The 72,089-nt window shown below is 36.4% G+C and overlaps 2 non-coding genes across 2 annotated transcripts; one reads left to right on the forward strand and one right to left on the reverse strand.

The window, feature by feature from the left end:
- Positions 1–12,353: 12,353 nt before the first annotated feature.
- LOC128292150 (small nucleolar RNA R71) lies at positions 12,354–12,460 on the forward strand. Its single transcript, XR_008282135.1, has one exon. It is a non-coding gene; the product is annotated as a small nucleolar RNA R71 (small nucleolar RNA).
- A 16,076-nt stretch (positions 12,461–28,536) lies between these two features.
- On the reverse strand, positions 28,537–28,641 carry LOC128292032 (small nucleolar RNA R71). The gene has a single exon (XR_008282016.1). It is a non-coding gene; the product is annotated as a small nucleolar RNA R71 (small nucleolar RNA).
- Positions 28,642–72,089: the final 43,448 nt, after the last annotated feature.

The raw sequence follows: 72,089 nt of genomic DNA on the forward strand, positions 1-72,089 counted from the left end.
GAAGTGTTCAACGGGAGACTCTCTATGTATTGCTTTGTGAGTTTTGTGATGAATAAGTGCAGGAACTTGGTCATGTGAATGATGTGTTCATTTAGTGACCAGGATGTGGTAAGGTTATAAACAAGTAAGTTATACATGAGGATGATTTTATGGTGACCTTGTGATCATGGGCCTATACTTTTGATGTATGAAATGTGGTGAAAATGATTTGTGATATGTATGTTAAAATGAGGTTAATACAAAGAAAGTGTGAAAGAGTGAATTAGCAATAAAACTGTTTTAGACAGTAGCAGTGATGTGATTTTGAAAAATCACCAAAAATAGTATAAATTGAATCAGAGACTAAATGAGATATAAAATTAAAGCTTAATAAGTCTATTTTCATATAAAAGAAACATAGAAAGCAAAGGAGTTCTATATTTTGATATATTTATGTTTTTATGAGACTAATTCAGAATGATTACGTGATCCCCTGTTCCGACTTTGGAAAATCACAACAATTTGGATAAAATAATTAGAGGCTCAAAATTATATTTTTAAAATCCATAATGAGTCTATTTTCAAGATAAATCAACAAGAACATTATCCTAGTTCTGTACTATGAGATAATTATTTTTAGTGAAGAGAGGTCGAATCTGCCGAAAAGTGAAACAGGGAAATTTTAATGAATAAACTGTACTAATTGGCTAAACCAAAAATTATGAAAATTTTATGGTGGAAAGATATTGAGTCTAGTTTTAGGATAAATTTACGGATCTTAATTTGGAGCTCTGTAGCTCGAATTATAAATAATTAAGTGACTATGACTTGTGTGGACAGTTTGATGTGAACATTTATTAGTAAATTGTGAAATCGTACTTACAAAAATGCTATATACATTAAGGATGTGGAATGGAGAGGAGGAGGAGGAAAATAAATATATGTGGAATACATGTAAACTATGGTATATGAAATATTGATATAATGAAATAAATGATATGTGTTTATAAGAAAACAAAAGAGAAAGTTATGTATCATGACATGTATATATATATATATATATATATATATATATGACTAGTCTCAATGTAATGCTTGTTGGGTATGGAATTGAATTTAAATGTTTCAGCAAACATGTTATTCTCATGATCTGAATCATGGTATTTTATAAAGATATGATCTAGCTTTAAATATGAATGCTTGATGATTAAGTGAAGATATTTGGTAAGATGATAATCTTGGTATAAATGTATAAGTGGTACTATAATAAACAAGGTAAAATGAGTATGAGAGACACATGTATGATGACATACAAATGCTATGTTTGTGGTTTAATTGAGGATGTTTAATCATTAAATGAATACCATGTTATATGCTTTTGATTTTTATAAGTGTGTAAGAGATCAAGGTTGACCAAAGCTTGGAAAATAGCCTAGGTATATTCCATATGTGCAGAGACACGACCATGTGTCTCAGTGTATGGAACACGACTTTGGGACACGGGTGTGTGGAGCCTTAAAGCATGAAATTTCCAAGATTTTCGTAAGTTCTCGGTTTAGTCCGAAACCCTTTCTAAAGTATGTTTTGGGCTCCGTAGACTTAAATAAGGGACTATGTGTAAGAGAATAAACGCTTTGAAATATGACCATCCCGTTGAACAATTCGGATTAATCCTCGATACTTGATGGTTTCAGCACACAGCCCCACCATCATATTTCATTTAATTCGGCTCTCTTGTACACATGGTGAACACTTAGTACCACTCATGCGACCTAGCCAATTTGTCTCGTAGCTCTCTTGTCTACATGGTGTCCTTCACTTGGAATCACGCATGCGACCTAGCTACATTTATCTCTCACGTAGCTCTCTTGTCTACATGGGATACATCCCGTATCACACATGTGACCTAGCTACTACATAGTATCTCGTAGATTTCTTGTACACATGATGTGCACTCGGTATCATACATGTGACCTAGCTACGCTCCATCTATTTTATTCGATTTTTCTGAATGTTCAACCGGGATCTCTCTCTCTATTATTTATTTCCATTCTTCCAATAGTCGATTTATACTTCAACATCAGCTAGTATATACATATAATAGGCTGAAATATAAGAATGTAAATGAAATTAATGTATTATTTACATACAAACTTACCTCGGTGCAAAATATGGGAATTTTGCAATTAAGTCCAAAACTTTCTCCTTTCCCTGTTCGAGGTCGATTCCACGCCTTTCTTGATCTATAACAACATATTTAGCTCATTTAACACTCAAACTATTTATTTTAATCCAAAAAATCACATTATACAAAAATTACATTTTTGCCCCCTAACTTTTACAAAATTATGATTTTACCCCAAGGCCCGGTAATTTAATTTTAGCCCTTATTCTTATGTTTAATGGCCTACTGATCATTTTTCTCTTCTATGGCAACATCAAATTCTCACTCTAACACATAGTTATGAACAATAGGTATTTTTATTGATTATGCCGTTTTGTTCGTTTTCGTTAAAAATCGCTTAGAAAAGATCGTTCCCCTAACTTCAAACATTCATATTCTACCATCAAACAACAAAATACATGCCTATCATTCATGGGTAAATTTTTAAACATAAACCGTAACTCCTGCCGTCGTTTCAGTGACTCATAGGGCTTCCCTCAGCTCAGTCTTTTTGGTTCTTGAGAATGGTCGCCACCTCTCCCAGGACCAGAATGATTATCCCTGCCCGATGGGTCTACATCCATCCCTGAATGTCGTCGGGTACTGTTCACTTCCCCGCCATTCTTGTAACCGTCACCTGTAATCCGCGCAGGTGTGTTGGCCTACTATATTGCCTGATAGATTGGCCTTGCCAGCGTAGGATTCCCCCGCACCCCTTGTAAAATGCCCGCTATCAATAATAAATTTAGGCATGGGAAAAAATCCAAGGATGGGAGGGTCACTGGGTTCATACATCTTGGCTCCTTCTGTCTGAATGGCTGTTTAGGGTCCAAGGACCTGCCGGGGACTCCGTACAAGGTAGATCGAGCGCGAGTGATGATGACTGAGCCCTACCTAATCCTGAGGGCTAAGCAGCTATTTTCTTTTTTTTCTTTTATGATCTTTCTTAAGATAGGCCCACACGTTTTTTGAAACGCATTTTTGGAAAGATTCTCGCTACTCAAGAAATTTAGTAAGTGAAGTTCTCCTATCAGCTTAAGAAGGGCTTTCTCAGATCATATGGGGGAATAAAACTCAACAACCGGTCGTTCAAGTTCAAGAAGCAAATCTAGAAAAAGGAAAAGGAATTAGCACTTATGAATGGAGGGGCTTCCCTATAACCCTACTCTGCCTGCTAGGCCTTAGTGCGAACGAAGTAAACAAGGGTGGGGACTCTACAATGCTTTCGTGCGTCAAGCTACTTTATCTTTCTATAGGTTGAAGTGAGACGATCAGCAGCGTGCTTGGTGGAGCCGGGGGAAGTTGGTCAAACAAAAACAACGCGCAACGGGCTCTCCACTCCGTCTCACTAAGTAGTGCTATTCTGTCCTCAAGGGGGACTCCACCAAGAGTGTAACGCCTCCACGCCCGAGACCATCGCCGGAGTCGAGTATGAGGTGTTACTAAGCTTAATTTAACATATTTAGAACTTTGGATTATTTATTTCTACATTCATAGCTTTTAAGCTACTTGCATCACAGTCATAAGAAAAATCATATCTCGAGTTACGAAACTTGAAATCAAGATCTGTAAATTTTCCCTAAATCTAGACTCATATACCTATCTACTAATTTTTTTCTAGAATTTTTGGTTGGGCCAATTAGTACAGTTTATTAGTTAAATTTACCCCTGTTTCAGGACTTGACTGGTCTGACCTCTGTTTACTACGAACCACATTTCTCTCTGTACAAAATACATATGACTATGAGGTTTATTTTTATTAAAACTAGACTCAATAAGGAATCTGTACATATAAATAAAAACTTATAATTGTTTTGTTAAAATTTATTATGAATTTTTAAAGTCAGAATAGGGGATCCAGAAATCACTCTGGCCCTATTTCACAAAAGTTCAAATATCTCATAAAATATAATTTATATGTCTGTTTTGTTCAATCCACATGAAAATATACTCATTAAGATTCAATTTCATAACTTACTAATTATTTAGTTCCACTTATACTATTTTTAGTGATTTTTCAAATTCATGTCATTGTTGCAGCAATATTCTGTTTTAAGGCAAGTTTCATCTTTCCATGAATTTTTATGAACTAGATAACCTATTAAACTTCCATAATATCAAACATGATCTAAATTAGCCATCACCATGACTTATCAATATCAAACATTTTCTCAACCAAACATGGCCATATCATAAAATTATTTACACAAAATAGGTATATTGCTATACATGCCATACTTAAGTAGTTGTACAAGCCATTTACCAAGATAAAAGTCCTTTGGATAGTGTGATCGAACTTTCGACTGTCCGATTCTGAGTGGCTTATTCAAAACTACAGTGAATGAAAAGGAAGGAGTAAGCATAAATGCTTAGTAAGTTCATATGCAAATAATAAGTAACATGACAAACAGTCATACCAATCAACATTAGCATGTATCACTAAAACACATATCACATTTTTAATCATTTTTCATCATCTTATTACCTTATCGTGGTTGTATCAATACTCAACCCGAGGGTTAAATACATACCTGTCCAAAATATCCATTTCACATCACTTACCAATACGTCTCTTTACATCTCGAATATTCCTCCATTTGAGTAGAACTTTACCCGTTGAACACATCGGAATATAATTCGGATACATGGATAACTTGCACATAAGTGCCATATATGCAATCAAGCAATCATGTAACCCGCCCATAAGCGAACTCGGACTCAACTCAACGAGCTCGGGCATTTGCATCCATAAGTGAACTCGGACTCAACTCAACGAGCTCGGATGCCTAATTACATCTCACGAACTCGGACTCAACTCAACGAGTTCGGACATTCGCATCCATAAGTGAACTCAGACTCAACTCAACGAGTTCGGATGCTCAACCATCCTAGTGACATGTCACTTGTATCCTAATCTATTCCTAAGGTTCAAACGGGCTTTTTCCTCGAACACTTATCCTTGCCGTCTTCCGTAGAATGCCAAAATCAATACTCGGTAACAATTATATTTAACAAGTAGTTCACATAATTTACATATTATTCGAAATTAACCACAAAGCATACATTTCATAATAAAATTCAGCATAACATATAATTAACATCAATAACTTAAAAATAACCATTATGCTACATTATTTACACATGAACTTACCTTGGTACCAAAATATAAAGATTTTGTAATTTAGTCCACAATCTTTTCTTTTCCTCGATCGCGAGTTGAATCTCGTTTCTCTTGATCTATAATGCCAAATTAATCTTATTTAATACATACATTCCTCAAAACAGCATTTAATACGAACTTTGGAAAAATTACACTTTTGCCCCTAAACTTTTACATAATTACACTTTTGCCCCTAGGCTCGGGAATTAAACTTTATTCCTTATTCTTATGTTTTATAACATGCTGATCACTTTTCCCTTCTATGGCAACATCAAATTCTCTCTCTAACATATACTTGTGACTATTAGGTATTTTTGCCGATTAAGCCCTTTTACTCGTTTTCACTCAAAACCGAGTAGCACAAGTTGTCTAACATAATTTAAAACCTCATATTCTATCATAAAATATAAAATACACAAATTTCACCTATGGGTATTTTTCCAAATATAAACCCTAGGTTGAATTATTGCTAACATAAGCTTAATCGAGCTAAGGATTCCAAAAACGTAAAGAACATTAAAAGCGGGGCTTGGAATCACTTACTATGGAGCTTGGAAGCTTGAAACAAACCCTAGCTATGGAGAACCCTTGAAATTTCGGCCTAATGAAGAAGATGGACAAAATTGGCTTTTAATTTTGTTTTAATTCATTTTAATAACTAAATGACCAAAATACCCTTACTACTAAACTTTCCAAAATTCCTTCCATGTCCTAATTTTGTCCATGAACTTAAAATTGGTCAAATTGCTATTTAAGACCTCCTCATTAAAATTCCAAAACAATTTCATACTAAAAACTTCTAGAAAGCAAGTTTTGCAACTTATTCGATTTAGTCCCTACTTTCAATTTAAGCACTTTAGGCATAGAATTTCATCACGAAATTTTTACACAATCATGCAATCATATCATAATCATCAAAATAATTATAAAATAATTATTTCTATCTCAGATTTGTGGTCACGAAACCACTATTCCGATTAAGCCCTAATTCAGGATATTTCAAAGAGGTTCTTTCTTTCACGTAATTTCGCCTGCCCGTTAGACGACTAATCCAATCTTTTAATTTAACAAGAAGTACCACTAGTGTGATAGAATGCAATTCCGAATGATAAGACGTAGGTAGGATAGAAGGTATAGGATGGAACCGAATCGAGCCTTCTGTGATATTTCCTTCTTCTTTTGTTTTGGGTCGCTCCATCACTCACTCCGCTATAAGAATTGAGTAAGCCGATCTCAACTTCTAAAAAACTGAAGGAATTGATCGAGTCAAGGGAATTTATCCACTCCCTAGCCTCCGATCGATTTCCTACCTTCGCCGTAATCTTTCCCACGCTAAGCATACTACTCCCGGGCAAGGTTATAAGAACCTTTGTGACCTTTCTTATTTCCATCGCTAGCTTAAACTGAGAAATAATAATAGGAAAAACCTCCAAGCCCCTATAAAGTAAGCTATTTCAATGTTATTATTCTCTTTCTTTCTTCTGTCCGGTACCAAAGCCACTCGAACTCGAATGCCTCACCCGCACCTACTTCGAATGCCGCATCAACTCCCTCAAACACAAGGGAGCGGACACTGCTCTCAGCCTGTCGAAACAACAAAACAAAACAAAACTCCATACTGGAAGATCATTACCTTCTTCCTAAAACGGAATATAGACATTGGTACAACAGGAGGCTCGAGAGACAGACCTCGAGCGACACATCGTAATTTACGCTAACCTCAGCGTACCATCGGAGAGACTTTAGCCACATTTTAACCCATGGTTAAAGAATGAGGCGATCAAGAAAGTCCCCCAAAAAACTGGAAAAAATGTCCGAAGACCTTCTCTTTCCTCATTCCAATCAGTCTTTGCATACCAGGGGAATCCTGGACATACCAGGACTGAACAGGGACGCGAGAGTTGAATATGAGGAATTAGATCGGACCAAAATTGGGTCTAGTTGGAACAGAGGTTTCGGGACCACAAAATCTGAGATATAAATAATTATTTTATGATTATTTTTAGGTCTATGATATGATTGCATGATTGTGTGAAAATTTCGTGAAGAAATTCTATGCATAAAGTGCTTAATTCGAAGTTAGGGACTAAATTGAATAAGTTGCAAAACTTGCATTCTAGAAGTTGCTAGTATGAAATTGATTTGAAATATTAATTAGGAGGTCTTAAATATAAATTTGACCAATTTCTAAGTTATGGACAAAATTGGACATGGATGGAATTTTGGAAAGTTTAGTAGTAAGGGTATTTTGGTCATTTAGGGTAAAATGAATTAAAATACAAAATTAAAAGCCAATTTTGCTCATCTTCTTCACCATGGACGTGTATACCAAGGAGACTCCATGGCTAGGGTTTTCAAGCTTCCCAAGCTCAATTGTAAGTCCGTTCTAACCCTGCTTTTCAAGTTCTTTACGCTTTTGGAGTCCCAGAACTTGATTTAGCTTATGCTAGCAATAATTCAACCTAGGGTTCATATTTGGAAAAATACCCATAGGTAAAATTTGTGTATTCTGGTGTTTTATGATACAATATGAGGTTTTAAATTATGTTAGACAACTTGTGCTACTCGGATTTAAGTGAAAACGAGCAAAAAGGCTTAATCGTTAAAAATACCTAATAGTCATAAGTATATGTTAGAGTGAGAATTTGATGTTGCCATAGAAGGAAAAGTGATCATCATGTCATAAAACATAAGAATAAGGGATGAAGTTTAATTTTGAGCCTAGGGAAAAAGTTTAAATATGCAAAAGTTTAGGGCAAAATTGTAATTTTTCCAAAGTTTGAGTTAAGGACTGTTTTGAATAGTACATTAATTAAATAATTAAAATATGATGTTTTAGATCACGGAAAACGAGATTTGAACCTAGAATGAGAGAAAATCAAAAATTGGGAAAGTTGGTAAAATGACCGTTTTAATATCAAGGTAAGTTCATATGTATAATAAGCATTAATTTATGCATGTTTCAATGTAAAATCGATATATTTACTATGATCTCCGAGGTGTTGAAAGTATGTAAGTTGGTATGATAATAATACAACAATAATGTCAGTAATTTATATTTGAAAGTTAAATTTAGTGAATTAATTGAATTATGTTAAATTAAATGATTATGGTGCCAAGTTTATGAATTGATTTAAAAATATGTCTATGGTACATGAAGTGCATTGAATTATCATACATAAATGTGATTTCTATGATTATGGATATTATGGGAAATTGTAAGTTCATATGATTTTAATAAGACAATGTGTAATTTAATGTTATTATGTTGATATTAAATGAGATGTAAGTTTATATGTAAGTAATACATCACTATTACTTGTATTATGATATTTTAGAAAAATATTGGAAATATGTTTGTGGATAATTACTTGATTGGTAAAATTGTTGGAAAAGAGAGAAATCCGGTTGAACCTTGGAAAGATTGGATGATCAGATGGTATGTAGCTAGGTCACATGTATAGTCTTGAGTGCACATCATGTGTACAAGAGAGCTACAAGACATTATTATGTAGCTAGGTCACATGGGTGATACTATGTGTACACCATGTAGACAAGAGAGCTACGGGATATATGTAGCTAGGTCGCATGCGTGGTTCCAAGTGAAGGACACCATGTAGACAAGAGAGCTACGAGATAAACTGGCTAGGTCACATGGGTGGTACTAAGTGTTCACCATGTGTACAAGAGAGTCGAACTATATGATGGGTGGAGCTATGTGCTGAAACCACCAAGTATCGAGGATTGATCCAAGTGTTCAACAGAGACTCTCTATGTATTGCTTTGTGAGTTTTTGATGAATAAGTGCAGAACTTGGTTATGTGAATGATGTGTTCATTAAGTGACCAGGATGTGGTAAGGTTATAAACAAGTAAGTTATACATGAGGATGATTTTATGGTGACCTTGTGATCATGGGCCTATACTTGTGATGTATGAAATGTGGTGAAAATGATTTGTGATATGTATGTTAAACTGAGGTTAATACAAAGAAAGTGTGAAAGAGTGAATTATTAATAAAACTGTTTTAGACAGTAGCAGTGATGTGATTTTGAAAAATCACCAAAAATAGTATAAATTGAATCAGAGACTGAATGAGATATAAAATTAAAGCTTAATGAGTCTATTTCATATAAAAGAAACATAGAAAGCAAAGGAGTTCTATATTTTGATATATTTAGGTTTTTATGAGACTGATTCAGAATGATTACGTGATCCCCTGTTCCAACTTTGGAAAATCACAAAAATTTGGATAAAAATAATTAGAGGCTAAAAATTATATTTTTAAAATCCATAATGAGTCTATTTTCAAAATAAATCAACAAGAACATTATCCTAGTTCTGTACTGTGAGATAATTATTTTTTAGTGAAGAGAGGTCAGAACTGTCAGAAAGTGAAACAGGGGAAATTTTAATGAATAAACTGTACTAATTGGCTAAACCAAAAATTATGAAAATTTTATGGTGGAAAGATATTTGAGTCTACTTTCAGGGTAAATTTATGGATCTTAATTAGGAGCTCTGTAGTTCGAATTATAAATAATTAAGTGACTGACTCGTGTGGACAGTTTGATGTGAACATTTATTAGTAAATTGTGAAATCGTACCTACAAAAATGCTATATACATTAAGGATGTGGAATGGAGAGGAGGAGGAGGAAAATAAATATATGTGGAATACATGGAAACTATGGTATATGAAATATTGATATAATGAAATAAATGATATGTGTTTATAAGAAAACAAAAAGAGAATGTTATGTATCATGACATGTATATATATATATATATATATATATATATATATATGACTAGTCTCAATGTAATGCTTGTTGGGTATGGAATTGAATTGAAATGTTTCAGGCAAACATGTTATTCTGTGCATCTGAATCGTGGTATTTTATAAAGATATGATCTAGCTTTAAATATGAATGCTTGATGATTAAGCTGAAGATATTTGGTAAGATGATAATCTTGGTATAAATGTATAAGTGGTACTGTAATAAACAAGGTAAAATGAGTATGAGAGACACATGTATGATGACATACAAATGCTATGTTTGTGGTTTAATTGAGGATGTTTAATCATTAAATGAATACCATGTTATTTGCTTTTGATTTTGTATAAGTGTGTAAGAGATCAAGGTTGACCAAAGCTTGGAAAATAGCCTAGGTATATTCCACACAGGCAGAGACACGACCATGTGTCTCAGCCGTGTATGGAACACGACTTGGGGACACGAGTGTGTGGAGCCTTAAAGCATGAAATTTCCAAGATTTTCGTAAGTTCTCGGTTTAGTCCCAAACCCTTTCTAAAGTATGTTTTGGGCTCCGTAGACTTAAATAAGGGACTATGTGTAAGAGAATAAACGCTTTGAAATATGAATAAAATTTTATGGCTCGTATTTTAGTTTAATGTTTGTATGTTTGTCTGGTAACGCCTCGTACCTTAGCCCGGCCTCGGATATGGGTAAGGGGTGTTACATCGTGGCTAGGACAGACTCCCAAGGATAATTGGCGCTTCCTTATCTGCTTCAAAATCTAGAATAATGAAATCATCAAGAAAAATAAATTTATCGACTCTTACCAAAATATCCTCAATCTTTCCTTTGGGGTATGCTAAAGATCGATCCACTAGCTGGAGCGTCACAATTGTAGGTCTTACTTCTCCTATCCCTAGCATCTTGAAAATAGACTTAGGCATCAAGTTGATACTTGCTCCTAAGTCACACAAAACTTTACCACAATAAGATTCACAAATGTTACAGGGTATCGTAAAGCTTCCTGGATCCTTCAATTTCAGTGGCAGCTTGTTCTGCGGGAACGCACTAGACTCCTTTGTCAGAGTGACAGTCTCATACTCACTCAGCCGTTTCTTCTTGGATAGTACATCCTTCATAAACTTCACATAATTCGGCATTTGTTCTAAAGCCTCCACCAATGGAATATTGATGTGTAATTGCTTCAGAACATCCAAAAAATCCTTGAATTGCACCTCCTGTTTCTGCTTGTGTTGCTGCAATCTTTGTGGATATGGAGGTGATGGAACTTTTGGTTGAACCGGACAACTCTTCTGAGTAGGTAAATTTGCATCCAAATAAGATGTTAAAGTATCTGAATTTATTAAGTTAGGATTTACCTTGTCAGTCTTTACAGATTCTGACTCTTTTGGTGTAGGGACTTCAACAACTGGTTGACTTTCCCCCTTTTCGATAGGCTTGTCCTCAACATCAATCAATCTGGGTTCCAGAATTTTACCACTTTGCAACGCCACTGCCTTGATATGTTCTTTACCCGAATTTCTTGGATTCTTAGTTTCTCTTGGCAAGGTTCCTTGTAGTCTATTACGAAGCTCTGTAGCTAACTAACCTATTTGGTTTTCCAATTTTTTCAGTGTTGCTGCTTGACTCTTGATCAAAGCGTCATTTTTTGCCATGTATGCTTTCAACAAGTTCTCCAAACTATTTGATGATTCAGCTTGAGGTGGTTTTGGAGCTTGCTGATTAAACCCCTGAGATTGGTTGGGTCTATGCTGCATAAAGTTGTTGTTTGGTCCATTTCCTAGGTTGGTCCAAGAAAATTTGGGGTGATTACGCCATGAAGGATTATAGAAGTTGGACTGGGGTCCTTGTCCACTCTTATTTTGATGTTGGTTCCCCACACAGTATACTGACTTGAGATTTAATGGGCAATTCTTGAAAGAATGACCTTCCCCACAGTACACACAGAAAACTACTTCAAACAGACTTGGTGGCTGAGCTACAAAATTATTAGCACCATTAGCAGTAAACTGCTTTAACATAGAGGGAATAGACGATACCTGAGCTGATAACGAAGTGAGAGCATCAGCTTCATGAACTTCGGCTACACGTCTTCCTAAAACTATTTGATTTTTTGGCCATTGATAGTTGTTGCTTGCGATCCTCTCGACGATCTCATAAGCCTCATTATAAGACTTAGACAAAATTGCACCATTCACAGAAACATCTACCATCAATCTTGTATGTGCATTAAGACCATTATAGAATGTCTCCAACTGGATACAATAAGGAATCCCATGATGAGGACACTTACGAAGTAACTCCTTCAATCACTCCCAAGCCTCATACAAATACTCGTCATCCAATTGTTGGAAAGTTGTGATCTCGTTCCTCAACTTAGCATTTTTTCTAGATGGGAAATACTTAACCAAAAATCTCTCTGCTAATTCTTGCCATGTAGATATAGAACTTTGTGGCAATGAATTGAGCCATGCTCGTGCTTGATCTCGTAACGAGTACCGAAAAAAATTCAACCTCAGTGCATCTTCAGTCACACTGGCTATCTTGAATGAGTCACTCACCTCCATAAACAATCGAAAGTGGAGATGTGGATCTTTCGTGGGCATACCACTAAATTGGCCCACCATTTGTAGCAATTAAAACATCATTGGTTTCAATTCAAATTGGTTAACCGATATGGCTCATCCCTTAATAGAGACAAGACATCTTTAAGTTGCTACTTAGGAGTGCAATTCAAATCCTCCAAAATCCATTCAGTAGCCTCCATCTTATACTCAACCACTATAGGAGTAGTTCTAGCAATACCCTTAAACAATTTTACCCCACTAGAGCAAAGCCTCTTAGCAATTGTGTAATACCATTAACCCGTATCCATCGATGGAATAGGGTTACGAAGTATTACCGTATAAACGTAACTTAAAAACATTCAATTCCAAATAATATAATAACTATAGTATAATCCATTCAAACACATGCACATTATCACTTAATCTAGCCATCGAGTCATTAGATACACTTTAAAAATAGTTTGGGACTAAATCGGGAACATATGAAACCTTGAGGAAAAAATTAGAAAAAATTCAAGCAGCAGCGTCACACGGCCGTGTAACGTTCGAAATAGGGACACACGGTAGTGTCCCAACGCGTGTCTGTGCCCATGTAACTCTCTGACTCGGGTCACATGGCCAAGCCACATGCCCGTGTGCCATGCCGTGTGCTAGGCCATGTAACTGCCTGACTTGCAACCTTTAAAACATACAAGGGACACACACCGTGTTTCATGGCTGCGTGTCACACACGGCTGAGACACACGTCCGTGTCGTTGGCCGTGTGGACAAGAAATAAGCAAAAATCCAGCCATTTCTTTCACCCAATTCAATCATGTTCCTACAAGCCATTTGCACATATAACCAAGACCTTAAACCATGTCTAAAACATGCATAATAAGACCAATTCAAAAGGCTATTTATTCATCCAACCAATATGCCATATAGGCATCTCAATCACAACCATAAAAAATGTCTAAGCATATGCATATTTGTCCATAAATCATCCATACACAACTACTTATTTCCAGACCAAAACATAACGTAATTGACCATATAACAAGTCACATCCTAACGTACAAAATTTTTCATTCAAAACATACATTCTGTAACACCCATTACCCGTATTCGGTGCTGGAACAGGGTTCAAAGCATTACCAGACTTAAAATAAAACAAACATTCAAAATCGAGACATGTGTGACAACCCGAATTAGGGCCTAATCGGAATAGTGGTTTCGTGACCACAAATCCGAGATAGAAATAATTGTTTTATAAATATTTTGGGGTTTATGATATGATTGCATGATTGTGTGAAAATTTCGTGATGAAATTCTATGCCTAAAGTGTTTAAATTGAAAGTAGGGACTAAATCGAATAAGTTGCAAAATTTGCATACTAGAAATTTTTAGTATGAAATTGTTTTGAAATATTTATTAGGAGGTCTTAAATAGCAATTCTACCAATTTTAAGTTCATGGACAAATTTAAGACATGGAGGAATTTTGGAAAGTTTAGTAGTAAGGGTATTTTGGTCATTTTGATATTAAATGAAATAAAATGGGAAAAATAACACAAAATAGTCATCTTCCCATTTAGTTGCTGCGAAACTTCACTCTCTCCATAGCTAGGATTCTTCAACTTTCAAGCTCCATAGTAAGTGATTCTAAGCCCCGCTTTTAATGTTCTTTACGTTTTGGAATCCCTAAGCTCGATTAAGCTTATGCTAGTAATAATTTAACCTAGGGTTCATATTTGGAAAAATACCCATAGGTGAAATTTGTGTATTTTGATGTTTTATGATAGAATATGAGGTTTTAAATTGTGTTAAATAATTTGTGCTACTCGGTTTTAAGTGAAAACGAGTAAAGCAAGATAATCCAGTAAAAATACCTAATGTTCATAACTATATGATAGAGTGGGAATTTGATGTTGTTGTAGAAGAGAAAATGTTCAGCATATCATAAAACATAAGAATAAGGGCTGAAATTAAATTCCGAGCCTAGGGGCAAAATTGTAATTTTGTAAAAGTTAGGGGCAAAATGTAATTTTTCTACAATGTGATTTTTGGATTGAAATAAATAGTATGAGTATTAAATGAGCTAAATGTGTTATTATAGATCAAGAAAGGCGCTGAACCGACCTCGAACGGGGAAAGAAAAGTTTTGGACTAAATTGCAAAATTTCCATATTTTGCACCAAGGTAAGTTGTATGTAAATATTACAATAATTTCATGTACATTCTTATATTTCAGCCTATTATATAAATATACTAGCTGATGTTAAAATATAAATTGACTATTGGAAGAATGGAAATAAATACAGAGAGAGATCCGGTTGAACATTCGGAGAGATCGAATGAAATAGAGGAGCGTAGCTAGGTCACATGTATGATGCCGAGTGCACATCATGTGTACAAGAAAGCTACGAGACACCTGTAGTAGCTAGGTCACATGCGTGATACGAGATGTATCCCATGTAGACAAGAGAGCTACGTGAAAGATAAATGTAGCTAGGTCGCATGCGTGATTCCAAGTGAAGGACACCATGTAGACAAGAGAGCTACGTGAAAGATAAATGTAGCTAGGTCGCATGCGTGATTCCAAGTGAAGGACACCATGTAGACAAGAGAGCTACTGAGACAAATCGGCTAGGTCGCATGAGTGGTACTAAGTGTTCCCCATGTGTACAAGAGAGCCGAACTAAATGAAGTATGATGGTGGGGTGTGTCTTTGAAACCGTTAAATATCGAGGATTGATCCGAATTGTTCAACGGGATGGTTTTGTGGTGACATTGTGGTTTGGACCTACACTTATAGTGAATGAAATGTGGTGAAAATGAATTGTGGCATATACATATATACGATAAAATGAGGTTAGCATAAAGAATGTGTGAAAGAGTGAAATTAGTATTAAAACTGTTTTAGATGGCAGCAGTGACGTGATTTTGAAAAATCACCAAAAATAGGAGGAATATAATTAGAGGTTTAATGAGATGTGACATTAAAGCTTAATGAGTCTACTTTCATATAAAAGAAGCAGGGCAAGCAAAGGAATTCTATATTTTGAGATATTTACAATTGTAACTGACTTGCTCAGGATGAATACGTGATCCCTGTTTCCACTTTGAAAAATCATTAAAATTGTACAAAGCAAACTAAGAAATATAGTTTACATGCCTAAATTCCTTATTGAGACTAGTTTTAAATACAACAGACTTCAGGGTTGTTTGAGTTATGTACTGAGAGAAATTCAATTCGTAGTGGACAGAGGTCAGGCCAGTCGAGCTGTGTAACAGGGAAACTTTAACTAATAAACTGTACTAATCTGCTGAACCAAAATTATAAAAAAAATTTAGCAAGAAGCTTTATGAGTCTAGATTCAGGAAATTTTACGGATATGAATTTCGAGTTTTGTAACTCGAGTTATGATTTATTTAGTGAATATGACACAGCAGAGACAGCTTAATCAAGTGGAATAAGTAGTGAAGTTAAAGTAGACATACTTGAATTGTTGTGTAAACATGTTAGATTCTTAAATTAGTATTTACATACTACTTACTAAGCTATAAGCTTACTTCGTTTTTTCTCTTTTGTCTTATAGTGTTCTCCACTTGCTCAGAGTCAAGGATCGTGAAGATCTACCCGCACTATCATACTTTGGGTATTTGAACTAAATGTTTTGAATTATGGCATGTATAGTAGGCAAAAATTATTTTGTTATGTGTCATATTTGTCTAGGTTTAAAATATTAGTTCTGATCCTCGACCGATTACTTTGTACAAGCCATAAAAGTTGGCTAATATTGTTCAAGATATATGTTATACGATGCATTATCAAATGGGATGACATATTTCTATCTTGGTATATGTTATGTTCGTAATACCTTGTATCTGTTCCTACGATCAGAACGGGTAAGGGTGTTACATTTAGTGGTATCGAGCTATGGTTTAGTCGGTTCTCGGACTAATAAAGTGTGTGTAAAAGTCTAGCTATACATGCCATAAAAATATTGTGATAGTGTGGTGACTCGATTATTCTAAAGCGTGTTTTGTTTTAATATAGTAATGGATCCTCAAGGAACTGCGGTGATGATGTCTTTGCTAGTAATGCGTGGCTCCCGCACAAGGGACCGCTACTGTGGAAAGTAGACTGAGACATTGGGACAAGGAGATGAGGCTCGGACGCCTTTCTCCAAATGATGAACAATTGGTATCTTGAATTTATTCGAGCAAATCCAAATGCTCAACCTCCTCCACCCCTCCTATACCTCGGACGATTCTCAGAGTGCCAAGGTATAAATTTGGTAAGAATGAACAAGCCTCCGGTTGACAAGATTCGAAAACAAGGGGCGAAGAGTTTAGAGCAAAGGTTGATGATGATCCTGAGAAAGCGGAATTCGCTTGAAAATTCTACCCGTATTTGATGAGCTCTCATGTACACCGAGGAATGCTTAAAGTGTGTCAGATCACTTTTGAGAGATTGACTTACCACCGGTGGAAGACTTTGGTTGCGATGGTGCCAAAGAAAAAGTTACTTGGGATTTCTTCCGGGAAGAATTTAGAAAGAAATACATAAGTCACGATTTATTGATCAAAACGGAAGGAGTTCCTTGAATTGAAGCAAGGAAAAATGTCATCGCAGAGTATGAACGCAATTTGTAAGACTCAAAGCAAGTATGCCTGAGAATGTGTGTCCACCGAGGCCATTATGTGTAGAAGATTTGAAGATGGGCTGAATGAGGACATTAAAGTGTTTGTAGGATTTTGGAGTTGAAAGAATTTGTAGTATTGGTTGATCGAGCTCTTAAAGTCGAAGAATTGAACAAAGAAAGAAGAAAAGTCGCTATTGAGGCTCGAGATGTCGAAAAAGATGATAAGTAAGCCATTTCAATCTCAACCAAAGAGGTCCAAAGAGACAAACCCTCGAATGACAGTTTCAATTGGGGATTTACAGAGATCGTGGTAGAGCATATTCGGGTCTAAAGCTCAAGCTACTTGATGGCAAGTGTGGGTAATGTGCGACCTAGAAAGCCCGAGTGTCAACAATGTGGCGAGCAACATTATGGTGAGTGTTGGGGACCGAGCGAGCTTGTTTCAGTCTTGTTCTCATGAGCATTTTATTAGAGACCTGTCAGGAGAAGGTTAAAGAAGAAAGATTTGAGTGTTAGATGAATACCACCGCTAGTAGAGGTAGACCACCGAGAAATCTGGAGGTGGGACTAGTAGTAGAACTGTGATGAAAGATTTAACGGCAAGATCGAAGCTAGAGCACTGCTAGAGCTTATGCTATACGTGCTCGAGAAGATGCATCATCTCCGATGTCATTACTAGTACATTTTCTCTTTATGATACTATTGTTATTGCATTGATTGATCCGGGTCCACCCATTCCTATATTTGCATGAATTTAGTATCCAATAAAAAGTTGCTGTTGAATTTATGAGTTTACGATTAAAGTGTCGAACCCTTAGGCCAATATGTGCTAGTTGACAAGGTTTGCAAGAATTGCCCATTAATGATTCAAGGTCACTGCTTTTCCGCCAACTTGATGTTGTTACCATTTGGTGAGTTTGACGTTATCTTGGGAATGGACCGTTAACATTGTATGATGCTAAGGTAGATTGTAAACAAAAGACACTAGAGTTAAAATGTGAAAATGGAGAAATTCGTGGGTTGAAACAGATTTAATCAAATAAATTGCCTATGGTGATTTCGCACATGTCCGCACGTAAATACATGAGAAAAGGTGTGAAGCTTATCCGCTTATGTAATGAATGTTGAGATGTCTCAACTGAAATTTGAATCATTACCTATAGTCTGTGAGTTTCGGATGTATTTCGGAGGAATTGCCAGGTTGCCTCCAAACAGAGAGATAGATTTTGCCATTGATTTGTTGCCGGGCATCGCACCGATCTCGATTGCTCCATATAGAATGGCTCAATGAATTAAAAGAATTGAAGGCTCGATTGCAGGAGTTAATGACAAGGGATTTGTGAGACCGAAGTTTCTCTCCCGGGTGCTCTGTATTATTCAGAAGAAGAAGGATGGTTCAATGAGACTTTGCATTGATTACCGTCGACTTAATAAGGTGACTATAAAGAACAAGTACCCATTGCCGAGGATTGATGATTTATTCGATCGGTTAAAGGGGCCACAGTGTTTTCAAAGATTGATTTGAGGTCCGGTTACTACCAATTGAGAGTTAAGGAGTCGATGTGCGAAAACCGCCTTTAGGACAAGGTATGGACATTATGAGTTTCGGTGATGCCTTTTGGCTTAACAAATGCTCCACCATATTTATGGACTTAATGAATCGGATTTTCCGCCATATTTGGATAGGTTTGTAGTAGTGTTTATAGATGACATTTTAATTTATTCTCGAGATGAGTTTGAACATGCCGAACACTTGAGAACTATATTGCAGATCTTGAGAGAAAAGAAATTGTTTGCCAAGTTTAGTAAAAGTGAGTTCGGCTTCGTGAAGTCGGATTTTGGGGCATATAGTCTCGGTGATGGTATTCGGTGGATCCAAGCAAGATTTCGCGATCGTTGATTGGAAACCGCCAAGAATGTATCTGAGGTTAGAAGTTTTTAGGCTTGGCCGGGTATTATAGGCGTTTTGTTGAAAGATTTTCGATAATTGCCTCTCCTATGACTAAATTGTTGCGTAAGAATGTTAAGTTTGAATGGGTGATAAATGTCAACGAGTTTTGAAAAGTTGAAAGCACGATTGATCAAGCACCAATTTTAGTACAAACCGAGTCGAGAAAGGAGTTCGTAATTTATAGTGATGCATCATTGATGTGCCTTGGATGTGTGTTGATGCAAGAGGGCAAAGTAGTAGCTTATGCTTCGAGGCGCTTAAAACCGCATGAGAAGAACTATCCTACACATGATTTGGAACCGTCATTGTTGTTTTTGCCTTGAAGATTTGGCGACATTATTTATACGGTGAAAAATGCGAATTTTTACCGATCACAAAAGTTTGAAGTACTTGATGAATCAAAAGGACCTAAATTTGCGACAATAAGATGGCTTGAATTATTAAAGGATTATGATCTAGTGATTGATTATCATCCGGAAAAGCAAATGTAGTTCTTGACGCCTTGAGCGTAAAATTTCTTTTCACTTTGAGAGCCATGAACACGGGTTAGCATTGTCGATGACGGGTCAATTTTAGCGAGATGAGAGCTAAACCGTTATTTCTCCAGTTGATTTGTGATGCTCAAAAGAATGATAGTGAGTTGCGGATCAAGAGAACTCAATGCGAATCGAGTTATGACTCGATTTTGAGTTGGACCAGATGACTGTTTGATGTTTCGAGACAGAATATGTGTCGAAAAATGATAAATTGATTCGTAAAATATTACATGAGGCGCATAATGGCTGTTTATCGTTCACCCCGGTAGCACAAAAATGTATAATGATTTAAAGAAGTCAGATTGGTGGCGGTATGAAAAGGGACATTTCGAATTTGTAACTAAGTGTTTGATGTCAACAAGTAAAAGTGAACATCAAGTACCTTCGTGATTACTTCAACCGTAATGGTGCACGAGTGGAAATGGGACAAGATTACCATGGATTTTGTAACCGGTTTGCCTTTAACTCCTAAAAGAAGGATGTTGTTTGGGTAGTGGTTGATAGATTAACAAAGTCAGCCCACTTTATACCAAGACGCACTGATTACTCACTTGATAAATTAGCGAATTATATATTGCTGAAATTGTGAAGTTGCACGGAGTACCTATGTCTATAATATCGATAGAGATCCAAGATTTACCTCGAGATTTTGGAAAAGTTACAAGAAGCTTTGGGTACAAAATTGAACTTTAGTACCGCATTTCATCCACAAACAGATGGTCAAACGGAAAGAGTAATCCGGTACTCAAGATATGCTTAGATGTTGTGTTTTAGAATTTGGAGGTAGTTGGGAGAAATATCTATCTTTGATTGAGTTTGCCTACAATAATGCTTATCAATCAAGTATACAAATGGCACCGTATGAAGCCTTATATGGTCGTAAGTGTCGGACTCCTTTATATTGGACCGAGCTTAGTGAGAAGCAGATTCACGGAGTTGATCTAGTTAAAGAAACCAAGAGAAAATAAAAGTAATTGGATTGCTTGAAAGTCGCCAGATCGACAAAAGTCATATGCGATTTAAAAAGAAAAGAGATTGAATTTCAAGTGGGTGATAAAGTGTTCTTGAAGGTGTCACCATGGAAAAGATTCGAGATTTAGTCGAAAAGGCAAGTTGAGTCCGCGTTTTATTGGGCCGCATTGAGATTCTCGAGAGAATTGGACCAATGGCATATCGGTTGGCCTTACGGTAGAGTTAGAAAAGATTCATAACGTGTTTCATGTATCAATGTTATGACGTTATCGTTCGATCCTTCACATGTGATTTCCCAACGAAATTGAAATTGATCGGATATGACCTATGAGGAGGAACCAATAAAGATTTTGGCTCGAGAAGTTAAACAGTTAAGAAACAAAAGTATAGCCTTAGTGAAAGTATTGTGGCACAGACATGGGATAGAAGAGGCTACGTGGGAACCTGAGGAAGCTATGAGGAAACAAGACCCAAACCTCTTTTCTAGGTAAGATTTTGGGGACGAAAATCTCTAAAGGGGGGAGAATTGTGACAACCCGAATTAGGGCCTAATCGGAATAGTGGTTTCGTGACCACAAATCCGAGATAGAAATAATTGTTTTATAAATATTTTGGGGTTTATGATATGATTGCATGATTGTGTGAAAATTTCGTGATGAAATTCTATGCCTAAAGTGTTTAAATTGAAAGTAGGGACTAAATCGAATAAGTTGCAAAATTTGCATACTAGAAATTTTAGTATGAAATTGTTTTGAAATATTTATTAGGAGGTCTTAAATAGTAATTCTACCAATTTTAAGTTCATGGACAAATTTAAGACATGGAGGAATTTTGGAAAGTTTAGTAGTAAGGGTATTTTGGTCATTTTGATATTAAATGAAATAAAATGGGAAAAATAACACAAAATAGTCATCTTCCCATTTAGTTGCTGCGAAACTTCACTCTCTCCATAGCTAGGATTCTTCAACTTTCAAGCTCCATAGTAAGTGATTCTAAGCCCCGCTTTTAATGTTCTTTACGTTTTGGAATCCTAAGCTCGGTTAAGCTTATCTTTGGTAATAATTTAACCTAGGGTTCATATTTGGAAAAATACCCATAGGTGAAATTTGTGTATTTTGATGTTTTATGATAGAATATGAGGTTTTAAATTGTGTTAAATAATTTGTGCTACTCGGTTTTAAGTGAAAACGAGTAAAAGCAAGATAATCGGTAAAAATACCTAATGTTCATAACTATATGATAGAGTGGGAATTTGATGTTGTTGTAGAAGAGAAAATGTTCAGCATATCATAAAACATAAGAATAAGGGCTGAAATTAAATTCCGAGCCTAGGGGCAAAATTGTAATTTTGTAAAAGTTAGGGGCAAAATGTAATTTTTCTACAATGTGATTTTTGGATTGAAATAAATAGTATGAGTATTAAATGAGCTAAATGTGTTATTATAGATCAAGAAAGGCGCTGAACCCGACCTCGAGCGGGAAAGAAAAAGTTTTGGACTAAATTGCAAAATTTCCATATTTTGCACCAAGGTAAGTTGTATGTAAATATTACAATAATTTCATGTACATTCTTATATTTCAGCCTATTATATAAATATACTAGCTGATGTTAAAATATAAATTGACTATTGGAAGAATGGAAATAAATACTGAGAGAGAGATCCGGTTGAACATTGGAGAGATCGAATGAAATAGAGGAGCGTAGCTAGGTCACATGTATGATGCTGAGTGCACATCATGTGTACAAGAAAGCTACGAGACACCTGTAGTAGCTAGGTCACATGCGTGATACGAGATGTATCCCATGTAGACAAGAGAGCTACGTGAAAGATAAATGTAGCTAGGTCGCATGCGTGATTCCAAGTGAAGGACACCATGTAGACAAGAGAGCTACGTGAAAGATAAATGTAGCTAGTCGCATGCGTGATTCCAAGTGAAGGACACCATGTAGACAAGAGAGCTACGAGACAAATCGGCTAGGTCGCATGAGTGGTACTAAGTGTTCCCCATGTGTACAAGAGAGCGAACTAAATGAAGTATGATGGTGGGGGTGTGTCAAACCGTTAAATATCGAGGATTGATCCGAATTGTTCAACGGGATGGTTTTGTGGTGACATTGTGGTTTGGACCTACACTTATAGTGAATGAAATGTGGTGAAAATGAATTGTGGCATATACATATATACGATAAAATGAGGTTAGCATAAAGAATGTGTGAAAGAGTGAAATTAATATTAAAACTGTTTTTAGATGGCAGCAGTGACGTGATTTTGAAAAATCACCAAAAATAGGAGGAATATAATTAGAGGTTGAATGAGATGTGAAATTAAAGCTTAATGAGTCTACTTTCATATAAAAGAAGCAGGGCAAGCAAAGGAATTCTATATTTTGAGATATTTACAATTGTAACTGACTTGCTCAGGATGAATACGTGATCCCTGTTTCCACTTTGAAAAATCATTAAAATTTTACAAAGCAAACTAAGAAATATAGTTTACATGCCTAAATTCCTTATTGAGACTAGTTTTAAATACAACAGACTTCATGGTTTTTGAGTTATGTACTGAGAGAAATTCAATTCGTAGTGGACAGAGGTCAGGCCAGTCGAGCTGTGTAACAGGGAAACTTTAACTAATAAACTGTACTAATCTGCTGAACCAAAATTATAAAAAAACATTTAGCAAGAAGCTTTATGAGTCTAGATTCAGGAAATTTTACGGATATGAATTTCGAGTTTTGTAACTCGAGTTATGATTTATTTAGTGAATATGACACAGCAGAGACAGCTTAATCGAAGTGGAATAAGTAGTGAAGTTAAAGTAGACATACTTGAATTGTTGTGTAAACATGTTAGATTCTTAAATTAGTATTTACATACTACTTACTAAGCTATAAGCTTACTTCGTTTTCTCTCTTTTGTCTTATAGTGTTCTCCAGCTTGCTCAAGAGTCAAGGATCGTGAAGATCTACCGCACTATCATACTTTGGGTATTTGAACTAAATGTTTTGAATTATGGCATGTATAGTAGGCAAAAATTATTTTGTTATGTGTCATATTTGTCTAGGTTTAAAATATTAGTTACAAGATTACTCGACCGATTACTTTGTACAAGCCATAAAAGTTGGCTAATATTGTTCAAGATATATGTTATACGATGCATTATCAAATGGGATGACATATTTCTATCTTGGTATATGTTATGTTACGTAATACCTTGTATCTGTTCCTATGACAGAAGGTAAGGGTGTTACAACATGAATTTCCATTCAAATTTAAATCTTTTTGAAAATGTTCGTATCGACCCTTAAACAAGCCTACAAGTCCCAAAACATGCATTAGGAGTGGTTTGCGACTAAACCGAGAACTTCAGAAAACTTCCCAACACTTAGAAAATTTTTCATCAAAATAGGAGTCACACGCCCGTGTGGCTTTGGGACACTCCCGTGTCCCTAACCCATGTTGTAACACCCGCTTACCCTAGTCCAAGGCCAGGACTCGGTAGGAAGCATTACCATACTTAACCACATGCATACATTTGTTTCCGAGTCACCAAGACTTGATTAAATTTAAAACTCTTTCGAACTCTATTTAGACTCCTTAAAGTAGGCCTACGAAGTCTCAAAATTTCCTTGGAAACCAACTTGGGTCCTTAAACCGACTAAATAAAAATGACTCTTGAAGCAGGGCACACGCCTGTGTGGAAGGACAACACGCTCGTGTGGTCATTATAACATGACCGTACTGATGGCCCGTGCAAGACACACGGCCTAAGCATCTAGGGACACGCCTGTGTCCCATACTTGTGGGAATTAAATTCTAACTTCGAACCTACAAGGGTTTTCACATGGCCTGTCACATGCCTATGTCTATGGCCCGTGTCCCTCACACGGCCATGACACGCTAGTGTCCTAGCCCGTGTCTAAAAACCTTGACATTCTGTTTCTGACATCAGCATCCATTTTAGGGCACACGGCCAAGGCACAAGCCCATGTGCTAGGCCGTGCCCTTCACCCGGATGAGGCACATGGCCATGTCTCTACCCATGTGTTTACTACCACGCATATTGACTTGGTAAAATTTACATTCAGGGGACACACGGCCGGACACCACACCCATGGGGCTAGCCGTGTGTCACACACAGCCTAGACACACACCCGTGTGTCTACTCGTATGGACAATATAAGGCTATTTATCAAGCCTTATGCCACCCTGAAACAAAATTGAATACCAAACAACATGTCAAAGTCGAATTTAATATGAGTTCTCAACCAACAACCAAAGCTAAGGCCTATAAACATTTCACATTTGTAAAAGACTATCTTGCATCCATATAATGACTTACAATATTAGCCATTTTCCTGGCCTTATACAAAATGAGTCAAATGTTAAAACAAGCCAACACATTTGGCCCAAAACAGTGTGACACAAAAATAAAATCAAAGATTCCTATACATGCCATAATCAAAAAGATAAAACTAGCTATACCAATTACTTCATGGATAGTGTGACCAGCTTCAACTACATTGGCGACGATCCTCGATCTACTTCGACGGCACTAGAAAAAAATGGAAAGGAAAAAAGGGTAAGCATGGGAGCTTAGTAAGTACATATATGGAAATGAGTGTTATAAGAAACACATTCATCAAACATTGGTTTATCATACTTAAGTGATATATCATTTTAACCTTACTATCTTGCTCTTCCTTTTTTTACGCATACCTACTACATCTCATCACATACTAAGGTCTTCATTCGAGAGTTTAGTATACATACCTATAATTACTCATAAAATAACTCAAGTACATTCTCTCTATTGACATACCTCATTGGAAGTATCGTCAATCCATTCATCGAGTTCCCCTTTTTTGAACACTCAGAAATATTAATGAATACACGAATATTTTACTCCTAAGTACTATACAAGTAGCCAAAGCTACCTCGTACTTTGTAATTCTTGCATATTTGAGCTACTCACAGGCCCTTTTTCCAAGTCAGTGCCCGAACCCAATAGCTCTATCATGTAATGTCTGCTCATTGAGCTACTCACGGGTCTGCACACAAAGTCAGTACCCAGACCCACATTACATAATTCACTTATCTCATGAACTTAGCTCAACTCATGAGTTCAGATCACTCAATTTCGCATGACTTATATTTTATGTCCTATACTATTTCCAAGGTTCGACGGGATCTCGTGTCTAACCTGATGTTGTCGCATTTGTTCATAATGTGGATTACTCTTATTTCGTACTATTTGCACTTTATGCGATTTAGTCTTTTTTCGCGATTAAGCTCACAAACGCTAAAATTAATTCACCAAAATTTTCATGCACCTTTATAAACATGCCGTCACACATAAAATAATATTAAAATAATTTCTATGGCATTGGAATAGTGCTTTCAAAGCCACTGTTCTGACTACGTTCAAGATCGGCCTGTTGCAACTCTCTCCCCTTAGGGATTTTCATCTCTGAAAATCTTACCGGTGAATAAGTTTGGGTATCGTCTCTCATAGTTTCCTCAGTTTCCCACATGGCCTCTTCGAATCTGTGTCTCTGCCATAACACTTTTATAAGGGGAATGTTATTGTTCCTTAATCGCTTAAGTTCTTGAGTTAGAATCTTAACAGGTTCCTCCCCATAAGACATGTCTGGTCTAATCTACACTTCAGTCGGAGAAATCACATGTGAAGGGTCAAAGCGATATTGGCGTAACATGGTGATAAACCGTAATTTATACATATTTTTATCCCATGCTTGGCACATTTATGGATGGTTTCTCCTTAGATTTTGTGAATTCGATGCTCTTAATTTTTTAATTTCATGTTTTATACTTAGGTGAGCATAGGAGAGTAAAAAGAGCGAGAAACGGGCCAAAAATGGAGAAAATGGACCCAGATGGGAAATCAACTTGGCTTGGACTTCCTCACACGGGTAAGCCACACGGTCGTGTCCATTTGGCAGGATCGAAGTACGACTTACACGGATGGACTACGTGCCTATGCCTATTTAACAGCCTTGACCACAGTCTGGAGCAATTGCACACAGGCGTGTCCCTGTCGAGCCTAAGCATAGTCCTATCGGAAAAGGCCACTGTTGAGTGGTCTTAGGCATTTGAAAGCCTATTTAAACACTTAAGGAGGCACTTAGAACACACACATGGAGTAGGAGGCAAGGAATTACTCAAGGGAAGCCGATTGATCCATCTCAAAAGCCGGATTCATCGTTAAGACTGGAGATCTCCCTTCAATTTCCATTCAGGGGTTTTGGGTTTTCTTTATGTTTTGTATTCATTATTCTTCTGAGATGTTTTCTTTTATAAATATGAACTAAAACCCATAAATACCTAAAAGGAATGAAACCTAAGACAGATCTTGTTATTATTATCTGAATTGCATGATAAACATTTGACTTGTTCTTAATTATCTGTTCTTAATTCTTGTTTTAATATCTCAGGATATTGATTCAAGTTAATGCGCTTATTCAGAGGAGCAAAAGCCCCTGTCTAAGATTAAATTTATCATAATTAAGCGGAGTTGATTGCACGCGTAGAGATAGGGTGACAAGATTTTGTCAGATTAGGGTGAAACATAATAAAAGAGTCCATAGATCGAGTTTATGCAAAACTAGGTGTTAATTAGAAAGAGATTTCAATTAATCAAGCTAGGGTTAGACATTATTATTCTCGAGAGAGATAATAATATAACTTAGGGATTTTTACGGATCGAGTCAAATGAATAAATCGTTTGATTCAGAGTCAAATAACAAGTGAAGTCTAGTTGGACTTTTCCTCGAGTTTTGTCTTAATCAATTGAGTTTTCCCAAAAGCTTTACCCCAATTTCTCTCTGTGCACTCTTAGTTTAGTTAATTAGTTTAGATAAACAAATCCCTTAATTTTTAGGCTAGATAATAAAAAGAAAGTAATTACTAGTACTCTTGGTTCCTTTGGGTTCGACAATACAGTCTTGCTAAAGCTATACTACTGTTCGATAGGTACACTTGCCTTTATCATGATAATAGTTAGTTTCAAGAATGATTAATTATAAATTTTTAAAACCTGTCACGAATATCACGTATAAAGTTTTTCGCACCGTTGCTGGGGAACTAAGATATTTGGAACACTCAATTTTTATTACTTTAGCCATTTTACTTTATTTGCAATTTTAAATTTTATTTTCTTTTCTAATTTTTCTTTTATTCACTCCTGGTAGGTTTTTATAGTGTATGACTAGAAGAAACCCGTCGGGACCATTACTCTTTGACAGTGAGATCTATCACACAGTTCATAAAAACCGAAGAGAAATAAGGCGAAGCCTAAGATACACAGAGGAAGAGCAAGAGGATGATATTCACACTACAACTGAGGAGATGACTGAAAACCAAGAAAATTCGCTACCTTCTGCGATTGCTGCTAATCAGAATCCTGCTTTGTGTACTATGTATGATTATGCTAAACTTTCTTTAACAGGACCTGAATCGAGCATAGTTAGGCCTGCTATTGCTGCAAATAATTTTGAACTGAAACCTAACACCATTCAAATGGTCCAACAGTTTGTTCAGTTTGATGGCTTGTAGGACGAGAACCCAAATGCTCATTTGGTGAATTTCTTAGAGTTTTGCGACCCTTTTAAAATCAATGGCGTTTCCGATGATGCCATTCACCTTTGGTTGTTTCCCTTTTCATTAAGGAATAAGGCTAAACAGTGGTTGAACTTGTTACCACGAGGGTCAATCACTACTTGGGAACAAATGACCGAAAAATTTTTATTAGAATATTTTCCGCCAGCTAAAATAGCCAAATTACATAATGATATTTTTCTTTTGTGCAGATGGATTTAGAAACACTCTATGATGCATGAGAGAGATACAAGGACCTTTTAAGAAGATGCCTCCACCATGGGTTACCACTCTGGCTATAGGTTCAAACGTTTCATAATGGCCTAAATCCTTTGACTAGTATGATTCACGCAGCTGCTGGAGGCTGCTGGAGGAACTATCAATAATAAGACACCTGAGGATGCTTTTGAATTCATAGAAGAGATGTCACTGAATAATTATTAGTGGCAAGTCATGAGGACAAAGCCGACGAAAGCTGCTGACGTTTTTAACATTGATTCGATCACCATGTTCTCTAATCAGCTAGAACTTTTGAATAGAAAAATTTACGGTTTTCTTGGTTCTTCACAGGTTCACCCAGTAATGTAGTGCAAAGCAAGTGGAGGTGGATCAAGCAATTCAGAATACCCACTCTATGGAAACAACATGGAAAATGAGTAGTTAAATTACATGGGTAATAATCCTCGATCTCAAAATAATCCTTATAGTAATAGTTACAGTGTAGGATGGAGGAACCACACAAATTTCTCATGCGGAGGCCAAGGGAATCAGAGACCACCACCTCCAGGCTACCAACAACTACTCTACCAACAAGAGAAAAAGCCGAACCTTGAGGAGATGCTAACAAAATTCATCTCGGTGTTAGAAACTCGTTTTCAGAATACCGAGACAACACTTAAGAATCAACAAGTGATGATCCAAGGAATCAAAACTCAGATAGGAAAGCTTGCCAAACTAATTTCTGAAAGACCACCAGGAAGTCTACCTAGTAACACTGAACCCAAACCAAAAAAGCACGTGAAAGCAGTTACACTAAGGAGTGGGAAAGTGTTAGTTGAATTTGAAAAGAAGCCACCATAAGAAGCTGACAGAAAGGAGGTCGAACCCGAAAACAATGACAATCTAATGCCAAAAGAATATAAATGACAAATCCCATACCCATCAAAGTTGAAGAAAGACCGCATGGATGCACAATTCGGTAAATTTCTTGAACTTTTTAAGCAACTGCATGTTAACTTACCTTTTGTTGAAGCTATATCGCAGATGCCTACATATGCAAAATTTTTAAAGGAGCTTCTAACGAACAAAAGGAAGTTTGAAGACTTATCTACAGTGGATCTTAATGAGAAGTGCTCAGCCATACTCCAAAATAAACTGCCAACCAAACTGAAAGATCCAAGAAGTTTTACTATTCCCTACTTAATTGGTAGTTTGAATGTTGATAAAGCACTAGCTAATTTAGGCGCCATCATTAATTTGATGCCATATAAAATGTTTAAACAACTTGGTCTTGGGGAACCTAAACCCACTAGGATGAGTATTCAATTAGCTGATAGATCTGTTAAATATCCTAGGGGAATTATAGAGAATGTACTTGTAACACCCCCTACCCGAGACCGTTGCCGGAGTCGAATACGAGGTGTTAACGGACTTAATTCATTAATTAAACAGCTCATACAATTCATTTTAAAATTTCCAGACAAGCAGGCTAACTGCATCACAGTCGTTTTAAAAATCATATCTCGAGTTACGAAACTCAAAATCCAATTCCGTAAATTTTTCCTGAAACTAGACTCATATATATATCTACTAATTTTTTTCTAGAATTTTTGGTTGGGCCAATTAGTACAGTTTATTAGTTAAAGTCTCCCTGTTTCAGGGTTCAACTACTCTGACCTCAGTGTATTACGAATCAGATATCTCCTGTACAGAGCTTCAATGACTATGCCGTTTATCTCTAATAAAACTAGACTCAATAAGGAATCTGTACATATAAAGCATGACTTCTAATTATCTTTGTAAAATTTATGGTGAATTTCAAAGTCAGAACAGGGATCCAGAAATCGCTCTGGCCCTGTTTCACAAAAATTTAAACATCTCATAAAATATAGCTCATATACTGTTTCGCTTATTCCATATGAAAAGACTCATCAAGCTTCGATTCCATAACTTATTCATTATTTAATTCCATTTCTACTATTTTTACTGATTTTTCAAACTCACGTCACTGCTGCTGTCTGAATCTATTTTATGGTAAATTTTACCTATTTCATGGTTTCCATGGATTAGCTAGCAATTTGACATACATAATACCAAATATGATCATGATTAGCCATTCCAATGGCTAATCATTACCAAGAATTTCTATCTCCATACCACTCAATAACCATATCATAAGACCATATATACAAAATGATTATAATGCTATACATGCCATACTCAAAATATACAAGCCATTATGTCAAGATGGTATACGGATAGTGTGGCGTGCCTCCGACCGCTTCCGATTTCCGAGCTGGCTTGTCAACACTACAAGGAATGAAAAGGAGGAGTAAGCATAAATGCTTAGTAAGCTCACATGCAAATAGCAAGTAACATAACCATATAAGCAAACATAAAACATCATTTGCATAATCATCACCAAGACATTCATATCACCTTTTCATTTATCATCTTACCATATTGTTGTTATATCGAGTTTTCAACCCGAGGGTTAAGTACATACCTGTTCAAATTATCCATTTCACAACACTTACCAATACGTCCCTTTCATCTTGAGTATTCCTCCATTTGAGTAGAACTTTACCCGTTGAACACATCGGAATATAATTTGGATACATGGAAAGTTTGCACATAAGTGCCACATATGTAGCCAAGCTACCATGTAACCCGCCCATAAGTGAACTCGGACTCAACTCAACGAGCTCAGGCGTTCGCATCCATAAGTGAACTCGGACTCAACTCAACGATTTGGATGCCTAGTTACATCTCACGAACTCGGACTCAACTCAACGAGTTCGGACGCTCGCATCCATAAGTGAACTCGGACTCAACTCAACGAGCTCGGATGCCCAAATATCGCAGTGACATGTCACTTGTATCCTAATCCATTCCTAAGGTTCAACGGACCTTTTTCCCAATCATGTGTCTCAACCATCTTCTACAGAATGCCGATATCTGATACTCGGTAGTATTTCACATTTTCCAAGTATATCACATAATTTGACATATTATCAAACAATTATCACAAGTATAATATTTCATAATAATTATCATATCATTTAAAAAACATTAAAACATTTAAAAAATAACTATGTTACCAACATTTACATATGAACTTACCTCGTATGCGAAAATGGCTATTTTACCATTTCGTCCACAACTTGGTATTTTCCCCATTTTAGCCCAATTTCAGTTTTCCTTGCTCTATCATTTAAAATATAGTCTAATTAGGACTCACATTATTCAAATTGACCCAAAATCATATTTTGGAAAAATTACAATTTGCCCCTAAACTTTTGCATATTTACACTTTTGCCCCAAAGCTCGTAAATTAAAATTCAGCCTATTTTCTTATGTTTTATGACATGCTGATCATTTTTCCTTCTATGGCAACATCAAATTCTCACTCTAACATGTACTTATGACTATTAGGTATTTTACCGATTAAGCCCTTTTGCTCGTTTTCACTTAAAACCGAGTAGCACAAGTTGTCTAACATAATTTAAAACCTCATATTCTATCATAAAACACCAAAATACACAAATTTCACCTATGGGTATTTTTCCAAATATAAACCCTAGGTTAAATTATTGCTAGCATAAGCTAAATCGAGCTAGGGACTCCAAAACGTAAAAATCATTAAAAACGAGGCTAGAACGGACTTACAATCGAGCTTGGAAGCTTGAAAACCCTAGCCATGGTTTCTCCTTGCTATATTCGGCCATGGGGTTGAAGATGAGCAAAATTGGCTTTTAATTTTGTATTTTAATTCATTTTACCCTAAATGACCAAAATGCCCTTACTACTAAACTTTCCAAAATTCCATCCATGTCCAATTTTGTCCATAGACTTAGAAATTGGTAAAATTACTCTTTAAGGACCTCTAATTAATAATCTAATTCAATTTTATGCAAAATACTTCTAGAACACAAGTTTTGCAATTTATTCAATTTAGTCCCAAATTTCAAATTAGGCACTTTATGCATAAAATTTCTTCACGAAATTTTCACACAATCATGCAATCATATCATAGACCTTAAAATAATCATAAAATAATTATTTCTATCTCGGATTTTGTGGTCACGAAACCACTATTCCGACTAGGCCCAAAATCAGGATATTACAGTACTTGTAAAAGTAGATAAATTTATATTCCCTGTTGATTTCATTGTGCTTGACATGGATGAAGATGTTGAGGTGCCTTTAATCTTAGGTAGGCCATTTTTAGCCACTGCTAGGGCGGTAATGATATGGGTGATGGTAAATTGGTACCTAGAGTAGGTGAGGAAGAGATTATTTTTAAAATTTATGATGCCAAGTGTGACAGCCGTAATTTGACCTCAATCGGAAAGTGGTTTCGGGGCCACAAAACTGAGTCATAAAAATAATTAGATGTTATATTCTGTGCTTATTATATGTGAAAGTGCATGTGTGAAAATTTCATGCTTTAATATTGTCATTTGTGAGTGAAATTATTAAATAGGACTTATGTGAAAATTTTTGAAAATATGATAGGTTATTTTTGTAATGGCCAAATAATTTATGGTGTAAATAAGTGGATTTGCATGTCAAATTTCCCACTTTAGTTGAAGTGGGCGGCAATGATAATGATGATAAGCAAAATATGTATTATATATTAATATTATAATGGTAATAGTTTAATTTATGGAATAAAAATTAATTAAAATAAGAAATGATAATAGAAAAACAAAAGAAAAACAAAATGTATATTTCATCTTCTTCCTTAGCTTAGCCAAACCTTAAAGAAGAAAAGGGGAGATAACATTCGGTCACTTTGAGCTTGGATTAAGGTATGAAATTCATGTTAGTTTTTGAAATTATAGCATATATTAAGCTAGTTACCAAGTCCCTTACTTAGCCCATGTCAAAATTTTGAATTGTGTAGTGATTTGAGTATTCGACTGTGGAAGATTTTTGAAGGGGATGATTGTTGTCTTTATGTTTTAATGAATAATTGCAAATGGGTGATGTTTGAGATAGTTTAATGTTGATATAGGTAGTTTGGATGTTATGAAAAATCGGCTTGTGTATTGGTGAATTGCCGAATGTGAACTTAGGTGATATTTGAGTATTGTTTGTGTTTTAAAATGATGGAATCGAGTGGATGCTTTGATTGTGATATGAAAAAAAATTATAAGTTGGATTTAAGGTTGTTAAATTGCCATTGTCATTGCCGAAAATGTGTTTAGTTAAAGAAAAGTTTGGTGTTGGATGTTTTAAATGATTTAAATGGTTATAAATTAAGTTTGAGATAGGTAATATATGTTTTGGGAAAGGTTAATGTTTTTAGGTTGAGTTTGTGTGGCTGGTTCGGTTATAATATGCATGGATAAAAATATAAGTGTATTTGGTTGTTGAATTTAGTTAATGTGTTGTAAGAGATTTGATATCTAAGGTTATTTTGTTGTATCCGAATTGGATAAATAAATAAAAAACGTTCTAATATGTTTATATCGTGGTAGGAGTTATGTTTTGATTTTATTATAATTTGTAATTTGGCACTTTTTCCATGATATAATATTTGGAGTTTTATGTATATTAATTAATGAAATTCGGATATGCAAGGTAATGAGTTAGTAAAATGTTCCATGATGGTTTTAGTCTATTATTTAGGAATAAATGCAATTGTTGATTGTAGCCTTGAAATCTATGTTAAGAATGCAATATGTATTTAATTTATAATAGCATGTTCGAACATGTCATATATGTATATTAGGTTGTATGTGTGATTGTTTATCAAATTATATTCTAGCCATATGAGTTTTGTGCTTGTGCATGAGAGTTATTATACAATGAATATATTCAGCTATAAGATTTAAGGGTTAAATTGTAGGAACTTTGATGATATACATATTCAAATTATTCGGTCATTAGGGTTATATGTATTTTAGTTATGTGGGTTATATGTTAAGGTAAATTACTTAATATGATTAAAAATGTGTATGACCATTTTATATTTGAGCTAAAAGTAACTATAAGCTATATGGCCTATTAAGTTTCTTGTCATATTCGGCCATAAGCTAGCATGATGGGACTTTAATAAGTTAAATTTTGTTTGAATTAGCTCAAGAGTATAGAGAACCAAGGTTGGACAGGGGAAAAGAGAAAGTAGTTGAATAGTCGATCCGAGACTGTTTGAATATATTTGAGGTAAGTTTTAAGTAGTTAAATATATATATGTTTTGATAACGACATGACATATTATAAGAATTAAGTATTACTTGTCATATATGTATATGGCTGAATGGCAATTGTAAGAAGTAAAATATGATATACTTTTATGATTAAATGATGTATGTTCGAATGATATTTGTATCCAATTTGGTGTGATTATGTTATATGAAACTTATTGATTTGAATATCGCACAGTACTATTCGGGCCTTTGAGACTAGCAGGCTATAATGCCGGTGAGATACTATTTGGGCCTTTGAGCCTAGCAGGCTATAATGCCGGTGAAATACCAGTCGGGCCTTTGAGCCTAGTAGGCTATAATGCCGGTGAGATACTATTCGGGCTTCAAGCCTAGCAGGCAAAATGCCGGTGAATGAATTCGGGTTTTTTTAAACCTAGCAGGCTAAATGCCGGTGATTTGATAAAAGTCTAAAACTAAGATACCTCGTGTTAGAACGACAAAATGAATACATTCAACACGTTAAGTTGGCCAGGTACGTATTTTGTATTTATATGTGAGTATGATTTGAATTGAATTATAAGTGTATAATGTGATACATATGTGAATAAATGTTATACCTATATCTATGATCATGATACATTCGGTCAAGGTGTGAAAGTATGTGAAAATATTCGATTTATTGATTTATGCTATATGAATTCAGATTAAGTGAAATGAGAATGTAATTGTGCTTCATGTGCTTGTGTATATTCGGCCAAATGGTAATATATCTAGAAAATGATCTCTTGAGAAATTGGATAATTGATCTATAATTGAGTTTATTTGTTGCATTACTTAAAACTTACTAAGCTTATGAAAGCTTACTCCGTTTGTTATGTTTCCCTATTTTATAGATTGTTGATTACAGTCACCTGCTCGGAGAGGGGATCGTCAGCAATTCGTCACACTATCTATCATTTTGGTACTACTATATTTTGAGCTAGTATGGCATGTATATAATAGACTTAAGTGAATGATATTTTGAGATGTCCTTGTATATAAGCCATGTGAATATGGCAACTTTTGAATGTCCATATAAGTTTGAATTTCTATCTTTGATTGTGTTTGGCTATAAATATAATTGCTAATGAAATTATGTAAATGTGTATGTACTAATGTTGAGTTTCGGATTAGTAACTCTTCATAACCCATTCCAACGACGGATACGGGTTATAGGGGTGCTACACCAAGAGATTTTCTAGGGAACAGGATGACTCATGTTATTTTACCGACTCTATTGATCATGCTACTCAAGATTTTTTTCAGGAAATTGTACACAAGGACATGATGGAACTATGTCTAGCCCAAAGAGAGGGGGTGGATGATGATTCTGAGATAGGAACCGAACTAAACTCCAATGAAACCTCCCCAAAACTAGCAAAATATGAGGGAATTAAGGTAAAAGATGAACTAAAGAAAAAACCCTCTATTGAAGAACCTCCCAAACTGGAACTTAAACAATTGCCGAATCACTTGGAATATGCATTCCTTGGAAATAATTCTACATTACCGGTAATTATTACATCCAACTTGCAACCCAAGGAGAAAGAAGAATTACTCCAAGTATTAAGAGAGCATAAAAGGGTCATAGCTTGAAAAAAATTCTGACATTAAAGGGATCAGCCCTTCTTTTTGTACCCACAAAATTTTAATGGAAGATGAATATAAACCATGCGTGCAAGCCCAAAGGCGACTGAACCCCAACATGAAGGAAGTTGTTAAAGCTAAGGTAATTAAACTCCTAGATGCTGGAATTATTTATCCTATTTGTGACAGTTCTTGGGTGAGTACAGTGCAGGTTGTTCCTAAGAAAGGAGGCATGACTATTATAGCCAATGAGAAGAATGAATTAATCCCAACAAGGATAGTCACAGGTTGGAGAGTGTGCATTCATTATAGGAAGCTAAATGATGCCATGAGAAAAAATCACTTCCCCCTTCCATTCATTGACCAAATGTTGGAAAAATTGTCAGGGCACATGTACTGCTGTTTTTTAGACGGACTCTCTGGCTATTTCCAAATCCCAATAGCTTTTGCAGATCAAGAAAAGACGACATTTACATGTCCATATGGTACATTTGCTTATCGTAGAATGCCTTTTGGATTATGTAATGCTCCTGCTACTTTTCAGCGCTGCATGATGGCCATTTTTTACGAACTCGTAAAAGACGTCATGGAGGTATTTATGGATGATTTCTCAGTTTTTGGTAACTCTTTCCATCTTTGCCTCAAAAATTTAAAACGAGTGTTAATAAGATGTGAGGAAACAAACCTTGTGCTTAACTGGGAAAAATGTCACTTTATGGTTCAAGAAGGTATTGTGTTAGGACATAAAATTTCTAGTAGAAGGATTGAGGTTGATAAATCTAGAATTGAAATCATTGAAAAACTACCTCCCCCTAATTCGGTTAAGGCTATTAGAAGCTTTCTAGGACATGCTGGGTTTTATAGAAGATTTATTAAAGACTTTTCTAAAATAGCTAAGCCTTTGACTAAATTACTAGAAAAAGATGTGCCTTTTAATTTCGATCAGGAGTGTTTAGAAGCATTTAATACTTTAAAGGATAAACTGACAAAAAAACTACACCACCATGGAGAAAGACCTGCTAGCTGTGGTTTTTGCATTCTATAAATTTAGGCCATATTTAATATTGTCTAAAGTTGTCGTTTATACTGATCATTCCGCTCTTCGCCGCCTTTTGACTAAAACTGATGCAAAACCTCGACTTATTCAATGGATCTTATTATTGCAGGAATTTGACTTGGAGATTAAGGATAAGAAATGAGCTGAAAACCTTGCGGCTGACCATCTCTCCAGGCTTGAAAACTCAAGTACCAAAGAGCCAGATGACATTGAAATAAATGATTCATTCCCTGAAGAACAATTTTTTGCTATATCTAATTCTGAGGTACCTTATTTGCAGATATTGCAAATTTTTTAGCTGCTAACATTATCCCAAAAGGGTTGACACATCAGCAAAAGAAGCGATTCTTCACTGATGTGAAAAACTACTTCTGGGAAGACCCTTTTCTTTTCTGTAAATGTGCAGATCAAATCATTAGGAGATGCGTTACAAGGACAGAAGCATTGATAATCTTGGAACATTGTCACTCAGGACTGACTAGATGACATTATGGTGGAAATAAGACCGCACATAAAGTCCTCGACTCATGTTTTTATTGGCCCACTCTATTCAAAGATGCCAACAGGTATGTTACTTCTTGTGACAAATGTCAAAGGACAGGTAATATATCCAAACGTGATGAAATGCCTCAGAAATATATGCTCTCATGTGAAATATTTGACGTTTCGGGTATCGACTTCATGGGTTCATTCCCTTGTTTATTCGGGAATAAATACATCTTAGTAGCTGTTGATTATATGTCTAAATGGGTTGAAGCCCAAGCTTTACCTACTAATGTTGCTAGAGTAGTAGTACGATTCCTTAAGAAACTTTTCTCTCGATTTGGTACACCTATAGCAATTATTAGTGATAGGGGTACTCATTTTTGTAACGCCCAATTTGACAAGACCCTTAAGAAATATGGAGTTCATCACAAAACAGCTACCCTTTATCACCCTTAAACTAGTGGCCAAGTCGAAGTAGCGAACCGAGAGCTTAAATGTATCCTAGAAAAGACAGTAGAATTAAACAGGAAGGATTGAGCGATGAAAGTAGATGATGCTTTATGGGCTTATAGAACTGCTTTTAAGACTCCTATAAAAACATCACCTTACAGACTTGTTTATGGGAAAAGTTGTCATCTACCGTTTGAGTTAGAATACAAGGCATTCTGGGCTATAAAATTTCTAAACCTCGACCCCAAACTTATAGGTGAAAACAGGTTGATGCAGTTGAACGAGTTAGACGAGTGGCGAGCCAATGCATTTGAAAATTTGCGCCTATACAAGGAAGCGATGAAGCGCCGCCATGATGCCCGTTTGAAGCAATGAAGGCAATTTGAAGTTGGAGATCTTGTTCTATTATATAACTCGAGGCTCAAATTGTTTCTTGGAAAGCTTAAATCACAATGGCCAGGTCCTTTCGTAGTTCAAACTATGTTTCCATATGGCATAGTAGAGGTCAGTCATCCACTACAAGGCACTTTTAAGGTAAATGGACATTGTCTCAAAATTTATAACGGTGAGAATTTCAAAGACGATAAAGAGGAGCTACGACTCCATGAAGTTACCTAAATATACCCACAAGGTAGAGTCGAGCTTAGGCTATAAATAAGCGCTTCTCGGGAGGCAACCCGAGCACTAACGGTGTTAACTTCTTTAAATTTTAGTCTTTAACATTTAATTCACTAACTGAGTCACTGAACACAGGATTTCTAGAACCACACGGCTAGACACACGGGCATACCGTAGGCCGTGCACATACCACGGGAGGAAACACGGCCATGCAGTACGACCATTTGAAAACATAGCAAAAATGTTTCCCCAACACGGGAACCAATAAGTTGCCATGGCCGTGCGACGTGGCCGTGGGCAATACTGCCAAATTAACACGGGTGTGTGACACGACCGTGCCCACCGACCCTGGACGAGCCTGTCAAAATAATACAGGCGTGCGCCTACATACACGGGTGTGGGAGAAGTGAACGAAGATTGACACGGCCGTGCAACATGGCTGTGTGCACCAATGCGCCCAATTTCGAAAACCACGAAATGCACGGGCTTTAATGAGGGCACACGGGCGTGCCCCACGGCCGTGTGCCCCAATTTCTTTATAAACACTTATTATTTATTTTATTTTTATCTTTATATTTTGAAATTACTTTTATTTCCTTTTAATACTATTTTATCTTGAGATTTTATAATTTTTATTCGGCTATTTCTTTACGAGTAATTATGCTTCTTTATATTTCCTAAAAAGTTCCTAATTCTATCACAGTTATAAGGAGCTCAAAAGCTCACTATTACTTAAGAACTTGCAACTCTATTGGAAAAGGTTCTTTATGACTGCCAAGTCCTGGCCGACCACGACGATAACCTCTTCGCTGGACACTGTGGTTGTGGAACCCAACCTCTACCACCACTGGAGTATCCTCCTCCACTCTCAATATTGCCTTGGCCGATTATTTTCCATAACTCCAATTCAAGGAGTTCATTCATCATTCAGGAAGTTTCATTTCTCTCCCTATCTTATGATTATATATCTATATTTTTCAATATATCTATCTTTGTACATTAAGGGCAATGTACATCTTAAGTGTGGGAAGGTCTTTTATATCATTATCAGAAATCCCTGAATTTTGTCTTGTTCTCATGTGATCTTCTCATATCACTATTAGAATGAATTCTGATTAAGTTATGATTTTAATTGATATGTCTTGAATTAAAACATAGGCATTTATGCATTGATCGTTTAAACTTTAAGACATTAGGGAATCATACATGATAAGTTGATTTTTGAGAATTAAAATTTTTTTAGGTTGTTTCCCCAAGTTTAGATATTATCTTGAGTTGAAATTCACAAGTTTAAATATCAAAAAGCCATAATTTTTGTGAGATCTTGAGCCTTTAGAGCATATGTTATTTCTTTCATGCTCACTTTTATTATGAGTGTGTCAGTATTGATTTGTTATTCTAGAACTTGCTTGATTATGCATGTCACGACCACACCATTTGATTTGATATGTCGAGATGATAAAGGCACTTAGGTTTATTCCACTCACTCCACAAAAGCCTACCTTCATAATTAACCCTTAGTGAACCCCTTTGAGCCTAACAAGCCATTAATTGATTTACCCTCAATATTAACCCATAACCCATTATTGTTGAAATCCCCTAATTTGATCCCTATTTTTGTTGAGATTTGATTTGAATTAATTGCTTAGCTATGTTTTATTCTTCGTTGTAATAATTAAGTTCTATGTTATTTGACTTGTTCTTAAAAAAAAAAAACTTACATACATATTAGTAGTAATTCATCGTTTTTGAGCTTGAGTGTTAGTTCCATGTTCTGAGAAGAAGCTCATTTGTATTTAACTTATAATTAGTTATTTTTCTAGTTAGGTGATTTTTTTTTAATTCAATCTCGATTCTAACCTTTTCTTTTAGCTTCTGACCACACCCCCTAACCAAAGCCACGTTACAACCCTCTAAAAACCTTTTTGATTGATGTATCATCTTAAGATATAGTGGTGGAGATTTGATTTTCATGCAAGCCTATGGTAATAACTTTTCATATTGACTAATAAGTGCTTTATTTGATGTCCTTAAACACCTCGAGTGATTTGAGTGAAGCTTTAGTGAGGATGTTAAACTCTATGATATTTTGATCAAAGGTGATTACTTAGATGAGGGGGGACACCTATGTTTTCGTGATAAAATGCTCAACTTGGAATGTTTGAAACTTTGATGTACTTTTAGTTGAACTTTCAATGTATGATTACTTATGAATTATTTTGAGATATTATTGATAGGGATTATAAATTGAGAAGAATTTATTTTGATTGTGAGTTGAGGAATTTGCTTGAGGACAAGCAAACGCTTAAGTGTGGGGGTATTTGATAAATCGTAATTTAGACATATTTTTATCCCATGCTTGGCACATTTATGGATGGTTTCTCCTTAGATTTGGTGAATTCGATGCTCCTAATTCTTTAATTTCATGTTTTGTACTTAGGTGAGCATAGGAGAGTAAAAAGAGCGAGAAATGGGTCAAAAATGGAGAAAATGGACCCACATGGGAAATCAACACGGCCTAGACTTCCTCACACGGGTAAACCACACGGCTGTGTCTATTTGGCAGGATCAAAGCATGACTTACACGGGTAGACTACACGCCCGTCCCTATTTAATAGCCTTGACCACGGTCTAGAGCAATCGCACACGGGCGTGTCCCTGTCCAGCCCAAGTATAGTCCTATTCGGAAAAGACCACTTTTGAGGGCTCTTAGGCATTCTAAAGCCTATTTAAACACTTGAGGAGACACTTAGAACACACACACGAAGTAGGAGGCAAGGAATTACTCATGGGAAGCCGATTGATTCATCTCAGAAGTCAGATTCATCATCAAGACTAAACATCTCCGTTCAATTTCCAATCAGGGGTTTTGGGTTTTCTTTATGTTTTGTATTCATTATTGTTCTGAGATGTTTTCTTTTATAATTATGAACTAAAAGCCCTAAATACCTAAGGGGAATGAAACCTAAGATGGATCTTGTCATTATTATCTGAATTGTATGATAAATATTTGACTTGTTCTTAATTAGGTGTTCTTAATTCTTGTTTTAATATCCCAGGATATTGATTCAAGTTAATGCGCTTATTCAAAAGAGCAAAAGTCCCTGTATAAGAGTAAATTTGTCATAATTAAGCGGAGTTGATTGCACGCCTAGAGATAGGGTGGCAAGATTTTGCCGGATTAGGGTGAAACCTAATAAGTGAGTCCATAGATCGAGTTTATGCAACATTAGGTGTTAATTAGAAAGAGATTTCAATTAATCAAGCTAGGGTTAGACGTTACTAGTCTCGAGAGAGATAATAATATAACTTAGGGATTTCTACGGATCAAGTCAAATGAATAAATCGTCTGATTTAGAGTCAAATAACAAGTGAAGTCTAGGTGGATTTTTCCTTAGGTATTGTCTTAATCAATCGAGTTTTCCCAAAAGCTTTTCCCCAATTTCTCTCTATGCACTTTTAGTGTAGTTAATTAGTTTAGATAAACAAATCCCTTAATTTTTAGGCTAGATAATAAAAATAAAGTAATTACTAGTACTCTTGGTTCCTTTGGGTTCGACAATCCGGTCTTACTAAAGCTATACTACTGTTCGATAGGTAAACTTGCCTTCATCGTGATAATAGTTAGTTTCAAGAACGATTAATTATAAATTTTTAAAACCTGTCATGAATATCATGTATCACATGGACACATGGAACACGTCGTGGATATTTTCCAATTCCGCTGGTAAGTCTAACCAATAAGCTACCGTTCCTATTTTCTTTATCACCTCATTAGGTACGATAAAACACGGACTCAATTTACCCTTTTTACCAAATCTGAGAAAGTTTTTCCAAGGAGACACTCTAAAAAATACTTTGTCGCCGACTTAAAATTCGATCTCCTTTCGTTTCAAATCCACGTAGGATTTTTATCTATCCAAAACGGCTTTTAAACAATCATGGATCACTTTAACTTTTTCTTCAGTATCTTTTATTAAGTCGACCCCATGAACTCGATTCTCTCTAAGCTCAGTCCAATACAAGGGCGTTCGACACTTACGCCCATACAAGGCTTCGTAAGGTGCCATTTTCAAACTCGACTGATAGCTATTGTTATAAGCGAATTCAACCAGCGGTAGATACTTTTCCCAACTGCCTTAGAACTGCTAGACACAACAACGCAACATATCCTCAAGGGTTTGAATTACTCTCTTTGATTGACCGTCGGTTTACAGATGAAAACCTGTGCTAAAATTCAACTTTGTTCCCAAAGCTTCTTGCAACTTCTTCCAAAACCTCGAAGTAAACCTTGGGTCCCTATCCGAAAAATCGACAAGGGCACTCCATTGAGCCTCACAATCTCGAAAATGTATAAGTCGGCTAGTTTATCAAGTGAGAAATCCATTTGCACCGGGATAAAGTGAGCTGACTTTGTCAATCGATCAACCACGACCTAAATGACATCTTTCTTCCTCGGAGTTACCAGTAAACCCGTCACAAAATCCATAGTAATCTGATCCCACTTCCACTCGGGGACCATGATAGGCTAAAGTAAACCCGAAGGTGCTTGGTGCTCTGCTTTCACTTGTTGGCACACTAAGCATTTTGATACAAACTCCTAAATGTCTCTTTTCATACCCGACTACCAATTCATTTTCTTCAAATCATTGTACATTTTCGTACTTTCGGGGTGTACCGAAAAACAACCATTATGTGCCTCAATTAAAATTTTCTAAATCAACTCAGTATCCTTAGGAACACATATTCTATCTCGAAACTTCAAGCAACCATCGGAATCAATCTGAAAATCTGACTCAACACCCGATTCACACTGAGTTCTCTTGGTTAACAATTCACTGTCACTTATCTAAACTTCACGAATTTCTTGGAGAACTGTCGGTCTAGCTTTTAACTCAGCTAGAATCGAACCATCCTTTGACAAGGCCAATTGGGGGTTCATTGCTCTCAGTGCAAATAATGATTTTCTACTTAATGCATCGACGACCACGTTCGCCTTACCCAGATGATAGTCGGTAACCAACTCATAATCTTTTAATAGTTCCAACCACCTCTGTTGTCTCAGATTTAAATCCTTCTGCGTCACCAAGTACTTAAGACTCTTATGATCGGTGTATACATGACATATCTCTCCGAACAAATAATGTTGCCAGATCTTTAAAGCAAACACTATGGCAACCAACTTTAGGTCATGTGTCGGATAATTCTTCTCATGAGGTTTCAATTGTCTCGAGGCATAGGCTATATAACCTTGCCTTCATGCATAAGCACATATCCCAACCCATTTTGAGAAGAATTGCTGTAAACCACAAACTCTTTTCCTGATTCGGGTTGTACTAATACTGGAGCCTCAGTCAACAACTTCTTCAACTTCTCGAAACTCTACTAACACTTATCCGACCATTCAAACTTAACTTCTTTTTACAATAATCTCGCCATGGGAGTAGCAATCATGGATAAGTCCTTTGCAAATCGTCTATAATAACCAACCAAACCCAAAAAGCTTCTAACCTTGGTCACATTCTTTGGTGGTTTCCATTCAATAATAGCAGAAACCTTGTTGGGGTCAACCCTAATGCCATCACTCGAGACAATGTGACCCAAAAATCTGAATTCACGAAGCCAAAACTCACTTTTACTGAACTTGGCATACAATCGATTATCTCCCAAAGTCTGTAGAATGATTATCAAGTGTTTGGTATGCTCTACCTCATCTTTAGAATATATCAGGATGTCATCGATAAATACAATGACAAACTAATCCAAGTATGGCCAAAATATCCTATTCATTAAATCCATAAACACGGAGGGAGCATTTGTTAAACTGAAAGGCATGAAGAGGAACTCGTAGTGGCCATACCTCGTCCTAAAAGCAGTCATAGGCACATCTGACTCTTTAACTCTCAGTGGATAGTAGTTGGATCTCAAGTCTATCTTAGAAAACCATGCTGCTCCTTTCAATTGATCAAATAAGTCGTCAATCAGTGGCAACTGATATTTATTCTTGATTGTCATCTTATTTAACTAACGGTAGTCTATGCACAGCCTCATAGACCCATCTTTCTTTTTCACAAATAGCACCGGAGCACCCCACGTTGAAAAGCTTGGTCTCACAAAGCCTTTATTGGTCAACTCTTGTAATTGTGACTTTAGTTCTTTCAACTCAGTCGGAGCCATTTGATACAGAGCAATTGAAATAGGTATTGTCCCTGGCATTAACTCTATACCAAATTCAACTTCTCTATTAGGGGGTAACTCGGGCAATTCTTCTGGAAATACATCCGCATACTCGCATTCAACTGGTATTGTCTCAACCTTTAGCTCAGACTCCTTAGCATTCATTATAACAACCAAATAAGCTTCACAACCTTTCCTCAAACATTTCTGGGCAGACATTGAGGATATCATAGTAGGAAAATTCTCTAGTTCATCTGATTTAACCCAAAGAGTTTCACCATTTTCACATTTCAATTTAATAACCTTTTGCCTACAATTTACTACATCATCATGGAGTGTCAGCCAATCCATACCCATATGAAATCAAACTCATTAAATGGTAACAACATTAGATTGGCCGGAAAATAGTGACCTCTAACTATCAAGGGACATTTCCTGCATACTTTATTGACTATCACATGCTTGCCTAGTGGGTTTGACACCTTAATCACTAACTCCGTAGACTCAATCGGTATGTTCATGTTAGACACTAATTTCATGCACACATACAAATAAGTAGAGCCAGGATCAATCAAAGCAATAACAGTATTATTATAGAGAAAAAATGTACCGGTGATCACATTGGGAGAAGATGCATCTTCACGTGTGCGTATGGTATAGGTTCTAATCGGAGTTCTAGCTTCGGATCTCCCTGTGGTGTCTCTCGTCACATTCTTGCTGCTAGCCCCAATTCTAACATTCTTTTGAGGTCTTCCTTTAGAATTTGTGCCACTTGGCCTTGCATTTTGAAATTTTTCTTTCTCGTTCATCTCGGGACAATCCTTGATAAAATGGTCTTGAGAACCACATCGAAAACAAGATCCATTGTTCATTCTACACTTGCTGAAATGACTTCTACCACAATGCTGGCACTCTGGTCGAGAAGACATGATGTTACCCATACTAGCTACCGATGTAGCCCGAGATTTAGAACCCGAATCTTGTTTCTTATGATCTCTGTACAAGTGTCCGACTGACACATTAGAACGAGAATAAACATCTCTAGATTTCTTAGACTAAGATGGAAATGACTTGCTCGAATGTCTCTTCCTTGCATCCCTAGACTCCACCTCAGTTTTCCTCTTCTCCTTAATCAATTCTAAAGCCTTACAAGCTCGATTAACGAGCACTACAAACTCCTTCAATTCAAGGACACCACTACAAACTCCTCATTAAGTCCATTTTCAAATCTTTGACACATCTTATCCTCGGAGGACACACACTCCTGAGCATACTTACTGAGTCGGATGAACTCCCTTTCATACTCTGTAACCGTCATGCGGCCTTGTTTCAAATCAAGAAATTCCTTATGCTTTTGATCCATGAATCTCTCATTAATGTATTTCTTCCGAAATTCTTCTTGGAAGAATTCCCATGTAACTCTCTCATGAGGTACCACTAAAACTAATGTTTTCCACCAGTGGTATGTCGAATCCCTCAACAAGGATATAACACACTTCAAGCATTCTTCAGAGGTACAAGATAATTCATCAAATACCCTAATTCTATTCTCAAGCCAGAACTCTGCCCTTTCGGAATCATCATCTTTATTTGCAAGAAACTCTTTGGCTCCATGCTTTCGGATCTTGTCCACTAGGGGTCTATTTAGTGTCACAAAATCCATACTCTAGGGTGCTACAAGAACAGGTTGAGGAATAGGTGGGGGTGGAGGGGGTTGAGCATTTGAGTTCGCTCGGCCAAACTCTGTGTACCACACATTCATCATGTGGAGAAAGACTTCTCGAGCCCCTTCTCCCCCTCCCAGGCTAACCGTGAGAGGTCAATTATCAGATGGCACTGCCTCTTTAGTAGGAGCCGGTGCATTACTTTCTACATCTTCAGCCATAGTTCGATCGGGATCCATTACTATAAGAAAACATGATAACAAAATCAGGAGCCATCACACTATCACAATTTATTTATGGCATGTATAGCTACACTCGTACACACGCTAGGTTAGTCCGAGAACCGACTAAACCATAGCTCTGGTACCAGTAAATGTAACATCCCCTTACCCTAGTCTGAGGCCGGGACTGTGCAGGAGTCACCAAGACTTGATTAAATTTAAAACTCTTTCGAGCTCTGTTTAGATTCCCTAGAATAGGCCTACGAAGTCTCAAACTTTCCTTGGAAACCAACTCGGGTGCTTAAACCGACTAAATAAAAATGACTCTTGAAACAGGGCACACGCCCGTGTGGAAGGACAACACGTCCGTGTGGTCATTATAACATAGTCGTACTGATGGCCCATATGACACACACGGCCTAAGCATATAGGGACACACCCATGCTCCATACTCGTGTGAATTAAATTCTAAACGTACAGGGGTTTTCACACGGCCTGTCACATGCCCGTGTCTATAGCCCGTGCCCCTCACACGGCCATCACATGCTCGTGTCCTGGCCCGTGTCTAAAAACCTTAACATTCTATTTCTGACGTCAGCATGAATTTTAGGGCACAGGACCAAGGCACACGCTCGTGTGCTAGGTCATGCCTTTCACACGGCTGAGACAAACGGCCGTGTCTCTACCCGTGTGTTTAGTACCATGCATACTGACTTGCAAAATTTACGTGCAGGGGACACACGGCCGGACACCATGCCCATAGGGATGGCCGTGTGTCACACATGACCTAGACACACACAAGTGTGGACAATATAAGGCTATTTACCAAGCCTTATGCCACCCTGAAACAAAATTGAATACCAACCAACATGTCGAAGTCGAATTTAATATGAGTTCTCAACCAACAACCAAAGCTAAGGCCTATAAACATTTCACATTCGCAAAAGACTATCTTGCATCCATATAATGACTTACAATATTAGCCATTTTCCTAACCTTATACAAAATAAGTTAAATGTTAAAACAGGCCAACACCTTTGGCCCCAAAACAATGTGACACAAAAATAAAATCAAAGGTTCCTATACATGCCATAATAAAAAAAGATAAAACTAGCTATACCAAGTGCTTCAAGTATAGTGTGACTGACTTCGACTACGTAGGCGGTGATCCTTGATCTACTTTGATGGCACTATAAGAAAAAGGAAAGGAAAATGGGTAAGTATGGGAGCTAAGTGAGTACATATATGCAAATAAATGTAATTAGAAGCACATTCATCAAACAATGGTTTATCATACTTAAGTGATATATCATTTTAAGCTCACTATCTTGCTCTTCCTTCTTTTACAGATATCTACTACATCTCACCACATACTAAAGTGTTCATTCAAGAGTTTAGTATACATACCTGTAATTACCCGTAAAATAACTCAAGTACATTCTCTCTATTGACATACCTCATTGGAAGTATCGTCAATCCATTCATCGAGTTACCTATTTTTTGAACACTCAAAAATATCAATGAATACACAGATATTTTACTCCTAAGTACTATACAAGTAGCCAAAGCTACATCGTACTTTGTAATTCTTGCATATTTCAGCTACTCACAGGCCTTTTTACCAAGTCAGTGCTCGTACCCCATAGCTCTATCATGTAATGCCCGCACATTGAGCTACTCACGGGTCTGCACACAAAGTCAGTTCCCAGACCTACATTACATAATTCACTTATCTCATGAACTCAGACTCAACTTATAAGTTCAGACCACTCAATTTCTCATGACTTATATTTTATGCCCTATACTATTTTCGAGGTTCGAGGGATCTCGTGTCTAACATGATGTTGTCGCATTTGTTCATAATGTGGATTACTCTTATTTTGCACTATTCATGCTTTCTTGGTATCGAGTAAGATTATGACACATGAAAAAATTATAAAACATTTAAAAGTAAGTTACGATAACACATTATTTACATATGTACTTACCTCGGCACAAAATGATGGAAACGAGCCTAATCCTCGTAAATTTTGTTCTTCCCTTGATCAAGACCCGAACCACATTTCTCTTGATCTAAAATGTCACAAATTAGCTTATTTAATACACAATTCATTCAATTAAACTTAAGACTCATACTTCAGTAAAATGACCGTTTTGCCCTTGAACTTAGCAAAAACTACGATTTTACCCCTAGGCTTGAAAATCAATTTTTGTCACATTTTCTCACTAACCAAGCCTAGCCGATTACTTTTTATACTAGAAGAAGCCCACAATTCTCATTATTTCACGCATTTATCACTTATTTTATAACTTATGCAAAATGGTCCATAGTTAGGGTTTTCATGAAAGCTACTTCACAAAAGTTGTTTATTACACTACCATAGCCCATTTTGTTACATAAAATTTCAGAAAACAACATGAACACACTCATGGTAAAACCTTAGACATTCAACCATTTTGCAAAATAGTCCCCTTGTTAGAAAGCTTATGCTACAAGGGGTTCAAAAATACAAAAATGACTAAGAATAACCTACTAAATGACTTACTTGCAAGAGATACAAATGGATGATATTTTAAGCTCTCTAAAATCCCCTTTTGTTGCTGAAAAATTGGTGGAGAAGATGACACTACAGCTTCCCTTTCTTTTTTTTTTTTTAGTCAAATAAGTTACCAAAAGCTCACCTAACCTAGTCAACTTGACTCAATTTGTCCACTATGTCCGGCCAAGCTTCTTTTAAGGGTTTATTTGCCCTTTAAAGACCCTAAATTATGGTTCTCTAGTTATTTGACACCCTTAGCTATAAAATAGGACTTTTACACTTTATGCGATTTAGTCATTTTTCGCGATTGAGCTCACAAACGCTAAAATTAATTCACCAAAATTTTCATGCACCTTTATAAACATGCTGTCACACATTAAATAATATTAAAATAATTTCTCTGGCTTCAAAATAGTGGTTCCAAAACCACTATTCTGACTAGACCCAAAATCGGGCTGTTACACGTGTAATTATCTGTTTATGAAGTTATTAACAAATTGAAGTCTCACGGCTAAGTCACACGCCCATGTCCCTAGGCCACGTGTGGACAAAATAAGGCTATTTACCAAGACATTTTGCCACCCTTACTAGCAGCAACCTACAACACAACAAGCAACAAAAATCCAAGCATATACATACAACCAAATCAACCTCAAACAAGATATCAATACATCATTTGCACTTACTAACATTTATCATGCATGAATATCACATACTTTCCATTCATACCAAATTTCATCTTCATGATAAGCATTATCACATAAATATGCTAATGACCAATGAGAATAATATTAGCCAATTTGCAATGGCCATATAAAAAATGAATCATTAACCATTACAATGCCAACACACTTGGCTAAACCAATATGGCACGTGACAAAATGACCAAGTCCCTATACATGCCATACTCAAAATATTGAAACCAAGTATACCCAAACAATCGTTTGATAGTGTGAATCGAGCTTCAAAGTTCCTCGATCTCTGAGCTAGCTTGGCGAAACTATAAGGAATGGAAAGAAAAGGGGCGTAAGCTTTTAAAGCTTAGTAAGTTTGCATGCTAATAATAAGAAACATAAATCATATATTAATCATATAACTAATCAATATAAGTTAGCATAATTATCATCAAGTATCTTAGGCCTAGCTTACTCATTAGAATTCTTACCAAGAGCTCATCTCATACTAAATTCCATACTTATGAGTTTTACATACATACCTGTACCAACTCATAACATAGTTGCACACTTTGTCGTCTTTGACATACTCTTTGAATTACTCGTTGAACACTTGGAATATTATCTGATACACGGAAGGTCTTGCACATTAGTGCCACATATGTAGCCAATGCTACCTCATATCTCATAATATATAGCGCTCACACACGAGCTAATCACGGGCTTGCTCACACAAGCTATCAGTCAAAATGTAGCTACGCGGGCTACTCACACAAGCTATCAGGTATCCGCAACACATGCTGGTCTACCCAACACTGGTAGGACGTACATGACTAGCACCCGGATTCACATAAATCACATAACTCATGGTTTCCTAGTGACATTTCACTTGTATCCTAAACTATTCCTAAGGTTAAATAAGAATTTTCTCATCGTCAAAACTTTGTTGAATATTTCATAGAAATAATTGTACAATTTATGTAATATTAAGCATTAAATACATAATATAACATTGCATTCTTTACGCACAAACTTAACTCGGTACAAAATAGTAAGAATTGGACCTAATCGTTAATAACCTTGTTTTTCCCCCGATCAAGGTCCGAACTTCATTTTTCTTGATCTATAATAGCAAATTTAACTTATTTAGTTATCACATTACTCAATGCTATCGAAAAATCAACTTATGGCAAAATTACATTTTTCCCCTAAATTTTGAACATACGTGCATATCACACATGGATAAATTTTTAAACATAACCCTACTTCAAAATAATGGTAGAAATAGGTAAATCGGGTTACGAGGACTTCAAAAATGTAAAGAGCATTAAAAACGAGGCTAGGATTTATTTACAATCAAGCTTGAAATTTGAAGAAACCCTAGCTACGGTCTCCTTGAAAAATTCGGCCTAGGTGAAGAAGATGGACACCAATTTTGACTTGATTTTCCCTTTTTATTCTTTTATTTAGACCAAAATGCCCTTAATGCATAACTTTGAAATTTTACCTATTCATGCCCATTTTTGTTCGCTAACTTATCTAATGGTCTAATTACCAACTAAAGACCTCTAATTTAAAATCTCATAGCAATTGGATACCTTTAACAAGTAGAACTCAGCTTTTGCACTTTTTATAATTTAGTCCTTTTAACTAAATTGAGTGCCCAAACGTCAAAATTTTCGAACAAGATTTTCAAAGAATAGTTTCATAAAACTATAGACCATAAAAATATAATAGAAATGAATTTTTCTACGTCGGATTTGTGGTCTCGAAACCACTATTTCCACTTGCCCCAAAATCAGGCTGTTATAACTCTCCCCCTTTAGGGATTTTTGGCCTAGAAAATCTTACTAGTAAATAGATTTGGGTACTGTTTTCTCATTGCCTCCTCGGGTTCCCAAGTAGCCTCTTCAGCCCCATGTCTTTGCTACAACACTTTCACAAGAGCTATACTTTTATTTCTCAACTTTTTTACTTCCCGGGCTAATATCTTGATTGGGTCCTCACCATAAGTCATATCTAGATAAATCTCAACTTCTATCAGTGAAATCACATGAGAAGGGTCTGATCTATAACGGCACAACATAGACACATGAAAGACGTTGTGGATCCCTTCAACTCAGATGGCAAAGCTAACCGATATGCTACCTGTCCTATTCTTTCAGTAATCTCATACGACCATTAAATTGCGGGCTTAACTTGCCTTTATGGCCAAATCTTAGAATTTTCTTCCATGGAGGTACTTTCAAAAATATCTTATCACCAACCAGAAATTCAATCTCTTTTCTTTTCAAATCCACGTATGAATTTTGTCTATCTGAAGCAGCTTTCAAACAATCACGGATCACCCTTACTTTTTCTTCGGTTTCTCTAACTAAGTCAACTCCATGAATCTGATTCTCTTTGAGCTGTGTCCTGTACAATGGAGTTCACCATTTTCGGCCATAGAATGCCTCATAAGGCATCATTTTTATGCTCGAATGAAAAATGTTATTGTAGGAAAATTCAACCAACGATAGATATTTTTCCCAACTATCTTGGAATTCTAGAACACAACATCGGAGCATATCTTCTAAAATCTGAATCTCCCTCTCAGATTGACCATCAGATTGCGGATGGAAAGCTGTACTAAAATTCAATTTCGTACCGAAAACTTCTTGCAACTATGTCAATAACCTCAAAGTAAACCTCGGATCCCTGTCTGAGATAAAGAAAATAGACACCCCGTGCAATCTAACAATCTTAGCTATGTACAGCTCATCTAGCTTATCAAGTGAGTAATTAGTAAGTACTAGTATAAAATGAGCCAATTTTGTCAATTTTCAACCACAACCTATACGAAATCTTTCTTTCTCGGAGTCAAAGGCAAACCTATTACGAAATCCATCGTAATCCTATCCTATTTCCACTCAAGCATCATCATTGGCTGAAGTAAACCCGAAGGCATTTGGTGTTCGGCTTTCACTTGTTGAAAAATCAGACATCTCGAAACAAACTCAGAGATATCTCTTTTCATGCCTGACCACTAATACATTTTCTTCAAATCATTATACATTTTCGTACTACCTAGATGCACAGATAAACAACCATTATACGTTTCATGAAGAATTTTCTGAATAAGTTCATCATTTTTCAGTACACTAATTCTACCTCGGAACATCAAACAATCATCGGATCCGACATGAAAATCTAAATCACTAACTGATTCAAAATGAGCTCTCTTGGCTTGCAAATCACTGTCACATTTCTGGGCTTCACAAATCTGCTGAGTAAACATTAACCTAGCTCTCAACTCGACCAAAATAGAACCGTCATTGGATAAAGTCAATCTCGTGTTCAATACTCTCAAAGAAAATAAAGTCTTCCTACTCAAGGAGTTTGGGACTACATTCGCTTTACTCGGGTGATAGTCAATCACCAACTCATAATCTTTCAACAACTCGAGCCATCTTCATTGTTGTAAGTTCAAGTCCTTCTAGGTTATCAAATACTTTAAACTTTTATGGTCGATAAAAACATGACATTTCTCACTGTACAAATGGTGTCACCATATGTTCATAGCAAACACAATTGCAGCTAATTCTAAATCATGCGTCGGGTAATTCTTCTCATGTGGCTTCAATTGTCTCGAGGTATAATCTATCACCTGGCCTCCTTGCATCAACACACATCCTAGTCCATTCAGGGACGCGTCGCTATAAATCACAAAATCTTTTCCCAGTTTAGGTTGCATTAAAACCGGTGCCTCAGTCAATAATGCCTTCAATTTCTCAAAACTTTGTTAACACTTATTAGACCACTCGAACTTAACATCCTTTGCAGCAATCTCGTCATAGGAGTAGCGATCATAGAAAACCCTTTAACAAACCATCTATAATAACCGACTAAGCCTAGAAAACTTCTAACTTCGGATACATTTCTCGGTGGCTTCCAATTAACAATTGTCGAAATTTTACTTGGATCATCCCGAATACCATCACTTGAGACAATATGGCCCAAAAATCCGCCTTCCCTGAGCCAAAACTCACTTTTACTAAACTTAGCATACAACTGTTTTTCTCTCAAGGTCTGCAAAACAATTTTCAAGTGCTCTACTTGCTCTGCCTCACCTGAAGAATAGATCAGTATATGATCAATAAAAACAACTACAAACTTATCCAAATATGGTCGAAAATTCTGTTCATTAAGTCCATAAAAACTACAGGAGCATTTGTTAGTCTGAAAGGCATAACAAGAAATTCATAGTGCCCGTACCTTGTTCTAAAGGCAGTCTTTGGCATATCCGACTCTTTAACTTGCAACTGGTAGTATCCGAATCTCAAATCTATCTCGCAACTGGTAGTATCCAAATCTCAAATCTATCTTTAAAAACATTGTTGCCCATTTCAGCTGATCAAACAAGTCATCGATTCTCAGCATGGGATATTTGTTCTTGATGGTCACCTTATTAAGTTGTTGATAATCGATGCAAAGTCTCATAGATGCGTCTTTCTTCATCACAAATAATACTGAAGCACCTTAGAGAGAATAATTCGGTCTCGCAAAACCCTTATCTGTCAACTCTTGCAGCTGAGCTTTCAATTCTTTCAATTCAGTTGGAGCCATCCTATACAAAGCTATTGATATCGGTGTGTCCCAAGGACCAAATCAATACTAAACTCAAATTCTCTAATCGAAGGCAAACTTGGCAATTTTTTTGGGAACATATTCGAATTTTCACACACTACTGACACTGATTCAATTTTCAATTCAAATTCTTTTGTATTCTACACATAGGCAAGATAGGCTTCAAACCTTTTCTTATACATTTCTGAGCTGACATCAAAGAAATCACAATTGGAAATCTATCTGACTCATCTGATTCAGCCCGAAGAATTTCACCATTTTCACAGCACAATTCAATGAGTTTCCGTCTACAATTTACTATAGCATCATGCAAAGTCAACCAATCCATACCCAATATAACATTAAATTCATCAAACGGAATAACATCAAGTCAGGCGGAAAATAGTGACCTCTAACCATCAAAGGACATTTCTTGCATACTTTATCAACTAAGACATGCTTGCCTAAAGGGTTTGACACCTTAATCATAAATTCTGTAGACACAATAGGCATATTATTACTAATTACCAAATTCATGCATACATATGAATGGGTAGATCCTGGGTCAATCAAAGCAATAAAAATAGTATCATAAAGAGAAAAAGTACGATGATAACATTAGGAGAAGTTGCGTCCTCACGAGCACAAATGGCATAAGCTCTAGCCAGTGCTCTAGCATCGGATCTCCTTACTAAATCCTTCGTCACATTTTTGTTGCTAGCTCCATTCCCGATATTTCACGAGGGTCTCCCTCTAGAAGCAACATTACTCGACCTTGTACTCTGAAACTTTTCTTTTTCAGTCATCTCAGGGCAATCTTTAATGAAATGATCTTGTGAACAACACTTGAAACAAGCTCGGTCATTCATTCGGCACTTGTTGGGGTGACATCTTCCACAATGTGGGCATCTAGATCTATTGGGTCGATTACCAATGCTTGTAATAGAAGTAGTCTAAGCTTTTTAACCCGAATACTAATTTCCACAGTTTTTATTTGAGAATCCAACTGAAGCATGAGAACGAAAATCCATTTCTCTGGATTTCTTAGACTGAGATTGGAATGACTTACCCATCGGCCTTTTTCTTGTATCTTTAGCCTCAGACTCGACTTTTCCCTTTTCTTTGGTTAGTTTCTCTACTTTACAAGCCCGATCTACGAGCACAAAAAATTCTTTTAGCTCAAGAATACCCACTAACAGTCTGATGTCTTCATTAAGCTTGTCTTGAAATCTTTTACACATAATAGCTTTGGAGGAGACATACTCTCTAGCATAGTTGTTGAGCCGAACAAACTCTGTTTCATATTCAGCAATTGACATGTAGCCCTGTTTCAGCTCAAGAAATTCTTTTCGCTTTTGATCAATGAATTGCTCACTGATATACTTCTTTCGAAACTCTTCCTGAAAGAATTCCCATGTAACTCTCTCTTCCAGAACCAAAGATACTAGTATTTTCCACCAGTGATATGCCGTGTCCCTTAGTAAAATATACCACACTTCAAGCATTCATCAGGTGTACAAGATAACTCATCAAATATTCTAATAGAAATCTCAAGCAAAAGTTATACTTTTTCGGGATCATCAGCATTTGCTCTAAATTCTTCAGCCCCTTGCTTTCTGATCTTATCAACCGGGGTTCTATTCAACCTCATAAAGTCCATAACTTGAGGCACTATGGGGACAGGTTGAGAATTAGGAGGGGTGGAGCATGTTGTTGTTGAGGGCCTGGTTTGTTCGAACCAACCCTGAGAACCACTTGTTCATCATCTGGAAGAAGGCTTCCCAAGCCTCTCCTCCTTGACTCATAGTTACGGGTCTACTCTCAACTGGCACCGTACCTTGGGTGAGAGCCGGCGCATTACTTTAATATCATTTGCCACAGCTGTTAGGTATCTGCAACACATGCTGGACTACTCAGCCACTGGTAGGACGTACATGCCAGCACCCAAATTCTCATAAATCACATAACTCATGGTTTCCTAGTGACATGTCACTTGTATCGTAAACTATTCTTGAGGTTCCACTGGGATTTTCTCATTGTCGAAACTTCGTTGAATATTTCCATAGAAACAATCATACAATTTATGCAATATTAAGCATTAAATACATAACATAACATTGCATTATTTACAGACAAACTTACCTCGGTATAAAATAGTAGGAATTGGACCTAATCGTCAATAACCTTATTTTTCCCCCGATCAAGGTCTGAACTTAATTTTCCTTGATCTATAATAGCAAATTTAACTTATTTAATTATCACATTACTCAATGCTATCCAAAAATCAACTTATGGAAGAATTGCATTTTTTCCCCTAAACTTTGACATATTTACAAATTAGTCCTTAAGCTCGTAAAATAAAATGTATCCATTTTCTTTGTTACCCAAGCCTAGCCGAACCTAAATCATGCTCATAACAGTCCATATTTTTCATCAAATCACATTTCTACTACCCATTTTTACAACTTTTACAAATAAGTCCTTTTTATGAATTTTCACTAAAAATCACTTAGTAAAAGTTGTTTATCACACCTTAAACATACAATATCTTCAATCAAACACCAAAATACATGCATGCCACACATGGGTAAATTTCTAAACATGAACTCTACTTCAAAATAATGGTAGAAATAGGTAAATCGGGTTATGAGGACTTCAAAAATGTAAAGAGTATTACAAACGGGGCTAGGATGTACTTACAATCAAGCTTGAAATTTTAAGAAACCCTAGCTATGGTCTCCTTGAAAAATTCGGCCAAGGTGAAGAAGATGAACACTAGTTTTGACTTGATTTTCCCTTTTTCTTCTTTTATTTACCAAATGAACAAAATGCCCTTAATGTATAACTTTGAAATTTTACCTATTCATGTCCATTTTTGTCCACTAACTTATCTAATGGTTTAATTACCAACTAAGGACCTCTAATTTAAAATCTCATAGCAATTGGACACCCTTAACAAGTAGAACTCAGCTCTTGCACTTTTTACGATTTAGTTTTTTTTTTTACTAAATTGAGTGCCCAAACTTCAAAATTTTCGAACGAGATTTTCACAGAATAGTTCCATAAAACTATAGACCATAAAAATATAATAGAAATGAATTGTTCTACGTAGGATTTGTAGTCCTGATACCACTATTCCGACTAGCCCTAAAATCGGGCTGTTACACATCCACTTAGCCATATTAACACCAACCATCAAGGCATCAAAGTGCCAAAAGCACACCAACCATAATACCATATATACATGCCAAACATACAACTAGATCATTAAGTACAAGTCCACCTATACATGCCATTATAACCATGACTAAAACATTAAAAAACTACCGATATAATCTCTAGATAGTGTGATAGATCTCTGATGAGCTTCCAAACCGATCGAGCTTTTGATAATCTATAAAACATAGGAAAGAAAACAACGTAAGCATATAATGCTTAGTAAGTTCATAAATCATGAACATAGCTTACCATTTCAATGCAAAATCTTATAAAATAGACATGAATCAATCCAACATAGCTTAAACACATAACTTAACCAAAATCATCACATGGTAAAATAGATTTCATGAGTATAGCACATATGAATCCATACTTTCTATAAACATGGTTATACATACTTTGATCAACATCAACTCTTACCTTTCCAGAAGTTCATAATATAGTCGATTGGAAGACTTACTATTCCTTCCCTTTACATGCTCGTTGAACCACTTAGAATAATATCGGATACGCGGGAAGCTCACAGAAAGTGTGCTAACATATGGTCGAAACCATTCCTTTTCCTTTACATCAATACTCACTCAAGCCATAAATGGGTTTGCTCACACAAGCTGACGTTCAAAATGTAGCTACATGATGCCGCTCACACATGCTGACAAGTATCCGTAAGAAATTCCCAAACTCAGCCATCGGTAGGACATTTCAGGACCAGCACTCGAAACATGGTAACCCTAATGACATGTCATTTGTATCCTAAATATTCCTAAGGTTCAAACGAGACTCGATAGTCGTCGAAACATCGTTAGATTTTTGTCGTAACATGACATGATAAATAACATAATAGCATATAAATCAGATAACATTAAAACATTATTTAAACATACGAACTTACCTCGATTTTAAATATGTCGAAATAGAATCAACTAATCCGGGACTTTATCTTTCCCTCGATCTAGATCCGTACGAGGATTAACTTGATCTAAATAAGAAAATTCAATCCATTTAATATTCATTCTATTCAATTTAGTCCAAAATTCATACTTCTAAAAATTATACTTTTCCCCTATTATTTTAACTTCTTTACAATTTAGTCCTTAAGCTAATAAATGATAATTTATGCAATTTCACCCACATATCATGCTTGCCGATATACCTAGGGACTCATATCAATCGATACAAATCATCAATTCATAATTTTATCATGATATTTTACTACTTTTACAAATAAGTCCCTAAATGATAATTTCATCAAAAATCACTTTACAAAAGTTGTTTATTTAACAACAATGAGTCATAATCTTTCATCAAGCTTCATAAATCATGCAAGAAAATTCATAATAAAACCCTAGAACTTTAATAGTTTTGTAAATTAGTCCATGGGCTAGTTAGATTAAGCTACAATGATCTCGAAAACATAAAAATCATTAAAAACGAGATCAAAACACATACTATGCAAGCTAGCAAAGTAACCGAAGCTTCAAACCCTATCCATGGCTTTTTCCTTCATGTGTTTTTGGTGGAATAAACTAATTTAGGAAGATGACATTTTGTTTATTTTATTTTTACTTTAACTTATTTTATTAATTGACAAATTTAACCTTTACTTAACACCAAAATTTCATCAATACAAGACACATATATTCACTAACCTTATTAATGGCCTAGTTACCATTTAAGTCCTCTAACAAAGTTCTATACCCATTTGAAACCTTTAACTAATAGAACTCTACTTTTGCACTTTTTACGATTTAGTCCTTTCCACTTAATTAAACATGCAAACTTCAAAATTTCTTAATGAAATTTTCATTCGACATTACTACCATATCGTAGATATTAAAATAATAAAATAAACTTTACTTGTTGAATTTGTGGTCCCGAAACCATTATTCTGATTTCACTAAAAAGGGGCTGTTACAAATTATCACATGACTAGCACCTTATATTGGAGCCCCAACAACCCTATTCAAGGCCCTCAATAAAGCCTAAGTTACTGAATCATTCTCAACATAGTTATCATTATTATTTCCATTTTCCATATTCCCACCTTTACTGATGGGTTCATTGTTAACCTCATTTTGTTCATTATCTTATTCTAGCCCTAATAATGCAACTGACTCAACCGGAGTCCTCTGAGGTTGCCCCCTTCAGCCCCTCCTACCACGAGTTAACAATCCATGTGCGTTCATTTATGGGTTCTATGAATCTACAATTTACAAGTTAGAGCTTTTAGTACTTTGTTTATTCTTTTACGCACTCACAATTTATAACTTTTGCCTTAATGTTTTACGCAACAGTCTTTCTAATCTTACTAAAGTTTCAGTATTATTTCTATGGACTTGGCATCAGATCTTTGGACTTTATCATTTCCTGTATAAAACATTTTTCAAATCCACTGTGGTTTGTTTTCCCTCAAAATTTTCCCTTTTTCATGTATGCATGCATATAGACTTACTTAAAAAGATTTAAAAATTAAGTTCGAGGTTTTGAACCAAGGCTCTAATACCACTAAATATAATCTCCCAAACTCGGTCTAGACATTACGCCCGAATCGTGAAAGCCATATTAGACACCTTAGTGTTGAACCTACTTTAACGACAGTTTAAAACCTTCAAGTACTCTCTTTTATAAAATCGTAGTTTCTATTGTTAATTTTGGAAAACATCCTTTTACTTAGTCCAACTATGCTTGAGTCAAATTAGCAAATAAAGTGAATTTTTATAAAACCTAATTATCAATAATGCTTTACAAATATCAGTTTGTTATCTTCTTAGCAGTTAAACGTACCATTACTAGTCAAATTATTAACTTAGCCATATATCATGTATTGTCCATTTCTATATATATATATATATATATATATAAATCGTGTACCTATAACAAATATGAGTGTCATGCATGCATGAAAAATCCCAAAAGTCTCTAACAGTCCCCAACCACAGTTTAAAGAAACTTTACAATCCAAAACTGAATAATAATGGTAAAACAACCTAAAAATATAATTAAATTAAAATAATATGACGAAGTGAAGTCCAAAGTCTATTGTACGCCTGCATGCCAATTCCGATCCTAAGTTTGATCATTACTTGAGAAGTTGAGGTAATGGGGTGAGCTTAACAAGCTTAGTGTGATAATAAACAAGCAAGTATTCAGCATTCATACAAGCAATTTCGTAGAGATACCAATAGCACAATCAAACATTATCAATAATAATTTCAAATGCACATGATCGTGACAAATGCATATGTAAGATCCTACCCATACTATCCACTACACACCACGAGTTCCCCAGAACCCGTCTGCCAAACTCCAAAGTATATGAGTAGAGCTCGATGTGGTAAAACCACTAATAATCAATAATGCAGTGAAATTGCCAAATAAAATAATACGATATAATCATCAATCCCCTTAGTACTCCAAATGCAGTGCATTGACTAAGAATATATGCAGACTTAGTCTGCCGTCGGTACTCTACGGAACTCCAGAATCATTGTGAATATAACACAATAGTCCATAACAAATGCTGGACTTTGGTATATTCAATGGACAGAAACATGTCAATAATCACCATCTCATCACAAGTCAAAACCTGTGCCGTACGAATCAAAACCTTTTGGCATGCCAATTGTATCCTATCCTATGTTCATCTGGGCTGGATAAATCATCGTAATAATAATATTTAAACCATTTACTTTCTTGACTGACAACAAATTATAACATTTCAATTATATCTAAAATATCCAACAACCACAACACACTATTAATATAACATTTCAAATTAATTTAAACTAAACTGTACAAACTTACCAGGGCTAAATTGCAAAGACAATAAATTTTAGAGATTATTCATCAACTTTATCTTATCCTGAGTTATCTACTTGTTCTTGATCTATAAAATAATTTATTTCATTTACTAGTTACAACTTCATATAATAATCAATTTAGTACATATACCTTCCTATTTTACAATTTTTTTACAATTACCCTAAGCCTTTACACTTTATTCAATTTAATCCCTAATATTAAAACAAGCCTATTTTCACAATAATCTCAAATACCCGAATTAGTCGAACCTTTAACCATTTAAAAACAGTCCTTAAATTTTGAAATTTTTCAACAAAACCTTCCAAATTTCACATGCTTTTATTTAAATAATTTAACTTAAAATCTATACAAATTTCTTTACAAACTAGCTCAAATTCACTATCAAGCTTTCAATCAAAACATTAGCAATTTAAAAGCTTCAATAAGAACAATGACAAATTTTCCAAACTTTGACAACTTCACAAATTAGCCCTTAGGCTAGATAGTTTAAGCAATAACGGTTTTGAAAACATAAAATTTACGAGAAATCAACAAAAATAAGACTTACTTGCAATGGCCAAAGAAACCAAATACTTCAAGCTTTCATTTCCTTTGTTTAGGTCACAAGAGACAAAAGAAGAAGAGGATGTTTCCTTTTTTATATGTTTTAAGTTTTATTTCTTTTATTTTAACTTTATTTTAATTGAAATTTCAGTATAACATTCACCTAATGCCGTCCACTATCATCAATTATGATCTAATTACCATAAAAATCCTCTTACTTTTAACTATTTAAACATTTTAGCTAATAATACTCAATACTAATTAACTTCAAATAATACAGTTAGAGTTGAGAATGGGTTAGTAAGTAAAGATGGTTTTTAAAAAAAAAGATATCAGATTTTTCTGAAGATTATTTGGGATATACAATGTCACTGTTAAGAAAGAAGTTATGTGACAGCCCTAAAGTGACCCTAGTCGAGAAGCGGATTCGGGACCGCTAAACCGAGTCACCAAATTATTTGAACATGATATTTATTGTCTAAAATATGTGATTATGAATGTGTGAAAGTTTTAGGCTTCGATTTAGTAAATTGCATGCGAATTTAGTCAAAAGGATTTATGTGAGAAAATTTAGAAATGTGCTAGGCAAATGTAAAGTGGCCTAATAATGCATGTTGTAGAAATGGTGGGTTTGCATGTCAAATTGCCCAATATTTGAGCTAATGGCCGGCCATGCTATGAGTGGAAACATGTCACAAACATGTTATATAGTGATGTATGTTAGGAACAATAAAATAATGAGTATGGGTAATAAAGAAATGGAAAAAGGAAAAAAAAAATGTGTGTGGTTGCCCCCCCCTCCATTGCCGTGAATAGAAGAAAGAAAAAGAAAAAAAAAACGTGTCCATCTTTTTTTCATTCTTCTTGACCGAAAATTCAAAGGAAAGAAGGGAGGAAATGTTGAAGAGATTCGACCATGCTTGTAGCTAGGTGAAGGTAAGTTTGATATTATGGCATGAGATTCATGCATGTTTTCTTTTGTTAGCTTGAGTTCTAACTAGCCCATGGTTCAAATCTTTACTATGTCATGGAGATGATATTCGGCTAAGATGGATTTGTGTTGATGTTAATTGCATGCTAAAGGTGAAGCTTGTAATGATGCATGTGATGGTGGATTGATGACTCTTGAATCTCCTTTTTAGCATCCTTGAGTGAGACATTAAGTTCTTTGTTTAACCATGACTAAAATCGAAATGATATGGTGTTGTGATGCATTCGGCCATGGTAGAAAGTAGAGAGAAAAAAAATATGGTTGTTGTTAGATGAAGTAGAGTCTAACAAATGAGCTCGTATGTGCATTAGTTGCTAGATGGAGAAGAATCGGCTAGCAAGTTGTGTGCTAAGGCGAATATAATTTTGTATATTATGGGTAATGCATGTGTTGAATTAATGGAAAGGGAGAGGATGCTTTAATAGTGTATATATGTGTATTAGCCAAGTTTTTAACTTGAAACAAATGGTGTTTAGTCAATACAAGTGACCATACTTGTAGAATGTATTAAGTGTTGCAATCGGCCTTAGCATAGATGTGTATGTTCGGCCACATGAATGAGTACATGAGTTGATGTGTATGTTTGGCCATAGGTAGCCTATTGATGGCTTTAGCTTGACTTAGAAAATTCGGCCAAGGGGGAAATATTAGCTAAAATGTTGAGTTTGATTCGGGATTCCATATATATATATGTGACTCTAATGCCTAAAGTATATATGGGCTAAGTACCTTGAGCTTCTCTTTTGATGTTAGAATGAATTGTATTAAATTGCTTGATGTGATTAAAAATGCGTATGATCATTGTGTATTTGAGTTAAAAGGTGGCCATATGACCTATCAAATTCCTTGTCATATTCGGCCATAAGCTAGCAAAATGAGACTTTAATAAGTTAAATTTGTTTGAATTAGCTCAAGAGCTTAGAGGTCCACAGTTGGATAAGGGAAAGGAAAAAGTGATCGAATAGCCATTGAAGCCGCTCGACAAAGATCCGAGGTAAGTTTTTGAGTAATAGAACTTAGATTATGATTTGATTAGATCATGCTCTTTGTATGTGGCTATTGAGCCGAAATTGCAAGTGTGATAAGTGTCTTGTGTTTGAGTTTTGCTAATGAAAATGAAATACGAATGTGTCATGATTTATTGTTAAATGTGCATGGTTATTCGAATGATGTCCGGGCTAAGTCCCGAAGGCTTTGTGCTAAGTGACCATATCCGGACTAAGATCCGAAGGCATTTGTGCGAGTTACTAATCCCGGGCTAAGCCCGAAGGCATTGGTGCGAGTTACTAAATTCGGGTTAAGTCCCGAAGGCATTTGTGCGAGCTACTATAACCGGGCAATGTCCTGAAGGCATTTGAACGAGTAGCTATATCCGGTTAAATTCCGAAGGTACGTGATTCGGGAATGAATGATCTTGCTGTAAAAATTTCAGTTACTACGCTTGTGAAATCCCAACAATGAGGTATGTTTCAGTATGTGCTCGAATTAGTTGAGCCCTTACAAATAAGTATTCGCCGTTGATAAATGAGCTTAGGCCTTTGGCTAAGTTGATCTTTGTGTATGAATATAAGGGTTGGTAATGTGAAGTAAGTATGATATTGAGAATTTGTGCATATGAAATTATCTGTTTAGCTACATGAATGCTATACTTTGGTTGTGTTTAAATTCATGGCTCAAACTTACTAAGCATTAAATGCTTACTCCGTTTTATTTGATTTTTTGTTTTATAGATTTTGGTTCTTCAGCTATCGGACTCGGGATTTTGAAGTCGAAGTCGCCCACACTATCAAAGCTCCTTTCGGTATATTTTTGGTTGGACTTTGAAATGGCATGTATAGGACTACCCTTTTGTTGTAGGTCATGTACCTTTCGGTTTTGTGTAAATTTGGATAGCCATGCGAAAATGGCTTAAGTATACTTTGGGCATGGTATTATAATCATTGTATGTTGTTCATTAAGAGGTATGGAAATGTTTGGAAACGATTAGCCATTGGGATGGTTAATCATGATCATATTTTGTGCTATTTATGTTAAAGGGCTAGTTGAATCATGGAAACTATGAAATAGGTAAAGCCTACCTTAAAGACAGATGCTGACAGCTGCAGTGATGTGGATGTTAAAAATCACTATAAATATTAGGAATGGAATTAAATAGTGAATAAATTATGTAAACGAACCTTGATGAGTCTATTTTCATAGGAAAGTAACGAAACTATCATATGAACAGTATGTTAAGAGATATTTAAGTTTTCGTGAGACAGGGCCAGAACGGCTTCTGGAGTCCCTGTTCCGACTTTGGAAATTCATTATAAATTGACCATAAATAATTAGAAGTCATGTTATATATTTAAAGATTCCTTTTTGAGTCTAGTTTCTGTAGAAACAAACGGTATCAGTATTGAAGTCCTGTACAGGGAGATATACAAGTTGTAATGTGCAAAGGTCAGTGTAGTCGATCCCTGTAACATGGGGGACTTTAACTAATAAACTGTACTAATTGGCCCGACCAAAAATTCTAGAAAAATATTTGTAGATGCATATATGAGTCTAGTTTTAGGGAAAAATCACAAAACTGATTTTTGAGTTGTAGAACTCAAGATATGATTTTTAAGGTGACAGTGATACAGTTAGCCGGCTGTCTGGAAATTTTTAAAATGAACTGTGCAAGTAAGTGGATTAAGCCCGTTAACCCCTCGTGTCTGACTCCGGCGAAGGTCTCGGGTACGGGGTGTTACAATTAAATTGGTATCAGAGCTACGGTTTAGTCGATTCTAGGACTACCGTAATGCGTTTGGGTCTAGCTATACATGCCATTTTATGTGATTATTTGATAGTGTGGTGATTTCTGACATTTGCAAATGTGTTTATTTATAGTAATGGATCCCGATCCCGACCGAAGCGGTAGTGATGATCTTGAGAGTGTAGCGCTGCTCCCAAGACAAGGGACAGCGCGGCAGACTCTCAACCTAATGCTAGTAATCCAAATGATGAAGCTAGACAAGCTTTCTATAGCGTGATGAATGATTGGTTCAACCAATACATTGGAACTAATACGGCTGTTCCACAACCTCCATTCCCGACAAACACAACCCCGCACCTACCATACCTCCATGTCGACCAAATAAGGTCAAATAAGCCCCGCTGATGATGAATTGAAAACATGGGGCTACTGAATTTAAGGCTACGGATAGTGATGATTCCGAGCAAGCTGAATTTTGGTTGGACAACACTATTCGGGTACTCGATGAGCTATCTTGCACACCCGATGAGTGCCTAAAGTGTGCTATCTCCTTGCTATGTGATTCTGCCTACTATTGGTGGAATACGTTGACTTCTGTTGTGCCTAGAGAGCAAGTAACTTGGGAATTTTTCCAAATCGAGTTTTGGAAAAAGTATATCAGTCAGAGATTTATGGATCAAAAACGGAAGGAATTTCTTGAACTTAAACAAGGTTCCATGTCGGTTACCAACTATGAATGAAAATTTGTGAGGCTTAGCCCGTACGCACGAGAATGCATTTCCTCAGAAGCCGTAATGTGTAAACGTTTGAGGATGGACTAAATGATGATATAAAGATGTATGTTGGCATCTTGGAAACCGAGAATTTGTGGTACTTGTTGAGCGAGCTTGCAAGGCCGAGGAGCTCAGTATGGAGAAAAGAAAAGCTGAGGTGGGAGCAAGGGAGTTTCAGTAAGAGGTCTTCGGGAAGCCCTTCCCACATCATCGAAGAAATTTAGAGATGGCTGGGCGGTCTAGGGACACCGGGCTTTTCTAGACGAGATCGCGATCGACCGTGTGAGCACACGAGTCACTTGATTGCAGTGTTGGAAATGACCGTCGAGATAGAGCGGAATGCCAGTATTGTGGTAAATGGCATTCGGGGAGTTGTAGGTTCCATGACCACTCCTGTTACAAGTGCGGGTCAGTCGACCACTTTATCAAAGATTGCCCAAGATTGTCTGAACAGAATGTAAATCAGAGTGGGAAACCGGGTGCTACCACTGCTCGGGGTAGACCATCTAGGAATACGGGCAATGCTAGCGGCGGTGAGAGAGGATCTAGAGATGCTACCACAAGATCTGAGGCTCGTGCTCCTACTAGGGCTTATGCCATACGCGCACGCGAGGATGCTTCCTCGCCAGATGTTATTACCGGTACTTTCACTCTCTTTGATACTAATGTGATTGCTTTGATTGACCCTGGTTCTACTCATTCTTATATATGCGAAACCTTAGCATCCAGTAAGACTCTACCTATTGAGTCTACTGAGTTCGTAATCCGGGTGTCAAATCCCTTGGGTCGTTACGTGCTTGTTGACAAAGTGTGTAAGAAATGCCCCCTAGTAATTCGAGGTTCCTGTTTTTTGGCGGACTTGATGCTTTTGTCGTTCAATGAATTTGATGTTATTCTTGGTTTGGATTGGTTGACCATGCATGATGCGATTGTGAATTGCAAAAGCAAGACTATTGATTTGAGGTGCGCAAATAACGAGATAATTCGAGTTGAGTCTACGGACTTAAAGGGGTTGCCAGCTGTAATATCAGCAATGTTGGCCCAGAAATATGTAAGAAAGGGGTGCGAAGCATACCATGCGTATGTACTTGATGACAAGGAATTGGAAAAGAAACCCGAATCTGTGCCGGTGGTTTGTGAATACCCGGATGTTTTTCCCGAAGAATTACCGGGTTTACCACCTGTTCGGGAAGTAGAGTTTGGTATTGAGCTTGTACGGGACTACGCCAATTTCGATAGCTCCGTGATCGTATGGCACCAACCGAGTTAAAAGAATTGAAAGCTCATTGCAAGAGTTGACGAATAGAGGTTTCGCTCGACCAAGTTTCTCACCTTGGGGTGCACCAAGATTGTTTGTGAAAAGAAGAATGGAACCATGAGGATGTGCATTGACTATCGTCGGTGAATAAAGTGACGATAAAGAATAAATATCCGTTACTGCGTATTGATGATTTGTTTGATCAATTAAAGGGAGCCTCGGTGTTTTCAAAGATAGATTTGAGATCGGGTATTACCGCCATAATAATTCGAGATTTGGATATACCCAAATCGCTTTGATCGAGATCTGACCACTCACGAGTTCTTAGTGATGCCGTTTGGGCTCACTAATGCCCCGCGGTATTTATGGATTTGGTGAATCGGATCTTCAGACAGTATTTGGACCGGTTCGTAGTTGTGTTCATTGACGACATCTTGGTCTATTCAAGAGATGAGACCGAACATGCTGAGCACCTGAAATTAGTGTTGCAAATTTTACGAGATAAGCAGTTATATGCTAATTTCAGTAAGTGTGAGTTCTGGTTAAGAGAGGTTAGCTTCTTGGGTCACGTGGTATCCGCATCGGGTATTCGAGTTGACCCGAGCAAAATTTCAGCCATACTTAACTGGAAGCCTCCGAGAAATATTACCGAGGTTCGGAGCTTTTTGGGACTTGCCGATTACTACCGACGGTTTGTAAAAGGTTTCTCGATGATAGCCACACCCATGATGAAGCTACTTCAAAAAGATGTTAAGTTCGAATGGAAGGAAAAATGTCGAAAAGTTTTGATCAATCGAAAACTTATTTGACGGAAGCTCAATTTTAGTGCAAACCGAATCGTGCAAAGAGTTTGTCATCTATAGTGACGCCTCCCTACTTGGGTTAGGTTGCGTATTGATGCAAGAAGGTCGAGTTGTTGCCTATGCGTCGAGACAATTAAAGCCACATGAGAAAAATTATCCGACCCATGATCTCGAATTAGCTGCCATCGTATTCGCCTTGAAAATATGGCGACATTACTTATTTGGTGAGAAGTGCCATGTATTTTCGGATCACAAAAGTCTCAAATATTTGATGACTCAAAGAGACTTGAATCTGCGACAAAGGCGCTGGCTTGAGTTGTTGAAAGATTATGAGCTGGTCATTGATTATCACCCGGGAAAGGCTAATGTGGTTGCGGACGCCTTAAGCCGGAAATCACTGTTTGTTTTACGAGCAATGAATGTACGGTTATCCGTTTCTACCCGACAATGTGTTAGTGGTCAATTAAAGGCCAAACCATTATTGATTCATCAAATTCATGAAGCTCGAAAGTCGACGATGAGTTGGTTGCAAAACGGCTGAATGTGTTCGAATGTGGAATCAAGTTTCAAATTGATGATGACGATTGTTTGAGGTACGTAAATCGATTGTGTGTTCCAAGAAATTCGAACTCATTTCGATGATTCTCGAACGAAGCTCATTGTAGCCGAATGTCAATTCACCGGGAGTACGAAAATGTACAACGATCCGAGACTCCAGCTTTTGGTGGCATGGTATGAAACGAGACATTTCGATTTTGTTTCAAGTGTTTAATATGTCGCAAGTGAAGGCGGAACATCAAGTGCCTACGGGTTTACTCCAACCGATCATGATACCTGAATGGAAATGGGATCGAGTAACGATGGATTTTGTATCTGGGTTGCCAGTGTCGGCAAGTAAGAAAGATGCGATTTGGGTCGTTGTTGATAGATTGACTAAGTCGGCTCACTTTATCCCCGTCACGCACGGATTTTCAATGGATAAATTAGTGAATTGTATGTTTCTCGATTGTGAGATTACACGGGGTACCTATTTCTATCGTGTTGGATAGAGATCCGAGATTCACCTCATGATTTTGGAAGAAATTACAAGAAGCTTTGGGTACAAAGCTGCATTTTAGCACCGCTTTTCATCCACAAACAGATGGTCAATCCGAGCGGATAATTCAGATACTTGAGGATATTTTGAGGTGTTGCATCCTCGAGTTTAGTGGTTCATGGGAACGGTATTTACCTTTGATTGAATTCTCTTACAACAATAGTTTTCAGTCAAGTATTAAGATGGCACCTTAAGAGGCTTTGTACGGTCGAAAATGCCGTACGCCATTGTTTTGTACCAAGCTCGGTGAAAGTAAAATTTTCGGAGTGGATTTGATTAAAGATGCTGAACAGAAAGTAAGAATAATTTGTGAAAGTCTCAAGGCAAGATCGATCGTCAAGTCGATGCGGATTTAAAACGAAGAGATATTGAGTATCAAGTGGAAGACAAAGTGTTTCTTAAGGTCTCGCCTTGGAAAAAGATACTCAGATTTGGCCGTAAGGGCAAGTTGAGCCCGAGATTCATTGGGCCGTACGAAATCTCCGAACGAGTTGGTCCAGTTGCGTATAGATTGATTTTGCCCCCTGAACTTGAAAAGATTCACGACGTCTTTCATGTTTCGATGCTTCGACGTTATAGATCCGATCCGTCACACGTAATTAATCCATCGGTTGAAATTCAATCGACTTGAGTTATGAAGAGGAACCGATTCGTATCCTAGCTCGTGAAGTGAAAGAGTTGCGAAACAAAAGGTTCCGTTGGTAAAAGTGTTATGGCTCAAACACGGAATCGAAGAAGCTACTTGGGAAACCGAGAACTCTATGAAAGAATGATACCCAAACCTTTCTTGGTAAGATTTTCGGGACAAAAATTCTTAAGTGGGGAGAGTTGTGATGACCCTAAAGTGACCCTAGTCGGAAGCGGATTCGGACCGCTAAACCGAGTCACCAAATTTTTGAACATGATATTTATTGTCTAAAATATGTGATTATGAATGTGTGAAAGTTTTAGGCTTCGATTTAGTAAATTGCATGCGAATTTAGTCAAAAGGATTTATGTGAGAAAATTTAGAAATGTGCTAGGCAAATGTAAAGTGGCCTAATAATGCATGTTGTAGAAATGGTGGGTTTGCATGTCAAATTGCCCAATATTTGAGCTAATGGCCGGCCATGCTATGAGTGGAAACATGTCACAAACATGTTATATAGTGATGTATGTTAGGAACAATAAAATAATGAGTATGGGTAATAAAGAAATGGAAAAAGGAAAAAAAAAATGTGTGTGGTTGCCCCCCCTTCCATTGCCGTGAATAGAAGAAAGAAAAAGAAAAAAAAACGTGTCCATCTTTTTTTCATTCTTCTTGACCAAAAATTCAAAGGAAAGAAGGGAGGAAATGTTGAAGAGATTCGACCATGCTTGTAGCTAGGTGAAGGTAAGTTTGATATTATGGCATGAGATTCATGCATGTTTTCTTTTGTTAGCTTGAGTTCTAACTAGCCCATGGTTCAAATCTTTACTATGTCATGGAGATGATATTCGGCTAAGATGGATTTGTGTTGATGTTAATTGCATGCTAAAGGTGAAGCTTGTAATGATGCATGTGATGGTGGATTGATGACTCTTGAATCTCCTTTTTAGCATCCTTGAGTGAGACATTAAGTTCTTTGTTTAACCATGACTAAAATCGAAATGATATGGTGTTGTGATGCATTCGGCCATGGTAGAAAGTAGAGAAAAAAAAATATGGTTGTTGTTAGATGAAGTAGAGTCTAACAAATGAGCTCGTATGTGCATTAGTTGCTAGATGGAGAAGAATCGGCTAGCAAGTTGTGTGCTAAGGCCGAATATAATTTTGTATATTATGGGTAATGCATGTGTTGAATTAATGGAAAGGGAGAGGATGCTTTAATAGTGTATATATGTGTATTAGCCAAGTTTTTAACTTGAAACAAATGGTGTTTAGTCAATACAAGTGACCATACTTGTAGAATGTATTAAGTGTTGCAATCGGCCTTAGCATAGATGTGTATGTTCGGCCACATGAATGAGTACAT

Source organism: Gossypium arboreum, chromosome 4, assembly GCF_025698485.1.
Source record: "Gossypium arboreum isolate Shixiya-1 chromosome 4, ASM2569848v2, whole genome shotgun sequence".
NCBI lineage: Eukaryota > Viridiplantae > Streptophyta > Magnoliopsida > Malvales > Malvaceae > Gossypium > Gossypium arboreum.